This window comes from Spea bombifrons, chromosome 1 (genome assembly GCF_027358695.1).
Source record: "Spea bombifrons isolate aSpeBom1 chromosome 1, aSpeBom1.2.pri, whole genome shotgun sequence".
NCBI classification, from domain to species: domain Eukaryota; kingdom Metazoa; phylum Chordata; class Amphibia; order Anura; family Pelobatidae; genus Spea; species Spea bombifrons.
In genome coordinates, this window is record NC_071087.1 from 46,418,960 (window position 1) to 46,491,048 (window position 72,089).

Genomic DNA, 72,089 nt, shown 5'->3' on the forward strand with positions numbered 1-72,089 from the left:
ATCATGAAAACCACTCCCTGTGATTGGATGGTACCTTAACCTGCTGTGATTTGCTGAGAAAGTACTAGCCAATAACATCACCCATAATTCCTACAGTCTTCATGAGCAGGCGTCATGTTTTCTCTAAAATCAATATGTTTTAAGTTCGTAGTTAGGTTAACCCCTTAAGGACAATGGGCGGTCACTAAACCCATTGAAAACAATGCATTTTGAGCCTGTACATGTACAGGCTTTGTCATTAAGGGGTTAAAATCCAATATGCAAACTCAACAGATAGACCAGTTTGTCAGTTTGAGGAAAACCCAAATAAGATCAGCATTCCATCAAAAAAGGAAATATCATATTTTAAACATAGAAATTACTATGCAAAGCTATGGCATTAACAAAAATAGATATTTGTATCACTGTGTTATCTACTGTAGTCTTCATGATTAGTTGCTAATGAATCTATTTACCCCTAATGCAACTTTTAGATGACATGACTATTGCGCTGACCGGTAATCATCAGAACATTGACAAGGGGGCCTGGATTTCAAATCCCAGATTACCCGCAAACCAGTAAAACTGGTCTGAGAGACCTATATGACAGATATTACTGGAACTGCCAAGTCCATCTAGACCTTCTATCAAAATGTTACAAGTTATGCTTATACCATGCGTTATCTTATCCTCTATGCCATTTTACTAGACCCGGAACCACCTGTTACCTTAAGATGAACCAGGTGTTACGATGAAAGGAGCGTCACGGGAAGGTAAGTGAAGCTAATAATCTTTAGTTTCCCCCACCAAGGATACAAGGAAGCATGAGCATATGCCTCCAGCCTCTGTACAGGTCCTCCTAGGCAGTAAAAATTCCTGAACTGAACACTACACACTTATCTCATGGCTGGTCTTGAATAAGAGTTACATTATCTTATTTATTTTTCATGTTACTGTAGTCATTGCTTTTTGTTCTGTTATTTTCTATGCTATAACCTGGAACTGTATACAAAATTTGGAAAAAAAACGCTCAGTAATCTTATTAGGGAAATAATGCTACAATACCGGCTTTTTCAGCAGTAATATAATATTATAAGCAATAAAGTTACCCGAAACAAAATAGCAGCATGCAAAATTATATTAGAAGATGCTGAAATGTACATGAAAATTTTGTTCAGATCAGCTTCTGCAATCATTATGCAGCACGAGGAAGTCAAACTACTGACAGCTGAGTATGTTATATTATGTTGCATAAACTCCCGGTTGATACAGTGTTTATAACATTTTACTCCAGTTGTGACAACTGTATGAATACATAGTTATTAAAATTTAATGTACATTTCAGCGTCTTCTAAAACATTTTTGCACACTGTTATTTTGTGAAATATTCACTTATTCACGGCTCCTGGCTTTTAGTTACTCACTTGTTATAATAACCTGGAGTAGTAGACAGTTTTATTAGAACATTTAGTGTAAACCAGGTGCAGTCTGGTTATCGAACAATAGGTGGTGGCAAATACTAGCATATAACACACATTTTACAGAAACAATATCGCTGAAGTGTTTTTAATATTTAAGTGGTAACTATCTAAGTGTGGAGTAATATTTGGGCTTTTCAGAAATCATTTTGCTTGTAAACAAAGCAGGCTAGTTGTATTGAAAAAAATGCAATTGTTTGGTAGAATTATTGGAATTAGTGAACTAGATACAAGAGTTGAAAGGAGACTTCACAGGAGAGTTGTTGAGAAGTTGTGTGTGGATGACCAAGGTCACTTCTGAGCAGAATCCAGTGTAAGATAATGGAAAATGGTGTGATCTATATACCATAAAGTCTTGAGTAATATATTGTTTTAGAAGTCTTGAAAAAGGGAATGCCTATTTAACCCCAGTACAAATTGTGTTTTATACTTGAGATTTTAAGGTATGATTTTGGGGAAGCTAGTATTGTCTGTTTGTTTTTCTTTTATAAATATAAGATAGATAGATAGATAGACAGATGATAGATAGATAGATAGATAGATAGATAGATAGATAGATAGATTAGATAGATAGATAGATAGATAGATAGATAGATAGATAGATAGATAGATAGATAGATAGATTAGATAGATAGATAGATAGATAGATAGATAGATAGATAGATAGATAGATAGATAGATAGATAGATAGATAGATAGATAGATAGATCGATCGATATTGGACTAGAAATGGAATGGATTGCTATCCAAATTCAATCCTATAGCTCACCTGGCACATCAGTAGTCTGGCAAATAGTATACATGCTGAAGGCTTTAACAGACGAGATCCACGATCTTCCTATTATTATATGAAGATAATGACTGGGAATTATGCCATGCGAGTCATTTAAACTATTATCATTTGAAGACACAGCAGGGTTCAAAAGTAATAGAACAGGCAACATATAAATATAAAGTGAGATTCTAAAGTTCAATAAATATTGGAACATTTCAAAAAAATACATTAAAAATATGTATATGTGTATTGCCAAACCTTTAAGTATACAAAAGCTTAGCAGCTACAAAATCATTTTTTAAAAGATCTGACATCTTGAAAAAGCTTTGTCTACTGATCTTGTTCTTAGAAATATATAGGATCACAAAACAATTAATGGTTATATGACGTTGACTAAGGCTGCTTGAAACATATTATCTCCAGGTGAGGCCCTGGTTACTTGGGTCTTTGGGTCTTCGTTCTTTCTCCAGACAACAGTGTGCTGGTTGACCATACCTAGTCCCCCACACATGACTGAGGTAGAGCCTAGGCCCGCATCCCTTTTACCCACCCAAATAAGAGGCCGCACAATAAATCAAAGTTTAAGCATTTATTAAAGTCAGCTATAGAAAGAAATCGTCCACTGTGCTTTCACTTTGCAGCTCCACACCATGACACTCAATATATCCTTAAAAAATGTTTTAAACAGTTAACTTTATTGTGCAAATTTAAGCAAATTTACTTAAGCATATTAACTTATAACCAACCATTACATGAGCTGGAACGGAGCCAACCCATGTACTTACCAACCATACTACGGATAACCCATTTAACTGTAAAACCACAGGTGGGCATAGGTGTGCCAATTACATCCCTGTCGTGCTTCCAGCTTCCCATGCACGGCAGCCCACATTCAGCAAATGAAACAATGAGGGCACCAGCTCCAGAAGTGTCCTGCACTTAACCGGAACGCTAGCGCACCACAAGTCTAACCACCTCTACGGGTGATTAACCCTTGCACCATCCCAGCATAACTAACTGCCGAACATACAAATCTAATCTAAAGGGGCATGGGAGGGTGGGACATTGTCCCATACAGCACACAATAACAGGGGCTGCCCCCTGAGAGGGTCCCTAATATACCCTTCTGACCCCCTGCATCCCGGCCCTCCAAGGGGCACCCACCAACCATTTCACAGCCCCTTAATGCCCCATTCACATAATCTTTCCAGATATGGGGGGGGGGGGCTGCCTGGCATTACCTCAGTCATGTTGCCCCTGCATCCAATGCTTTCCTTTTGGGGCTATTTTCTTACATTCTCTTATTCCTTCCTGGAGCTGTGTGGAGATAGCCTGCTCCTTTACAAAACCACTTCCCAAAAGTGCTTTGGGTAGCCAATTCTGGGAAGTTCCTAGATATGGCCATGGCAGATTTCCAGCCGTTTTAAACTTACTAATCTCATTACTCTTAGTAATGAATCACGGAAGGTGCAATTAAACATCTACTACAGATCTGCGTTTGTCTAGGAGATTAGAGAAGGGAAGTTGTATGCGTCGAGTGAAAAAAAAAAAGGAAAAATTGAAAAAGGACCCTGTGAATACTGGTTGCTAAGACGGACACATACAAACATGGAACGACATCAACAGTTAAAGGAAATGCATGTAGGGTTAAGAACAGTAGGCTTAAACATGCAAAAAAATAGCGTCCTATGTGTTTTATTTAGTGTACTGGGTGATAAGAGTATTTTTTTTAATCCAGGACAGGGCCCATCTGGCCATTTGCCACTTTATTATTTGTTAACAATACTGCACATTTAAAAAAAAATGGTAAATCCAGTATATAAAATACAACCATTGTTTTCTACATCCTTATCATAATGAATCGAGCATTCATTTGGACACAGTAACACCCATTCCTGTTGTAGATTACAGCAGTAAGGGCAAAATACCTAGACATTATCAAGTAAATACAATGTAAGTTGTCAAGAATTTTGTCTCCAACATTTACCAATGCTGTGAGTGTGTGCACTGCCATGAGGGGGTTCAGCCAGTACATCTGTATGGGACTTCCCAAAGTCCAACACTGGTGTATCCCCACCCAACATTCCCACCTTTTAAAAACGGAAGGCACCTTGGGTTATTAAAATGGTGAAACAGAATGGAAGGCTGTGCCTCTCTAATGTAGAGAATCGCTTTCCACTTCACTTTATGATGGTTTTAGCTGTACCCAGCCATGAAGTATGATGACAAATCATCCACAAATACTGTTTTGTATATTTTATATGGTTTGTATGGAAGGTGTACACAATTTTGCAAGCGGGCAAAATAATTGCTTAGTTGAAATGAAATGAATAACTGGTAAGTATGGCAAAGTATAAGAAATTGCATTTCCTTCTGTATGTTGAAACATTGTTCTACTTCAATAACATTTATAGAGCTCCTATTCTTTTAAGGTTTCATGCGGTTTTAGCCCATGCTGTGCTCAAAGCTAACAATAAAATAGCAGGTATCTGCAAAGGGGGCCTATGTAATACTGGGCAAGGAATCAGTGGCAAACCGTTTGCTCTTAATTACATTACAAACGTGATTATAGCCATATTTTCACACTCAGAGGAGTTTCAAAGCCTCTACATTTGAAAGATTATGGATTATTGGCATTTTGGCAAGGAGCTTTAAAATATATGTAGGATTTGGGAAAACAGCTGACCTCCCCTTTAAGAGTCAGAAATAGCATGGAATTCCAACATGCTAATGAGAATTTAATAACATAAACAATTTAGGGTATTTACCCTTTTGCATCACAAACGTCAATGGTTCTTCAGTTCTCTGGACTAAACATCAATACAGAATTCTAACATAATGAAGCCTCCAGGAGTCATTTTAGTCCCCATGAAGTTTTATCTGGACTTGGCCCTCTTAGGAACCTTCAGATACCTCGTCCTCTAGCAAAGATTTTCAGGGGCTTCTGATACTGCACGGCAATGTCAGTTTTTTTAAGAACAGCATGTGTATTTCTGCGCCTGCAGAACTAGTTCCCCACTAATGTCTTCAATGTCTTACTGAACCATTTCTTCAAGATAAACTCATGCAAGTAGGTAAAACCAAGATAATCTTTAGTTTTACTAGGTAGGCCTTTACCAAGGCAAAATATTGTTGCAGAATGCTTAATGTATTGGGATTTGAAGGGACAGTCCATGAGGCCATTTCATTTTACATCATAATGATCCTATTTGGCCTTCCTAGATTGGATTATTTTGAGCTGTTTCACAAACACAAGAATTATGTTACTATACTTGAGAGAGGACAAAAAAAAATGTAAACTACTCCTGGACCAAAATGCACAAATTACAACATACGTACATGCACTATTATCTTTATTTATACACACACCAGTGCCTTTACTACTGTGGGATAACATGCAATATGTGACCCTGCAGTATTGGAGACACTGTAGTCAAGCAGGGGGTCTGGTCTAGCTAGCTGGTCAACAATAAAGAACTGCCAGGTTTTTTTAAAAAAAACAGAACCCCCATTGCAATAAAAAGTTGCCTCCTGGTCTTCTGCTAAACCCTGGGCAGCTGACCCCTAGGTACCACTCTTTGTATTACTAACATAGCATGACTAACATAGCTTATTTCTAGTTTATGCACCAAACACATAGGGACAAAACCGAAATGAGACAAAGAACAATTCGGGTTCATCCCTCAATGCCTTAACATGAGAGGAAGCGGTGAACGCTGTCAGCTAAAGAGAAATGCTGGATGCCTAAATAAGAAGATAAGTGATTTAGACCTTGTGTCTCAACTAGAAAGAAACCGACAGTGAGAAGTCAGACCCTTAATCAAATCCCAGCATATGACTACATGGCAATCCATTTGTAAAAGTCCTTCTCATATAGTTATTCACCCCAATGCCATTCTCAATAGATATAGTTTTCAAAAGAAAACCCAGACAAATACTGTTATCACTAATGAGCATTAACATCTGGAAGTGAGTTGATACTGTGATTGCGGTGTAACAATGACATCTCAGAATGCTTTTGTTCTGCAAAGCATTAACATTTTGTTACTGGTCCAAGTTGGCTTAGCCCTTTCAGTGCCAGAGGATCTAATAATGTTTTCCAGGTCTGTTTGGTAGTGAAAAGGTTAACATTTTCTGGCACAAGCCTTTATGCAACTGTAGTTTCAAATATTGTTTTCATTACAATGAAGCAAAAACACCTCTTTGAAAGAAACAGGGAGCACTTTATGACAAAAATGCAATAATTTACAAATATACCTTCAAATTGTCCTTTTTTTGGTGGGGGGGAGCAAGGGGAAGCTTTGAAAGAAATCATCTGGAAAAGGATGGGCCAATGTGACTAAATAACTGTAGTATGTATGGATCAGAAGCCATATATAGTCAACTCAATCACATATGCCAAGCCAGTATATGTGACTAACGGGGTAACCCTAAAGGATATACATCAAGAAACACACACATGCACACTATAGGCCCCGCAAAAAAGGTCTAAGATTAAAATCGCACAATTAACCTCATATTAACCACTGTGTTCACAACTGATTTAGTTTTACTTTCCTTTTTAGTTAACATTTTGTGAATATATATGGTTATTCACAGGTATTTTGTTATTCCTTACTATATATATTATATATTATTAGTATAGAAGAGACATTACTAGTGGTTTTACAGGACAGTAGAGTTAAAAAAATATTAACCCCTTCTAGTTATAGCTGATGCACATGATTCAGGCTAAACAGTTGTAAGGGGAACAACTATTTGATAAATACTTCCTACATTTATATAAGCCTACATATAATCTATAAAGCGTTCACTCGATTAAACGTGAATTTGGCCGTTTAACCTGCTTTTTATTACCCATCCAATTTTCACTGATTTTCAAAAAACCCAGGAATGTACGTATAACATCCAGTTTACCACAATGAAAAAACATATCGCATCACCATATAATAGTATTGTAAATGAGTAGATTTTTTTATCGAGATGGTATTGCTGTGGAAAACAAACAATTTGATGCTGTTCTTTTATTGTGGGAGAATGCATTTGAACTCAATTCAAAGCGGTTTATACATCGCAAATGTTATAACAAAGTTTGACAGGAAATGCTGTAAAACAACCCAAAAGTATTGCTTGTTTTCTCCAGTTGAGGTTTTCTTAATGAAATGTATATAAAAATAAGAAAACACTATATGATCCATACCAGAGTGGCATGCTAGGAAAATTGTTTCGCCACAGCTGTATTTGTTAGACCATTTAGAAGGATCTACTCTACTAGGTTAGTTGCAGCACTAAGCTTCCATCACACTCGGCCTGAGAAACAACCCTCTAGATGTTGTGGGACTAAATATCACACAATGCTCAGTCAACCTTTGTGTTAATGAGCACCAGGAGAGTTGTAGTTCAACAATGGCGCTGTATGTTGTCCCCTAGGTGTCCAAAAGCCACCTAGTGGCATAAAGTTGAATTTCTACCATACACAGGGTTGCTGGTTTAAACTACCGTGGCTCTTGATATTAAGGCTGGTTGGCCAGACATTTTTTTTCTGTGTTACTTTTTGTATACTATTCCGTTTATTCATATTGCCATGTTTTGTTTCTTGTACCATTCTGAAAAAAATATTCTGATTGTGTATATGTATATGTTTATGTGTTAGTATGTATGTGTGTTAGTTAGGGAAGACGCCAAAGAGATACTTCACCCAGGCAGCACTAATACTAGGCTCGCATTCTGGCGGACAATGCACAGAGGGGTTTGGACCCCCGTGCACATGAGTGGGAAGCACATTTATTTCCCACTGATTGGCTGCTTCTTGGAGAAGGAGAGCAGCTTCATTTTTGAAGAATACATAATAAAGCGCTGGCAGGGTCTGTCTCCCTGGTTGGTGGATTGCTGCCGTAGGTTAAATCAACCTTGTCCAGAATGCGTCGCTGCATCAATCACCTTTTTAAAGGAAACTATAATAACGCATGTTCAAAATCATTACTTGCAATATTTGGTCATCGCACATTGTAGATCTAATAACACGCTAACTGTTCAACTCTTATTTTATTCAATTCAGTCTAAAAGAATATGTGATTTTCAACAGATTACTTAGTTACAGAAGAGTTTATGTAGTCATTTTGGTCATCTGAAAAATCTGGCAGATAAAAGATAAAAAATATGTTCCGCACAGCACAGCAAAAATGGAAATAAAGCCCACTGTTGATCAGCCCAGCATGAACACATTCTAAATCCTCTTACAATTTTAGCACCTCTGTGATCCTAGATCAAAAGCAGTAATAATGTTTGCTCTTACTTAGGGTACCACCCAAAAACACGTGTGTGTGTGTGTCTCGACCCAGCGACCGGTGCCTGCATCCTGCTCCGCTGACTGAAAGTCACACATAATAAATCTCAGTCAGTCCCATCACAATATTCCTGCAGCTCCACGCCCTGTTAGCGCCACTGTTAGTGTCCGCCGTGGAAGAGAGGAGAGGATTCACAGCCTCTGCCCCGTATAAGTAAATGTTTCTGTTTTTGCTAATAGGAAATACTCCCACTGGTCTCTGGAAAGCCCGAAGATTAACCAGGGACTATAGATACTAATAGAACAATCTAACGCATTGGAGCATAAATCAGAACTAGCAGGTTTTTGGCAAATTCTCAGTGTTATATTTTCAACCGACGTCAATGTAACATTCCAACGTTAAGGTAGTCCAAGTTCTGGGAATCTGCCACAGTCATTTCTTATTGTTAATGTCATAGCCCACATAATAATTGCACGAAAAACCCAAAGAAAAATATATATGCATTTAGAACACAGGTTAGAAACATTAAGAAAAATAAAGACAGCAGGACTATGCCATTTAAATTTATGTTAACTGGTGTTTCCAGTGAAGAGCTATCCTTATGCCACAAGCACCTTACAGGCGAAGATTACAAAGCACCAGTGATCCTTTAGCATGTGTTAATTCTATATTAATAAACTAATCCTATGAGTTTCAGCCTTTATTTAATGGAAATGTCAGAGTAAAACGAAGGGGAGGTAATCAACCAAAGGAGAAGCAGCTCTGAGAATCATTGGAAGCAAGCAAGTCATGTTTGAGAGTCCTGCTCCAGTGAAGTTGACCGTAAAGCGGTGAGAAGGGACAAACAGTATATTATTAACCCCTTAATGACAAAGCCCGTACATGTACGGGCTCAAAATGCATTGTTTTCAGTGGGTTTTGGGACCGCCCATTGTCCTTAAGGGGTTAATAAACAAATTGTTTATGAGCAAAATGCTTAAACAAGATAGGGTTGTGGTCTTGGAGTTGTGGAGGAGTTTCTTGAAGATAGATGGTATAGGTGTTTGCTTAAAGCAAGATGGAATAGTCACAGCTGAAATAGAGAGGTTAAAGATATGAGGAAGTGCTGGGCATGTTTAAATCCCCTCACTATATTAACACCTACCACTTTAGTTGGAAGGCTGTTCCACCTATCTACCACCCTATCAGTAAAGTAAAACTTCCTTACATTACACATAAGCCTCTGATTCTCTAGTTGTACCAGTAATGAGCATAGAGTGGTACCTGGATGCAATATTAAACACACACACATATAAACATACAAATTCACTGTAACAACATAAACACACTCTACCTCCCTCTTGCACCACTAACCCCAAGTCTCTTGTTTAAAGTAACGGAATATATGTTGAACCAGAGCAGAATTTGCATTCTAACGTACCTTTGTAGGCAAAGATCCTGCAATTAAGGCACAGACATTTCCAAATAAGCTGAGACTGTGTCAACTGAAACATATTGCAGCAATAATCACAAAGGAACTAAAATTCTAGTGATGAAAAGAGTATCATTATTTTCTGTCTACTTGAAGGATTTTTACTCAAGCATTCACTCACATACAGCACCTTCTTCTACACGCCACAGGGTAAACAGACGGTATTTTTGTTAACCCTTAATGCCATTATATCCACTTTATTCAACTGCTCTGGCTTCGTGTGAAATAATGGCGGCACCGGAGAAAGCCATTGCCGCACATACTTCCACCCAAGTGATGCAATAACTCAAACCAATTTCCTGCATATGGAATTTTGTTCAATTTTGTTATAAGTGCAATGCCAAATATGTTATATGTAAAATATGTAAAAATCTGATTTTTGAGCATCAATAAGTTGGTAAAATCTGATCCAATACAGATGTCTGTGTCAATTTTTATGTCCATAGAAGCTAGGGTTCTAGATTTCTAGATTTTCTATTTATATTATATTTATATTATAATAAGCAATCTATAAGTACCAATAACTCACCAAATGTAAATACTAAGGAAGGGAAATTCAGGACAAGGATTTGCTCTGATAACGTTGGCTCTGTAACAGACTGCCACCTCAGCTTCTATATTGTAGCCCATGGAACAGCGCAGCTAAGTGAAGGGGCCTTTACTGGGTGAGGAGATGGGCTTAGGCTTAAAGGACATAGGTTAAGGGACTTTGGGAGGTCCTTTATAAATCGGTCCCTCTATTTTGTAACTGTCACTTCTAATCAGTTTTTCTTACCTTAATCTCCCTACCCACCGTTCCTCGCTGTTATTAGTAGGGTGACCGAGGTTCTTCTCCTCAGAGTGGCGAGGCTGGTCAGTGTTAGATGGGGGTGGAATAACGGTTGGTTAGTAGGAAATAGTGTGTTTCTGATTTGGTTGGGGTTGGTGATTTCGAGTTGGTCTGTGGCTCAGAACCTGGTGTGGAAAGGCGCGCCTCGGTGTGCTCTTTCCCGTTTTGTTGTTGGGGTTAATGGTGTTGTTATATGTATTGGAAAGAGGTGTCATTATCAGGGGGATGATTGGAAAACAATGGGGGAATGTATGCAATGAATTACTTTTGGTGGCAACTCTGGCAGTTACTTTATTGTGGTTTTGTTTCTCATACATATTAACCCCTTAAGGACAATGGGTGGTCCCTAAAGCCATTAACAACAATGCATTTTGAGCCCGTACATTTACTGGCTTTGTCATTAAGGGGTTAATATCTGTGGCTAATTTTTATCCAAACAGTGTGTCCGTGTGTTTATTTGGTTGGGGTTTATGGTATTGGAAATCCGGGCCCACTATTTAAATAGTCCTACTTTCAGAGTCATCCGCTGCATAACGTTTGCTGCAAAGAGCGAACAATCTTCAATATTTGTTAATTTTCCCTCCAGTTGAAGAACTATCAACTGGTACCTTCTGGTACCTGCAAGCACTGAGATGTCCTTTGTGTAGAGAAAGGCTTAGGCAAGTGGCAAAATATCCCTTGTATAGGATATTGGTATAAAATGGTTTATATATAAATGTATTATCAGTTTGATACATGGTTGCCAAACACAAGCATTTCATTTTCTTTTGTATTATTTCCATTGAATGATTTAATGTGCACTTCAATATTTCATATTGGTTAAAATTTCCATAACATATTGCTCATAGCTATGAATGATCGTTTAGAGAGCTTAGACCTGGCGGCGGTTGAGGTGGGACTGAGTGAGTTTTAATTTTTAATTCTTACATGTTTTGCTTTCTGGTAAGAAGGTATAGCTGTAAGAAATCCAATGTTGCCCCAAAGCAGCAAGAATTCTTGCACGTTGAACCTTCTAAACACTATAATTTTATATAACATCTCAGAAAGGATACTTAGAAACTCATTAATTCTCACAATATATTCTAAATACATTCCAACAATAAATGTAGACTATCCAGGCACAATACGATTTGCCAAGGCGTTTGTCCAGTAAAGTGACTTAATAATTCTTCTGTGACCATACTGTGTAGCCAACATTTTTTTGATGTGCTTAGATTTTCTCACCATTGCAAATTTTTTTTCTATGCATCTGGCACCCATTTAACATTTTGGACTTGTTCTGCTAAAGCTAATTTGTGAGTATACAGGGGTATTTGTTTCCCTAGTAAAAAAAAAAGTGTTTTTTATAATATATGACATGAGTACATTTTTTAAATTTTTTATGTGTTTTGAAGAGTATTGTCCTAACTGTAAAAATCAAAAAAGGGCTAATAGACGCTAGTTGCTACTAGACTTAAGATCTGATATTCCTCTGCAATTTAAAAGATGGGAAAGTGTAATCGGAGTTATCTGAGACAATTGTAGCAGCTGGAGAGCAAAGGTTGCCCATCCCATCTTACAGCAATACTGGGAATATACATAGTGCTATCGGAGTTTTCAACATATGTGTTTCTGTTCTTTCCCACGAAAAAGGATGGGGGACTCGAGCAACTGTCACACTGTTCCCATATACTTTATTACATTTTTCCACTTACACCTTAATTCGTCCTTCAGACAGACTGCGCGTAGCCCCTGAAATAATGGAAAATACTTGATAAGTAAATATGTTGCTCATTATGATGTCAAAATACTTACATATGTCTTTGAAACAGAGATATTGTTCCATAAAAGTGGAGAACCACCAAATTAATAAACAGACTTTAAGAATGTTCATATATTTCTTACCCTAATACCAACTGTCGATAGGGATCAGTGTACCTGGGAACTTTTCAGGTTTAACCTTGAGTCTTCGGGTAAAGCCCTGGCTAGATCCCTAGGTCAGTTTGTTCTTTCTTTGGAAAGGGAAGTAGTGTTTGACTTTGACTACCTCCCATTCACTAAAGGGTGTCGTGAGCTAGCCTAGCCACTTTGCAAAGCCCAGAAGATGGACAGCTCCGGGTACCTGCGAATTACAATTTAATAAATAAATCGCACACAGCAGCGTTTAGAAGCTCCGGACTGGATCTCATAAGTGCTTTCATTATTCAAGCAGGAATAATAATTTGCAATATCAGCCTTATTACTTTCAGTGGATTCTATCCCCCATTTATAGAGGGACCCCCAATTCTTCCACTCAGCAATGATTTTGAATAAGATTATTCTTTCTATCTATTACCGCTGAGGAAGCCGCGGGTGAAACGCGTCAGGTCAACTACAACCTGAAGTCATAAACATAAGTTAAAGGAATTCTGTATTGAAAATCCATTTTATTACATCTGGACTATATTTATTTTTTCTTCCTCCATTACTGTTAATTATACTTACCCCTGGTGTAAGTCTACACATTTTCTTAAGCATTACAAGGTTATTATACTATCACAAGGGTAAGCAGCAACCTACTGCCCCCCCCACCTTTCACAAATGCAGGCTGTTTGAATTAATATTAATTACAGACATACGTTTATTTTTTATAACATATAAAAGTGAGAATAGTAGAATGTATTTTTTCTATTGCCCCTTTTGGTATTAAGGGGATAATAGCTTTCTAGCTGTAGTTTTCAAACGCCATGTAATGGAATGATTATTTTTTTAGAGTGAAGCTGTGATCCCAGTATGTTTCAGATTTCCTCTGTTAACACATTAACATAGCATAGCGCCATTTAATTTATTTAGGAAAGAAACACTTGGTTCTGTAAATGTTGATGACATAAAACTCTCTTAAATATTGAAGAAACTAAACCGATAGTACTTGAAATAAATATGTAATTACTTTTTTTTTTTAATAATGGTTCTTATAAGCTTATTTTTAAATAAATGTTAAATGTTAGTGATCAATTATTATTATTATCTATGAACACCAATAAAGTTAAATGGGAATAGTCACTATAATAGCTTTAGTATAATAAAATTCAATAATTATTACCTATAGATTGTGCTTTTCATTTCTCAACTGCTTTGTGGTTAATCTTTTGCAAGCTGAGATCCATGTCAGCCTGTGGCAGGACCAGCGCTATATAATTAATTATCTCCTCTCCCAACCAGGACCAATTAACAGCAACTTAGCAATAGATGAGAGATAACATAATGGTGAAGAATAATCATGCAGATCCTATTTTCCACAAGGAATAAACATTTAAAGGGTCTTTAGTTTACAGATATTAGTTATTTTAATCTGTAAATACTTTTAAAACTTGTAAAATATAGAAAAAAAAATAAAAAGTTCCAGATGCCAGGGACTCATTGATACCGGTAAAAACTGATTGTGTCTGAAAAATAGCAAACTGCAAAAATCAATGTAATTGTATAAATAAAAAACAAAAACCCTCTTTTGGAGGCTGAAATGCATAAATAAATGCTGACCTTTTTTTTTTTTAATAAACTGGGGTCCTTAAATACACCAAATGTATACATTTAATAAACTTTAAGAAAAAAAGACAGAATTTTTAGCTTAGGTTGTTAGAAACAGAAGCTGGAGAAGTTTCAATGATGTTCCAATTTAATCATGATTTAGTGCATATACAGTGTGTGTATATATATATATAATGTAAAAGGGTGAAGCCGTATTAGTCCAGTAGACACGATGTCAAAAAATAGAGTATTACAGAGTATGCGGTGATACCTTTTTTATTGGACTAACATAATATTAAAAAGACAAGCTTTCGAGAGTTATCCTCCCTTCATCAGGTATGAAGCAATACTAATCAACATGATAGATATATACATATATATATATATATATATATATATATGTATATATGTATATATATATATATATATATACCTATAGATATACATTATGTATACACCTAACATCTAGCAATCCTTGCTTTGTCGCACAAGCCCCAGAAGCACTTCTTAATGTCCAAATGCAGCCCAGTAAGCTGCCGTGCTTTCAAATGTATCACTTGTTCATGTAAAACATACGTTCATTACTCCCAAAGAATTCAGAAATCAGAGAGCAAATAAATGCATGCATACCTGCAGTCAATTACGATTCTATGGGGAGCTGGGATCCTGTCCATATGTTTATTCGGATCTGCACTGATTTGATAAACATATGGTACATTATATTCCCCATAACGCTCTAAGAAATAATGTTGAAGGGGAACAGGCTGGACCACCTTCAGGCTGTCAGCTGTAGCAGTCACCTTAAGCCTACAAAAAATGATTGGCCGGGATGATGGGAGTTGTAGTCCATATAGTATATATTCAATACTGCAGTGTGTCCCATATGGTACAGCATATTGTTGTTGAGTTTAGGAAAATGCTTATACAGGATATTGGGCCACTATTCCCAATTCCCTCCAGGGGAAATCCATCCCATACATAGGTGCATAGGGGGCTGATGTATAGAGTGTAAAGAATGATACCCAGCTGGGAAGATCTCCTGGAGAAGCAAAAGGAATTAACCCTGTGAGTGCTGATCAATGTGGCACAAAGCCTTTTTTATCTGTTTAATAGAAGCCTGGTTGTGTAGCAGTCTCCTTTGAATGTAGTTTTTTATATCAGGCAGTAATGAATACTATTTATTTACCCCCCCCCCCCATGGATACGATACTGAAGAAGACAAGATTTCCCTTTTCTAACGTACAGCAACTGCAGGACGTGTTCGGGATCAGTTTCATCCTTTGTCACTCCTGAATGTGGGCGGGAGGAATAAAACCCATTGTGGAAACCTATAAAAAGAATGGAGCTGAGATCATAAAAGAGTAAAGGGAACGGGGGAAGCCAGGGAGAGGCAGAATCACATGGGGTGTATGCATGTGGGTTGCAGAGAAGTCTCACATAGCTACGTGTAGGCTGCTGTAACAAGAGCTGGCTCAGCGCTCAATCACTTGAACCTCTCTGCAGGGCAAGGCAGCTGCTTCTCCCTCTCTCTCTGCATGGACCCTGATGCTGATCAGCAGCAGGGGCATCTTAATCCCTAGTATACTCACCTGGATCCTCCGTTCAGCACAGCTTGGATGCTGAAGACTCGAAGGGCATGCCGTGCTGGGATTGAACTTTTCATACAACTCATCTTCATTTTTTAGCATCTCAAGGGGGAAGACATTGCAAGTTTAAGCTTGATCTTCAAGTTATTCAAGATGATTGTTCTCTGACATCTCGCTGGACATTTATTGTTTGCAAACAACCATATGAAATCGAGCACTCCGACTGATAAGCATGTACATGCTGCCCAATAACTTTTTAAGGTTATTGGATGTGAACTAGAGAAGAACTGCATTTTTTCTACCGTGTGGACTGTTGGGGAGGTTGAAGATACCTGCGCTTTACTCTCTCTTGTAGCCTGATCAGTGGAAGATGAACATGCTTTTGCTGTTGTGGAACTGGGAATGCAGCTGTCTGCTACCCCTTCTAGCTACTGTGCTTTTGGTGGAGAGCTCCCAGTTAGACATCTCAAGATCCAAGGCCAACTCCATCAAGTCTATTCTGGTGGGTCATACCCCAGCCCTGGCAACCAACAGGTCTGCAATCTTCCAGCATGGCATGCCTCACAAGAAAGGCAAACAACTTGGACAGGTAGGTTGATATATAAATATATGCAATCTTGGCAGATTTATAATATGTATCAATTTATGGGTGAGGTGCTCAACATGCTGCTTAACATAAAACACAAAATCATCCAGGAGATAGTGATTGATGCACATAGTGTGCTTTGCTCATATCTCATTTAGGTGGAAATCAAACGTATACTTTGCTGGTAGAGTCTACTGGTGTAAAGTAAGTAAGGTTTGTGGTCAGCACACAAGCCACAATGATTATTTTTACTTAGGTAGTGTGGATGATGATGATGGTCTTCAGCATTTTTTGTACCTAGTACCTTTTTATTGTAGAGCAACATGCTGTGTGTTGTGTTTTATGGACTGGCTTCCAGTGCAAAAATGATATGTTAATGTAAGACACTGTCTCTAATTCAGGCAGGGTAAGACACTGTCTCTAATTCAGGCAGGGTAAGACACTGTCTCTAATTCAGGCAGGGTAAGACACTGTCTCTATATCAGGCAGGGTAAGATACTGTCTCTAATTCAGACAGGGTAAGACACTGTCTCCAATTCACGCAGCACGAGCATTGCATATGAATAACTAATTCAATGGTGCAGGGCTCTGCAGCTAATATTTCACTAGATGGATCATATATATGTGTGTGATGAGTCTTCATCTTTGACTGTCTTACTTTCTAGGATAGCATTGAAAGTGGAGTATTATCTCAAACTAAAAAGCAGTGTGTCTTATCACACCTTGGTACTGAACTTCACTTGATTCTAGGGAGATCAGTTATATGATCTAGATTTATACCTACTAGAGTCTAAATTGAGGAAAGCATTATGTCAACTGGGAAAGCTGTGCAATGTTCACCTAGTCATGAATTGCATATCCCAGAGGTCCATATCCAGGCAACCAGTTGAATATATAATACTTGTATTTACTAATACCAGCATACATAATCCTCACACACGTGGAGAACCAGTGAATGTTATGGGATTCTTACATTTCACTTTCACTGAGTCTCTGAGAAATCTCTCAGCATGGATATCATTACTTTGGTTAACAGGACATTCCTCGCCTGTAACTTCTCTTATGATATCATGTTTAAAGGACATTATGCTGAAAGGATTTTCATAGCTTCCCTTAGTGGGAGGGAGAAATATAGCACTAAGTAACAAATTGTAGATTATTTAACAATAAATGTCATTGTTTGCAAATTGCATTTGTGAAAAGGTAGCATTGGGAATAAATGAGTGGAGAAGTCCTTTAGGGCAAAGGCTATTTTCTTAAATCCACAAAGATCCCCACCTGCAGAATGATTTAGACAGTTCCAGTGTTAGATGACTGTATTGTGAACACTGCTGGTCACAGTGTTGGTGTGGTTTTGGAAGACATTTCAAACACCCATGTGGTCTTCTGCATGCACTTCCAAATCCAAAGGGGAATGTTGGCCATTTATTCATATTAAGGGATTTTAAAGGCTGTAGTACAGATATGCAATGAAGAAGAAGCTAAGAATATGGAAGACAAGGACAGTAATGTATAGGAATGATGTTGCAGTAATGAAGAACAGCTAAAACAGTAAAAGGCAGAAAGGAGGCATTTGTGATTGCCTTCTAAATTCCATGTTGTGTTGCTTTTTTATTCATACAATGTAGAATGCACCATGTATTTAGAGAAATTAATATAGTATACTGAATAAAATGATCAATCATGGGCTTATGTACTATTCATATTAGTTACATCTGTCATTATTCACTTTTTTTTCTCATTTTGCATCCTATAAGAAGTCTAAATGTATGATAAAATACATAACATGAAGAGCTACATCCATAGAAGCTTGCAGCCTATGTACTAGAATTAACATAGCAAGATGTGTGCATGGCAGTGTACATAGTTTGTACAAGGAAAGGATGAATACATAAAAAAAAACCCACATGAAACAAATAAATCAAACAATACATATACACTGGCAACTGTGAATTGTACTATGCAACCTTTACATTTGGCGGGGTTGTCTTGAATTTATAGACCTCACATTAAAGCTAGCAAAAGCTTTCAACCCGTCCCATCTGGCAACCAGGTATTGAATGGCCTAACAAGGCATAGACCACTTTGGTACTTAACCCATTGAGTGGTAAAAAGGTTAGTGGTGGAAGGGATGCAATATAGCCATGAAACCTGCAAAATTAATTGGACAGGATATAAAATAACTTTTAATGCGTCATCTTAGCCAGGCCTATTTACCACAATTGAATAATGTATATATTAGACTTGTAACACATGTCCTAGCCCAAATTCTACCCTTTAAAAATATGTGCAGGAGAATATATGCCATCAGAACTCCAGACAGATATTTCCAGCACCCCGTCTTATCACAAAAAACATCTGGTTCCTATTAACCGGGTCCATGTACTTTTTTTCCAGAGTGAGCTAACTTGTCATGGACATCAGAAGATAAGTGACTAATACAATATCTCATAAAAAAAGAACATTACAATTTTAACCGAAACAGCTCTATTCAACAGGATACCTGATATGGCAATTTAAGGTTAACATTTCTTATTTTTCTGAATAAATGAACACTAATTACAAGCATGTGTCTTAAGGAACAGAAGCAACGTTTTAAAATAAATCAAAAGATAGCAAAAAAGAATTAGACTGGTTTTTAATGTCATCAAGACAAATGGATATAAATAATTAGTTCCATGTATCATTGAATATTAATTTGAAATTTAATACCACTTACCAACTTCCAGCCATTTATATATATATATATATATATATATATATACATGCGTATAATGGGTGTTGTTTTAAGGACGCTTTTTGTTGCTTAAAAAACTTTTGGTAGCCAAAACTGTAATTTGTCGCTATATAATGTCCGCTATATAATGTCCGCTATATAATGCACTCTTTTGATGACATGGTCAAACTTGTTAATAACATTTATTGCCATTTTTGGTGGGAAGAGGTTCAATAATTCATTTTTTTTTAGAAAACATTTATAAATGTAATATGTCAGTCAGTTATTTGAAAATCATGTGCTAGTACTGAATACTACTAATTAACCATAAACCAATGCTAAAAGTCCCATACCCAGGGGCTCTATGCAATCGCTATAAGGCTGTTTGTGATTTATACAACACAAGAAAACTGATTGTTTTTTTGGAGAACAATTTATTTTAAATTGTACTTTTATATGTTTGTGTATTATTCCTAAACTTGTTTTTTATTTAAAGTACAGCCGTGGTCTTAATTGTATAAAACAGATTTAAGAATACTAAAACACAATCTAATCCAAAAATCTCTGACAGATGGGTATGGTTATATTAAAAAAAACATCCTGTGTTAATCAGGATTTTGGAGAACGTTAAATGCCGTCCTCGGATATATTTATCTTAAATGTACACCTCCTGTTTGTTCAAATTTAAAATACATATTTTCTGTTATTTACAGCAGGATGTTTTTTTTTTTGTTTAGTTCTTTCATTTCTGTGAAATACTGCATCTGGGAAAAAAAATACTTGTTTTTTTTTTTTATAGACCTCCATTTACATCCTTTGTCATCAAATGGATTATATGAACCTAAATAATGTTTTCAGTCTATAATTTCCATTGTTTTTTGGCATATCCATTCGTTTTTGCATATTAAAATCAATCAATTGTTGTACATATTTTGTCCTTTCACTAAGTCACTTGCATATCAAATTCTGAAGATCATTCTATATTCTCAGTGTTGAGTCTTCAAAGAAACTTCCATTAAGAAAACATCATTTTTTAATTTCTATCCATTATACCTGTTTATATTATATCTGGAAAAATAGTTTTTCAAATGTCACTATAGTTGAGGTATAATCCCACAAGAAGGCAGAGTCTAGCTAAAAGCACACGTTCATTCCCCACAAGCAAACAGTGAAGTGACATTTAAAACTATCAGGATCAGGTATTTTTTCTTCAGGGCTAACAGGAAAAAAGAAGCCGTTGGAAAAAAAGGAAATCTCAGAGGTGTTCAGGTCTAAAACATGATTTTGTCAGTTGATGAAAGGGCAAAGGGATGGATTTCTCACAGGTAGACATTATTAGCACCTTGAATACTTTCTTATCCTCAGGTCGTTAGACACTCAAGCGCGTTACACATTCTTCAATGGAAGACCTTGATTCGGCATCCAGAGGCTACTGAGAGGCAAACTACATTTAGCGAACAGATAAAGCATAGCATTTTGTCACAAGGAAAGGTAGAAATACAACGCCGCAAGGGATTTAATATTTCCTTGTGCCTCATTAAAAATGAAGACGGGAATACGCTAAGAAAAAAAACATACATATTATATTTCAACACCTTAAGTGAGATAACAATACATATGCAAGAGTTTAGTGTTCAATCATTCAAGCTCTAGAGCTTGGAAAAAAGGATAGCCTTAATGCCTCTTGAGAAAAAAAAAATAAAAATAAAAAAAAAATATATATATATATATATATATAATTTTTTTAATATATTAAGCGAGCAACATTATACAACAAACCTGCAAGGTGGCCATATCAGCAACACTTTGTGTTCATATGCTACTTGGCCTAGATCAGAGGTGGCGTTACCCCATAAAGACTGTTGGTCTAAGGGGCCTCTTCAGCGGTTTTAGGATAATACTGATTCCTGTATGTTTGTTTAGATTTATAGTACTTTTTTGTACTTAAAATTGGCATGCTATAATATATTTTAAAATACATTTTAAGATATCCACATATCACTTGTAAATGCACAGTTAATCGTGAATATGGTTAGAAAGCCTAGAGATAAAAACGATTCTGATTCTTATTTTTTTTTTTAAATAATATATTTTATTCTACATTGACATTGTAGATCACAGCACTGTAATAAGAAGCAGAAAGCAAAACCACATGTTATACACTGCTCAGTTAAATCGAAAATTGTTCTTATATTTCCACTGATTCGGTCAGAAGCGCAAGCCATTGCACACATAATTCACAATTTTTTTTCTGGAAAATTTTTTGTTCCCTGAATTTAGTGACCCTCAAGATGTCAGTGTACTGCATTTATCTTTATTTTACATATCGGTAAATATATTGCATAAATGTGAAATGTGCTGGTTGTAGTGGTTGACATCCATGGAATGTGGACTTAGTAAATTTACACGGCTGTTTCTAATGGTCTATTAATATGGCTGATAGAGACCTTTATTAAGATGTGTTCCTTTTATTATTTTTTCGAAACCAACTGTACTGCAATTGTCGACACACAGATTTTAAGGAAACTACGAACACCTGTTTGACGTGTGCAGCTGAACTTATCTGTGATTTATTATCCCCTCAATTGCTCATAAGATCATAAAAACGAAATTGTGTAACAATCTCACATCTGTTAGGAAGCCAAGGGGACATAACATGGGGGATGTTAGACATGCACCATTGATTCATTACCAGGGAAAATGGCTAATGTGTTGCGGCTAAAGATAGTCAGGAAAATCTGTACACAATGGTTTTATGAATGTTACTTTCTTGACAACCAGTTACCCTGTTAATATCAAATTAGTAAATTACTTGGAATGTGTATGACCACTCACAAAATGTGGATATTAATGAAAAAAGAAAAAAAGAAAGGACACTCACTCTAACACTCACTCTTTCTCGTATTCTCACATGTTTTCCCATGACCGTCTCTGTGTCCCGGTCTCTGGGTTAGCAGAGAAATAGAAGCATTTGTGCACCTCTCTTTCTCCGTGAGCCTGTCTACAATATTCTGGCCTCTTGGAGTACTTCTGCAGAAGGGCGGAGCCATGGTACGCACCACAGGGGCAGCCTCTCCCTCATTCCTCCAATCGTGAGAGTGTATGCATGGAGGCTCCGCTCTTTTGCAGAAGTACCTGGATAGTGGAGCTGATACAGGGGAGAAGCATGTATGAATAAAGACAGAAGAACAAGAAGAGGCAAGAGAAGAAGCTGAGCTGCAGAAAAGGAGAGAGAGACGCATTGAGAGAGTGTGTGAGAGAGTAAATGAGAGTGTGAGAGAGGGGATTAAAGCGTGAGAGAGTGTGAAAGCGCATGAGGGAGTGTTAGAGAGCATGAGAGAGTGAGTGTGAGAGATTGTGATTGAGAGTGAGTGACAAGCCTCTAGGCTTAGTCCATTGTGTGGTGGTGCCATGGATCTGAGGTCTGAATAAAAGGTGAACTCAATTATATAAGACAAGGTGATTTTAATATACCATCAACACATCTAAAACTAAACAACATAGGCTACTCCTTAGATTGATAATATCCCAGACCTGTTTTCAGTTCTTTATATTTACTAAAATATTTGCCAAAAAAAAAAAACGTTTTCTGTTAATAATATACTATGCAATGAAACAACCTGTAGAATTTAGTAGATAACAGTATAGGATCTGGACACCAGATTCTGTGACAACATAGAAACCTAGAATCTGATAGCAGTTATATATCATTAGCCCACCTAGTCTGATTATTTCTTCCTGATGTTAAAACCTGAAATCGTATTTGGTCCATATTCTTGTAATCAGGATAGCCGTATGCCTGTACCATGCATATTTATCCCTCATTCTACAAAGCAAGATTTGTTAAGTTGTTAGCGCCAGTGAGATACAGCCTGCATAGTGTTATGCAGGAATAGGTGTGGGATCATGAAACACCTTATCGTTCATTCTTGTGATTTACAGGGCTGGGAGGGCAGTAATGTTCAGCCTTGTAATGTGTATTCTTATCCATTTGCAGAAAACGTTGTTTCCTATGTCTTCCACAAAGGCAAATGAATGTCAAACAGTGATATTTGGGTCTATGCATTAAAATATGATTCATAAGTGGGTTGACGTGAGATGGCATACATGGGTCTGCAAGTGAATCACTACTTTCCAAGGGTTCCAGAGAGTGTCCTGGATTTCTGGGTAGGAGAGCAGTGTTTGGTCATACCCAGGTTTTAACTACCGTATTCCCCGTCCATTATCTTCACTCCAATGTCTAGCTGGGACTGTGCCTTTGTGTGTCTTGCCCTGGCCCTTAATCACAATACTTGTTTGATTACAATTCCCTTGTATGATTATTATGCGGTGATTTATATGGTGTCATCGTATGCAGAGATGTACAAATATTAAGCATGAATTAAAGTTCCCTGCAAACTTCTCCCGCAACAAAGGTTTTCATCATATGTAGTTAGTATTTTTATATAAATATATAAGATTTTTTTCCCAAAAAACATTATTCACGCTCAAAAACTGTGATTCTAAATGTAACCCAAGATATTTTTGTATTTTACACAAATAAATTACATGCGTTATTTGGATAATAAGATGAAAACAGGGTTTTAGGTATAGATAATTAATACCTCATTCCATTCTTTATATGTATGGTTTTCCCAGAAGGAAACACAATTATATCATGGACAAAATAGTTTGTCATAAAGTCTTTTGTTGTCTTTTTCTTTGGAGTTCTTGTTTAACATGTAATTGGGCAAGTCTGCTGCTTGATAGAATACATATGCATAGTATACTGTGATAATAAAATTATAAATGTATCATAATACAAAATACAAAGATCTACATTTAAGTAAAAAGAAGATTATAGTGTTTTGGTAGGCAACCAAAACTAGATTCCATAATTTTTCAATATTGAATGCATGGCAATATATATATATATATATATATATATATATATATATATATATATATATATATATATATCTTTGATTGTGTTTTCATTTAGAAATCATGTCTGATCATTGAAATGTATCTATGTACACCACCATTTAAAAGTAGTAAAACTTTTTTAACATGATTGCAAAAGGGTTTCTAATGGTCAATGAGCCTTTTAAACTTAAACTTTGGTTAGCGAATACAACGTGCCATTGGAACACATGAGTGATGGGAGTGATAAAAGGCCTCTATATGCATATGAAGATATTTTATTAGAAAACCAACTTTCCAGCTACAACAGTCACTTACAATATTAACAATGTCTACACTGTATTTCTGATCTACCTGATGTTATTTTAATGGACAAACTGTGCTGTTCTTTCAAAAACAAGGACATATATATGTATATATATATATATATATATATGGATTTAAGGATTGATTATTTAGGGTTCATTCATTTTTAGTGGGTATCATACAGATACTTGATGTTTTAGCACCTGTCTTGTACTCTGGGACAGTGGGCAAGGTTACTTTGGATAGTATATATATATATATATATATATATATATATATATATATATATATATATCACTGCAAATTATATAACTATTCCTTTAAAGTTATTGGGATTTTTTTCCAGTCAGAGTAACACAGACAGGTATCTTACTGTGTAGTTACACTACAGTACCCCTTTCCAGAAGGACCGATGCATAAAAAAATTGCTAATTAATTTTACTTGTTCAGTCTTATATTGCAACTTTTTTTTTAATCCCATTTGGAACAGTTTGGTTCATCTAAGTATTGTGTGCGTCTCTTTCCCATTTTGGCATTTGCATTGATTTAGTGTCCATCATACATTAAATGGAAAGTATGCAGTGGTTGAAGTTCAATTTAATTCCACAAGGGGGCACAAAATAACTTAAAAATACTGCGTAATGTAAATTCCCATGTAAAAGACAGTTGGATTGTATCTGCTCTTACAACCCAAGGGAGAATTGAAAGTTTTTATACCTGATGGATTCACACTGGCTTCGGAATGGCACATTCTAAATGTCTTTTTCTGCATTTATTAAAAAAAATATTAGGAAAACTTATCTTTTATTTTTTATAACTGAGGTAGCAGCTTTTCAAATTTTAAGCTGGAATGTATAGATAAACCAAAAACAATACTTCTCTTAAAACTGGCACTGTGACAAATTCAGAACATCTGTGTAAAATAATTAACTTAGTTAAGATGTTGTGGTGGTCCGTGTATTAAAATCATACAAAAAACAGACTACTCTAGAATATTTTGTAACACTATAGCTATTATATTTTTGCTACATATCTATTTGCAAGCCACTGACCAATTATGTTTAATCCCTGGTGCACTACAGCAGTCATATTTGTCTTACTGTAAACTTAACAATATGTGTTGATACTCAGTGTCAGCATGTACCCAGAATCCAAATTTCACATAAAGTGACTCTGCCTATGTACTATTATAAATGTTGTGCTTACCCACATGGTATAATGGCTATACAAGACATATGGCCATTTCAAAGACATGTGGATCTCTGATTCTCCTAGATGAGCCTAAATTCTATGAATTACAAGAAGGCATACCTCGCTGCGGCTCAGCCCACTTTTAAATATCACATGTATTATATCATCAGCATATGTGGGGACACTCCAAAGTTCCCAGATGCTTTGTAAATCAGAGCTTATCACTGGGCCTCTAAGTTTTGTCTTGGTGAGCAGCATTTCATCTAGTCCAGTCCATGTCCAAGTTCAACCCACTCACCCCCCTTTGAAAGCCCCCCTTTGGGGCTAGAAATTCTTAACACGAAATACATATAAGAGTTGTTGGGTAGCACCATAACCCCAACTTGTTCGTAGCTTCATCAGGGGAACTGAAAGGAGTCCCAACAAATTCCAGCTTCTTTAAAGAGCTTGATTGGTTATTGCCCATTCTCCCTCAGGAAGCTGCTGAAACAAGTAGTGAATCATGCATCAAGTTTCTCTTTAGTTCTAAACAGTTATAATCAAGAGATTTCAAACCATTCAATATTAAGTATTATTTTTTGAAATTAGGAGGGGTATGGTTAAGAGCTAGTTAAAAAATAACATGCTTATACTCCAAATTAAACCTTTATAACTTTAGAAAAATCCCAAAGCAAAATGAAAGCAAAATATAAAGAAATATAAATATTAACCAATTAAAAATATGTATTTTCCTGCTGATGATATACAGGGTGGGTTTTAGTGCTGGAGTTGAACAGGATCGAATTCTGTTAATGGTTAAGGATGAATTAATAGTGTAAAATGTAATAGTGTAATAATTTGAGTCATGCCTTTGTCTGGTTGCCAGCAAAAATGAAAATTTTGATGACTCCAGCACCTGCTCATTCTTAGATTCCAAGAATCCTCCCTAAAAGTATCTGCTTTTTCCACATTACTGGAAGTTTACCAAAATCAGCAGGAGACTAAATGTGTTCTTAGGATACCATCCTACAGACCCCACCTGCTCAAAGCTATGATTGTATACACAGCAAAGCAATCATTCAATACACAGACAATGTTTATATCCTAATAAAAGTTAGGATTCCATGCATCCAGACATTGCTTACAAGCCCTTGTTATGCAAGGACCTCAAAACACCTGTTTTTTTATTAATTAAATAAACTTCATAAACTGGCATCATCCCCCACATAGAAGCCAAATCAATAAGGTCATGTTTTGAGGGATTTGCAAAAATGAAAGGCATTGTGGGTGGCAGGGGAAGGAGACCATGAATAGTGAATTACCCCAGAGTCGCCAGTTTGTGACTGCAGTGAACGCATGTGCAATATTGTGTGCCTTACAACTGCTGGTTGGCAACCAGTGATGTTGTCTCTTTAAAACAATTTACACGTATCTGTTATATAAAATAAGATTTTAGATAAGACATGAAAAATGTTATGTAATTTGTGGCACAGATTAGTAATCAGAGCTCTTGGCTCCTGGAGCAGGATTAGAGGCCCTGTCCCTTGCTGATATCACATCTGCTTCTGGATATTGCCAACAGACCTTTCAAGTGTGCCCCTCACCTTGTGGCCCCCCAGGGGCAACTGCCTCTCTTGCCCTGCTTTGGCAGCACAAATGCCCTGCTTTGGGCAATACAGAACACATGATTGGAAGGCAAACAGGAAGGCAAACAGGCAGCAGGAAGGCAAACAGGCAGCAGCCAGCCCAATAAAATTAAATTTTTATACGAATTCCGGCAATATTGTTTTGATTTTTGTTAATCTCTGTCTGACTGTTTATTATGGGGAGAAAATGGTCTGCTTTTCTAAGACTTGGCGAAATATCTGGAGAATAGGAGAATGTTGCTTAATGCTTCTACTATATCATTGGTGAGATTTCTTTACAGGAAATAACATCGTGTCAGCTGTTGTGTTAAAATATTCCCTGGACAAGATTATGTTCAAAGTTTATGCTCAGACAATAGAGGGAAATTTGTTTTGCATATTTTCTGCTCCCTTCGGTCCTCACCACAGCATTACTCCTCAAAGGGTAACATTCCCTTGCAGTTTCCGTCGTGTTTCCATTCAGGACAGGTCGGTGTGTGAAGTAGTTTGGGAAATGTGCTTTATTCTCTCCACCACAGCTGTTTACATTCCGTTTTAGAGCTGGAAAACCTGCTTCTTTTCATCTCCTCTGCATGAGAGGGATTACAAATCCAATCTGCTTCCTTCCTTTCTCTGCTATGCATGTACTAGGAAGTGTGAGCTGCCACTGTTGACATTTTCATCTTTTTTTGGCCTCAGTTGCTCTTGACCAACTCATAACTAGTCAGCTGTATGATAAATTATCCTACCATTTCTAAAATAGTTAATGTTCCTCTTAGATATTTGGGAGTGTATCTACTACAACAGACCTGGGCAAAGCACGGCCCGCGGGCCACATCCGGCCCGCTGAATAGCTCGGACCGGCCCGCAAAGAGTGTCCTGGTGACTCACCAATGAGTCCGGTGTCCCCCCCCGCCCCGGTCACTTACCTTAAACTCCTGTGTTGGAAGCGTTTGTCTCGGGTGCCGGCGCTTTACGCTGGGCGCCGGCATATGACGTCAGACGCCGGCGATCAGCAGTGAAGCGCCGGCACCCGAGACAAACGCCTCACGCTTCCAACACAGGAGTTTAAGGTAAGTGACCGGGGCGGGGGGGGAGATCCTGAGAAGGGGGGGTTAGGGAGTTAGAGGGGAGATACTGAGAAGGGGGGGTTAGGGAGTTAGAGGGGAGATACTGAGAAGGGGGGTTAGGGAGGGAGGTCTTACTGTGTGTGTGTGTCTTACTGTGTTTGTGTGTGTGTGTGTCTTACTGTGTGTGTGTGTATCTTACTGTGTCTGTGTGTGTCTCACTGTGTCTGTGTGTGTCTTACTGTGTCTGTGTGTGTCTTACTGTGTCTGTGTGTGTCTCACTGTGTCTGTGTGTGTCTTACTGTGTCTGTGTGTGTCTTACTGTGTCTGTGTGTGTCTCACTGTGTCTGTGTGTGTCTTACTGTGTCTGTGTGTGTCTTACTGTGTCTGTGTGTGTCTCACTGTGTCTGTGTGTATCTTACTGTGTCTGTGTGTGTCTCACTGTGTCTGTGTGTGTCTTACTGTGTCTGTGTGTGTCTTACTGTGTCTGTGTGTGTCTCACTGTGTCTGTGTGTGTCTCACTGTGTCTGTGTGTGTCTTACTGTGTCTGTGTGTGTCTTACTGTGTCTGTGTGTGTCTTACTGCGTGTGTCTTACTGTGTTCATAGCTTATTCAGTTATTGTAATAAATATTTTAGCCCATTTTTTAGCTCAAAATATTTTTTCCTTTTTTTTCTCCTCTAAAATCTAGGTGCGTCTTATCAGCAGGTGCGTCTTATAGAGCGAAAAATACGGTATGCACTCCGAAGCCTTGTTCATTTTGTTCACTTCTGTGCTGTGCTAATAGTTATTCAGGCCTTACTTATTCAAGCACCTCTACCAATGACGTAGGCTTGAATAACTTTATTAAACAGCACATAAGTTAACAAAATGGACAAGGCTTCGGAGTTTGTAGTTTGTAGAGGTCTGGCCCTCTAAAACCATTCCAATTTCTCATGTGGCCCCATGGGAAAATTAATTGCCCACCCCTGTACTACAATGTATGTGTTTCTTTTCACACTTTTGCATGACACTATATATCATTGAGGTAGAGTTTACTTGGTATGGAAATGTCAAGTGTTATGCTGGACAGGCTGAATTTTAAGTTTATAGATTGTTTATTGCAGAATTTTACCTCATATGAGTTTAGGTTTGGACAACAAATGATAACAACTTTGGAATTAGAGACCATTGAAAACAGCTGACCTACATTTCAGGCTGGCATGATCATTGCGTGGCTTGGAGCATATAGATTTCAGATGAGCTTCATGTGCAAGTGAGTTGTCTTAAGTCATTAATATGTTGCCCAATAGCCCTCCAAACCTAATAGCCAAAACTTCATGAAGGGTGAATGAGGCAATGTGTAGCGTGAAGCCAATTTTACCTGGGTGAAATTATAAGTTAGACTGATCATAAAAGAACCTCTGAAGGCCAAACTTGATTAAACAGAAGTTAAGAGGCTGCACATCACTTAATGTTACAAAAATGTTTTTCATTTTAAAACTGAAATGCTAATAAATTGGAATTATGATCCATGGTTTGGTAATCTGTTCTGCATGTGTTATTCTCTTCTTCAGTGAGGTTTCAAAACATGCATGGCATCCAAGTGTCCCCGAATACCTCACATCTCTATTTTAATGTCATTGTGACATTGAGTTGCTCAGCTGTGGCTAACAAAGCAAAAGGATCCCTGCTGATTAATAAGTCAAAAGAAAATACAAAGACTAAACTAAGAATGTCATTAAACCAGCGGGTCCAAATATTGGCTTTATAAGGGAAAAGGAGCTGATGATTTTTGCAAAGATAATTGAAACGCTAATTCACTGTACAAATTAACTTTTCTTATTTTTACTCTGGAACAGGAAGTATTCTCCCGTAGCAGCAATGAATGTATTCATAGACCTCATTTAAATATTAAAAGACATTTATATAATTGAAAGGCACGATTCGACCTGGATAAAAAATATTAATAGAATGTTCTTTAATGTGAAGCCAAGGAAAGGGTTCCAGCTCATACGTTTTAGATAAATAAAACCACAAAGTTAATAAAATATTTTCTTTTGCTGTAGTAAGTATTTTAGTCACTGTTGTCTTCTTGCATAACATGACTACAAGGTAATTAATGAGACTCTGACAAGGGAGAAGAAAAAAAGAAGGAAGAGACGAGAAAGGAAATAGAGAAAGGGATAGAGAAAATAACACCATAGAGAAGGGAGGGAAAAGAGAGAGAGAGGGAAGAAAAGAGAAAGGACATGCGATAAAAAGGAAAGCAGAGAAGAAAAGGGTAGGAGAGAATATTAAGAAAAAAGAGTCAAGAAAAAGAAAAAAAAAACAAGGAGGTAAAGAGAGGTGAATGAAGGAAAAAAAGAGGGTGAGAAGGACATAGCAGATACAGGAGAGGGATAGGTGAAGACCAAAACAGGGAAAAAAGTAGGGGAGAGAAAGGATAGAGGAGAAAAGACAGCGAAGAGAGGGGGGGAAGGACAAAGGGCAGGAGATTAAAGGGAGGAAGGAAAGAAGAGAATGAAAGGAGAGTAGAAAGAAGAAAGGAGAAAAGACAAGAGGACAGAAAACAGAGGACAGGGTAAGAAGGGAAGAAAAAAGTAAATTGAGAAAATATACGGGCAAGAGACAGAATGTACAGAGATATAAAAAAAGCCATTTAACTGAGAGTGAAGACATTTCAACCCTCAACAGCTGCATCAAAGAAGTGGAACATATTGCAAATTTTAAAAAAGTAATATATGTGGACATAATTGTGGTCAGTATTGTGGCCCTGCTTTTCTGAGGACATAAAAAATTAAACCTGGGACTTACCTTTTATTTCAGGACTGTCTAGGCGAAACCCCGGACAGTTTGCAGCCCTTAGTCATAGATACAAAACCAAAGCTGAAGACTTCTAGGTGTGTCAGGTGACCTATGGCCTATCAATTATCAGTGTACTTGTATGTGGTTAGAAAAATGCAGCCATTCACAATGAATTAAAAATCACACAAATTATCCCAGCTTTCTTGGGAGAATGCTGATAGGAGTAGGCTTGTATTATGGCATTCTTCGTTAAACACATACCATGATGTAAGCTCGTTTGAGCAGGGACCTCCTCACCTGTTGTCTCTAAGTCAGATTGTTATGTTACATGCTACTTGTTATGTCCTGTACACCCATTGCGAAGCGCTATGGAATTTGATGGCGCTATATAAAACAATAAATAATAATAATAATGATAGCTGATTAATGATTCCTAGTATAGTGGTGGCATGATGGTAAACTGTGGGCTTGTCTTTTGCTATCTCAGTATCTTTAGGAGCACAGAAAGATCAAATGGCAGTAGGGTGGGCTAGTGTCTATGAACATGTAGTGAAACGTTTAAAAAGTGATACATTTGTTTAATTAATGAAAGATCGTCTGTCAATAAATGCGACTATGCAGTTGTCTTTTATGAACTGTTGGCAATAACTTCATCTATAATACTTCACCAATACATAACCCACGGTAGAGTTAATGTTTCCTTCTGTGGTTCACATCACAGAGATGGGCGTTCACATCTGTAAACATGTGTAATGCAGGTGCTCGGAAAAGACTATAATGGATGAAACATTAACCCGGTCAAATGAAAAATGGTGAGGTGAAAAGTATATTGCTATCTTAAGCTAAGGCTCTCATCTTTCAACTTCCTGTCAAGCTAATCTACATTAGTAGTCCGTTTCCATGAAAGAATCGCCAGTCATTATTTCATTTTACTCTGTGTTATGTTAAATATTCTTACGTAAAACAAGGAATGTATGTGGAGGAAGAAAAACAGAGTTTATATTAAATAGAAACATCTGTTTTCCTTATTTTCTTGATGTTTCTAGCGGATTGGAACCGACAAAAATACATAGAGCCTTACAAGGGAAGCCTGGCATTGGTCACCATTACTTAAAAAAATGGCAAATTCTTACTTTTTATTGTTTAGGATAATATTTATTATCATTTTTTTTAATGTTACTTTCTTCATAACGACTAACACATTTCTTCTACAGTTTATGTCCCATGTTTATCCCTCCAACAGTTTTCTTAATATTTAGAATGAATTATAAATAAATGAAAAAAAAATATTTTTTTATTCACATTTTTGATATTCTTAAAAAAATAAGAATTGTGTTTTCAAATCAGTATTGAAATCTTTATAGTTGTGACATTGTCTTATGTTTTCATATTTTAAGTATCTTTTAGGATGATCAACACTATTGTTATTTTAAGGTCAACTAAACCCTGGAGACAGAGAAGAAAGTGACATTAAAAAGAAAAAAGGGAAATACAATATTACATGTTCTCTGTACTGCCTTTGTACATTGACATGTTCTGCTTAGTTTTATGGATCTAACATAATTTTTTTAAAACAAAAGGAAAGGGTCGCTGATATTATTTTATCTATGATAAAAAATAAATACGTATTTACACGTATTGTGAAAAATGTACTTGTGATAGTAGCAATAGATATTCTCCCAATTACTCTTTCGGTATATGCGATCCCTTAAAATGTTTTTTTTGTGTCTGTGTGTGTATGAGGTTGACTGACCAGGGCAAGTGTAATTTCCTTGCATTCACATATCGACCTTCAGATGTGACTGGGAGGAGGATATTATGTGCCACATTGAAGTCACGTTGATTCACTTTTCTTTACCCACCAGCACACATCTCAGGAAAGGGTGTGGACAGCAAAACATAAATGAAACCATACGTATAAAAAAAAAATAAAAAAGGACCTGTATTAACCCTTTATAATAAGAATCTAAAAGATTATGAACAACAGAAACAGAGAAATGATCGATAACTAAGCATGATAGCATAGAGTCAGTCTGCCAACACTAATGGATTCTTTACTTCCTTATATTGCTGTATTTAACTTTTATTATTTTCCATATGTCCTAGCATTGCCTAAAAGTTTTATTTTATTATATTATTATTATTCAACCGTGTCTTTTTACAAATTAACAGTTGTATGTGGGTGGCATAATGTGTCAACTAGTCAAGCAATCTTGGTGATTTGATTCGGCTTAGTTTGTAAGGTGTGCACATTTTGGTTGTGCACTTGTTAATTTGTTAACTATACTGGTTTCTTTAACAATACAATGTTTTTTCTACATGTTTTCCACTTAACTTATACAATATCGCATTCAGTTTTGCATTTGCATTCCAGTGACATAATTACACAGTGAAACCTATAAAACGTAGGGGTTTCTTGGCCTGTTTTTATACAACGGGAGCTTCAGAGAAAAGAATAAAATTATTATTATTATTATTATTATTATTATCTTTTATTTATATAGCGCCAACAGTTTACGCAGCGCTTAATACAATACATAAATTCAAGGGATATGACAAGACAAGAATTGATAGACTAAGACAAACCGATACATTTGGTGGAGAGATCCCTGCTCGCAAGCTTACAATCTAGAGGATTATAAAAATGATCAGTACTTGTAGGGTTTTACATTTTTGGAGCTTGGTTATATAATGCTTGTGTAAACTTGATATAACATTATTTTTAAAACAAAAGAAATGGATGATATTTTCACAAATTGCACAAAAAATCGTTGGTGAGCAAAATATGACATATTTTCTAAATTAATCTGTCAGTACCTAAAATGGGTGTAGGTAGCCATCCTTACCCTTTACACCCCAGTTTGCCCCATGTCATATATGAATTTAGCGGTCCTTAAGGTAATTTTTTTCTGTTCCCTAATTAAGGGCACATGTGGACCGCCCAAGTGTTTAGCAGCATAGTCCTGCAGTATGACCCAATTACAGCAGTGGTTTAATACTCCAGGATTTTAATATAAATAGACATATACTGATTTAGTATGACAAAGTATACTTAAATTGCTTTAAACATGAAAAATAGACCTTCAAACATAAAGTCACATAATTGCAAGGTGAGCCCTTTAAATACTTATAATAATATTGAAAATGATGCAATTTTGGTAAAATGCAGAGATGTCTTGTTTTGACTTCGTAATTTCAGGCATATTTTGTTTCTATACTAAAGCTAACACGTCTTCTTTTCTTTGAAGCGATATGGAAAGCTTATTAAGCAGTGAATAAAAAAAAAAATCTACACGCAACTATGTACAAAAGGCATTCCATTTCCGAAATACGCAAAGCTTCAGTTGAGGCATCGCATTATGTTACCTCTTTTTGTGTTTTAATTAATTATAGTTTTTGCAGGATTTTCAGAGTGAATTGTTCTCTAAAAATAAGTGCAGCCATTTCTGATGGTATGTTACTTTGATAAATTATTCCCTTCCTTTGGTATACGTTTCCCATGAAGAATAAAAATCTTACGCACCTGGTTAAAGCCTCCCTTAACATTTTATTTAAAAGGACACTGTAAAATTCATTTTAAAAGTTGCCTTTATTATTAACATTTTTTGAAAAAAATGAAATTTTATTTCGCTGCAATTAAGAAAATGTCTCCCCCCCCAAAAAAGTACCTATGGGGTAATATGTTCTTAATTAAACGCCCCCCCCCCAAAAAAAAGTGCCTCTGGGTTATTATGTTCAGGCTTAGATAGTGGTAACTATATCTAATGGTAACATTCTAAATCTGTTTTACAAGGTCATGGAGATCCATCAAATTGTAATTTTCGCGGATTATACTGTATAATTATGGGCTGCATTTTCACATTAAAATTCACAATCTCCATACTATCCCCTCTAATTCTTTCTGTAATTCCTTTCTTTCTCGTCTTGTTTTCTGTATTCTGTATTCAACTTTCTTTTCCTACCTCCGCTTTCAATAACTCTCTCGTCACATTCAACATCTCTCCTTTCACCTGCCTCTTTCCATTTTTGATTCCCCTCTCCATATTTGAGTCCCTCTCTCTTTTCCTATTCCGCAAATGCTTCTCAATGTTTTCTCATTATTTCTGAAAGTCTTTGTTTTTAGGGGAAAAAAAAAAACTGTCTGCGCTTCTTACCCTAATAAAGTTGGCAACAAATATATAAACATAATATAAATGAGAGGTTTTGGTTATATGAATTGGCCAAAGCATAATTAAGCTCACCCGCCACGTCAAGGCACACTCTCAATAGGGTGAGAACCTACTCTCACCTCCTACATAGTGGGCACACAAAGCAGTTTATACTGCTACCAAAACCTTATTAATGTGTTTGAGCCTGTGACTAGCTTAGCGCACCGACATTTTTTCTTTTCCCTGTTTTTAGGGAAAAGGCTGCATGTTTAAATATAAACCTTCTTCCTAATGCCAATATCATTTCTCCATTGTTCTGCTTTCAGCTTTGTTGGATCTTGAGCGCCTGTTTTGACTTTCATACTGCAGCCAATCGTAGCTGAAATCACACTGAAAACAGGCCTCATAATGTTTACAAATAGAGACCATATTGTACTTCTAAAGATTTTGTATCTTGGAAAGAAATGTGGGCTACTTTTATTTCACTGCAATTATGAAAAAAAACAAAAGAATGTTAAAACCGATCAACATTGTAAATGTAGAAGTGAGCTGCAAGGAAAATACGTTTTGTTTGTTCATGTAGGTACTTTGTAGCATAGAGTAGAGCAATTGGGTGGTAGGCAAGCGCTGGCTTCGTGGAAGACACCTCAGTATGCCAATAGGCACCAATAAATTCTCTCCGTTCCAGCTACTAGTTTGTCTTTCAGTTTGGAAATTTGTTAATTTCTTATTGGCTGGGGGTTATCCGGTACGGATGCAGATATTAAATTCCTGTTTCTAATTGGCTGCTAACAAAGCATCCTCAATGTGGTTGGCACTGAAGGAACACAGTCATTACAGATGTTAAACATTGTATTAAAACAAAAGGACCTTACGAGATCAGATGGAGCTAGCATGCAATTCTTAGCCTATTTTGTATTTTGTAAATGTCCCTGCATGCATGGATATGAATGCAAATATATTCCCACACAGATTATACTACAGAGACCTTTGAGCATCAGACAAAGATACTCAAGCTAGGTATCACCCTAAAAAAAGATAACTCAGATTTCATTCTTCATAAATGGGAAAACACAGACATTCTCTGCAAAGGTGTTACACAATTAAGTTCTTTTCAACTTTTAACTTTGGAAAAGGACTCGAAAAAAGGTTCATCTCACCACTTGGTAAATCTAGGCCTGTTTATGAGCCAAAAAGCTATCTCTTTATAGTCTGTGTGCTTAGAATGCCGTAAATTTCGAGACAAACGAATATAGAAATAAAATCTGCTTCTGTTCGAAGTGATAAGAACCAATAATTCAACAAAGTCACGCTGTTTGTGTTGGAAGGACAAGCGTGTATTAGATTTCGGAAAGGAATTCACCAATCTCTCTTTGAAGTGGTTTGATAGCTGCGGTTTTTTGTGATGCTAGGTTAAAGAGCATGCAGATCTGAAGTAGAAGGCCATTTCCTGCTAGAACGCATTACGGTTTAAAGTCCGCTTCATCAAAAAGGCTTTACTTTGAAATTAAGTTTATTGGGAAATATCGTACTCATATGCAAATAACATTTTTAAGTGTTTCTGCATTGAATGGATTGTGAATGTTTTCCTCCTATGTAATTTCCCAAGGCTATATTGCTTACCAAGAAGCTGAATCGGTGATACTAGCCCAACATAGACTTTGAGGGGAGCAGAGTGGGCAGGGAAGTGGTAACGGGCAGAACCTGAGAGGTGTATGCGTGTGACCCAACAATGCTAGAAATCTAGACAGTAAAGATACTAACTTTATGCCCCAGGGAGCAGTGCTTCCAGTATATCCAGTGAAATATGCTCTGTACATAATTCATAGTAACGTAGATGGGTTGAACCACCAACTTCTCATGAAAATTCCAAATTTAACTTTAACATACATTTGTTTGATTGCCATGGGACTTGGGGTCAGTAACCATGTCTGTTGCTTTTTTAGAAACATTAGTTTTTTCTAATTGATTGCCAGATAATCTTGGGATTTTTTCCCCCCATTGCTACTTGTATCCCCTATTATTTCTCATTTGCAAAGCACAGGCAGTTTTTTGTTTTGTTTTGCTAAAGCACAGTCTCTGTGTTTAGTCTATATGTAAAATACGTCTGTTTTAAACTGCTGAGCGAGTAAGTTAAACCTTGATTACAGCTGTTTTAAGGTCAGAAAGTTAAGATTTATGAGTAGAAATTTTGGTGCCATCAGCATGAAAATGTGATATGGCTTCACATGAAAGGAGTGTATAATTTTCTCTAAGACAAAAGAATAATGACTGCATGAGAGAAAACAGAAGCACCAGCAAAACGTCATCTAAATCAGATCTAGCTGGTTTCTAAACGATCACATTTTCCACTGGATTTTTTTTTGCTATTATCCTTAATAGTATATATTTTGTACTCATTAATGTTTAACTCAAGGACCCTGCTAATTTAATCTAAACTGGTATTAGGCTTCTTTATTTGATTACATGTACATTTGGTTAGTATATATTCGTTTGTGCAATACCACATACAATTGAACATTGACCCTTGCTAGAACCCTTGATTAACCCATATTGAATTATGCGTGCATTGCTATATAATGAATGGGGTATATTTATAAAAATTGAAATAGCTTTCATTGGCTGACGGTAATTGAATTTATACTCCTGTTAGAATATGTTGCTGTTTACCCTGAAAATAATCACAGTGGTGGGATTATTTGGGTTGGGTTGGAGGCAGGGCCAGAACAGGACCATCCACCTACCTTACGGCCTTGTTGAAGCAGAATGCCAAAATATGATATTATATCATCCTACTCTGTTATATTATGTTGTAAGGTGGCCACATATGAGCTGTGATTGAGGTTTATTCTGCAAAAGCACAGACCTCGATTGATTTTTCCGCTCAAGGGAGCTGTACAGGGGAGACCTTCCGATCTTCTTAACTGGTCCATGCCTGAAAATGTGGGCAGTGGAATATGTTGGAGGAGTAGCAAGACTGTCTTGCATAAAACAGGAGACATGGGAAGTATGACTTTTCTCTGGAAGAAAATCTGAAGGCGTGATATTTTGATGATACACCGATGCTAAAGAATTTGCATCTAGGCTTTGTAGTTTCCTAGGAAAACCCCTACACTCACTTGCTTTCAAATATACCGTATTTGCTCGATTATAAGATGAGGTTTTTTTCAGAGCAAATGCTCTGAAAAATACCCCTCGTCTTATAATCGGGGTCGTCTTCTAATCAGACCTCAAATAGAGGTCTGATTAGGAGACTAAGATCCAGATCCCCCGCACCGCTGCAGGGGACCTGGATCCTCCTGTCGTCGCCCCCCCCCCCACACACACACACTTACCGGTGCTTCCGGAGGTGAAGTTGGCAGCGGGGGTTTGTATGCGTCCGTCGCAAATACCTTCCCCGACTGTCAGAGATTAGAGTTCCAGAGTTCCTGATCTCTGACAGCCGGGGAAGGTATTTGCGACGGACGCATACAAACCCCCGCTGCCAACTCCACCTCCTTCCGGCTGCCGCGGAATGAGACGTCAACCCGCTGCCCCGGCAATGCAGCAGGAAATTGGAAGCACCGGTAAGTGTGTGTGTGTGTGTGTGTGTGTGTGTGTAATGCCTTACACCCCTATATGCCACTCTGGCACTTAGGGGGTTAAAAGGCATATTATGGGGCAGAGTGGCATATAGGGAGGTATAAGGCATTTCAGGAGGCAGAGTGGCGTTAAGGGGGCATTTAATAGAGCACTCTGCCTCCTGAAATGCCTTATACCTCCCTATATGCCACTCTGCCCCATAATATGCCTTTTAACCCCCTAAATGCCAGAGTGGCATATAGGGGTATAAGGCATTTCTGGAGGCAGAGTGCTCTATATAATGCCTTTTAACTCCCTTAATGCCACTCTGCCTCCTGGAATGCCTTATACCTCCCTATATGCCACTCTGCCCCATAATATGCATTTTAACCCCCTAAATGCCAGAATGGGATATAGGGGTATAAGGCATTTCTGGAGGCAGAGTGGCACATAGGGGGTCAAAAGGCATACCATGGGGCACAGTGGCATATAGAGGGTTAAAAGGCATATCATGGGCCACAGTGCCATATTGGTGCGGCAAGCCTGGGGGCAGATGTGCTTAACTGGGGGACAGGTTGGAAAATACAAGAAATAAAAACAAAAAAAAAATATTTTTCTCAATCATAGCTTTTATTAAAAAAAATAGTTTACATGAATTAACATTTACTGGTAAAACTTTTTTCCTTTAGGGTCGTCTTATATTCAGGCTTTTTCTTTTTTTCCTAAGTTAATATTCAGATTTTGGGGGGTCGTCTTATAATCAGGGTCGTCTTATAATCGAGCAAATACGGTATGTGAGGTATTGACAGAACCACCACTCAACTCTAAGGGATCTACCTAGGTAATCTACATGGTGGGGCTGACATGGACTACATGGGAAAGTATTATAAATATAGGATACCAAGGGACAAAGCCTGCGCTGATTTCATTCCCATACACTAATGGCAGACATAATAATGAGAAAATATGAGTGGTTTGTAAAGGCATATTTGGTTAACAGTATAAATATAATCATTACAGAATTCAGTGAGTAGAAAAGTGTATCACCAAAGTGGTGATTATAATATATTAGATATATCATTATCCTTTTGTGGATCTTGTGTGGTCAAGATGGTTTGGTTGAAGTGGTAACCCAAACTCCCTTGACCACACAACACCAACACACACACACTTCCAATCTCCCATTGTATGTAAACGTCCAGTTAATCTCTGAAAATATAATTTATGTTAGCCCCTTGTGGATACAAAATTCAAGGAAAGGTTTAGTTCATGCAGTTGTACTATGCCATCTCAGAATATACACCTCAAATTTGAATTTTACATAGACGCTTCCACGAGGAAGATTGTGTATACATTGCTTAAATAAAGGGTAATGCATTACATAATATATGACTGCTAACAATATTTATTGGATCTGATTTGATCTGACCTAACAGTTTTTGGTAATGCAATATATTCCCCGCCAGCCATTGACATTTGACATTTGTTTAACATGTTTTTTTTTAATAGCATCCGCGTCTTACATAATAACGGGCAGAGAATACATTTTTGATTGTTAAGACTAGAGAAATGCTGGACCTTTTCTGACCTGTCCCCATGTTTGCTTTCATGCTTATGGAGACACCTCATTGATGAGGATCAGATAATTCAGTAATATATATTTTACTTCTACAATAAATGATAAAACATGACTTTACTCTTTTACTCATTACTAGAAAGAGTAATTTAGGGAATGACAGCTGGGCCACCCACTAACATGCATGGTGACCATTATGTGGAAACCCATAGCATTCATGTGTAAAATATTTACTCGAAAGGCTACAAGGAAAGTGTACCCAGACTGATGTTGTGCCAAGCATTCAGGATTAAGCCTAAGTTACTGAACACATCGAAAATATTGCTTTCAGCTGAGGAGGATCGAGCCCTTGATCAAAAGAATGCTTAATAAGTAGTTAAAACGGTCCAGGATTACAAAATTATATGCATTTAATCATTAGTAAAATATTTTTAACATAATTACTGGAATCAAAGGTTTGGCAGACAAATGGAATTGTGTAACCTGCTTTGATTGACAAGTTATAGTACAGTACATTGTATGAATGTGCACTTTGGAGAAAATCTAATTGTCTTTTTCAGAAAATGTAATAAAATTAACCAGTAAATTCTAAAATAAACAGGGGCTAATCATGAGAATTTCCTGAATTGTTTTTGTTCCATTTGTTAGCTTTCATGTGTTCATGGCTAGTCCAGCCTTACAGAACTAAACAGCTGTTTTTCTTTTTTAAGAAAATAGATTTTAGTTGTCTAGAAAATTGATGTCTAGGATAAACTACACGTGGGGTGTCTCATTTGGGTTCTCCCCTGGTTGCCTTTAATACAATCAGATGCCATAATCACAGTGGTCACACGCACTAACGTGGGCTTACAATGACGAGTTTCTGGATATCTCAGACAAAAGATAATTTTTCTCGGTCAAGATCTCCAGCCAATAGTGCCGACCAACAAAGGATCCAAGGACATGGTGCCAAAGGACTAAAAGCATCAACAGGCTGAGGTTGGGGCAAGTGGATAACAAACAAAGTCAGAAGTCAAGCAGGGAATCAAACACAATTAAGTTACACGCAAGTTCAGAAAAATCTGGTTGATGGAACAGTCATTGCCGAATGGTAGCTGGGATTTTATTGTGAAGTAGGGCGTGATGCAATTAACTCAATTGTAAAACAGGAAGGTGTGAATGGACACACAACCCATTGTCGCAAATGAAGTGCCACCTGGGTATCCTGCATACCCGAGGAGGTAGGCAAATATGTGCAATCAGGTTCATTAGAACGTAAACTTCTGGCACATGATCCAATCACGTGACTGCTGCTACTCCCAGTGACTAGGAGTTCTGCTAGGCCATGTGCAAGAAACATACTGTGGCATGCTCCCTGTTTTCAGTAGTGGCATCAGCAGGAGAAGTTAAATACAACAAAATAACTACAATGACTAAATAAAATGTGTGTACCCATCTGAACGCCGTAAAATGCTCTGGCTGGATTGCTCCTTTAATAAAGATAATTCTTATAAATTTATAAGTGAGGATGGATTCTTTACTCAGAGGTGATACCTGTTACACCAAAATGGAAAAAAAGTTTACAGTCACATATGCCTTTAGAATTTCGGAGGTTTTCCATTTAGATGATAGTTTTTAAAAGCTTTTCTTTTATGGGCCATTGTGACATTTTTATTTTTTTCTAAAGTGTATTTGATATTTAATGGAGTGATATTTATATAGCAGGTAACAATTTGTGAACAATTCCCTAGCAGCACCGTTACAGCATAAATTATAGGTAATTTCGAACCAAATTTATTTATGCAACAAGCTGTGAAAGCAAAGAGTCCCTTGTCAGTTTGTTAAGTGTCTGCAGAAGGTATTTCCAGGGGTCCTTTGGGAATCTTTCCTTTAATAAATATGAATCAATAATTCTTCCCAAACAGCCGCTGTTACGCCTTGTAAATATCACCTTTATTCTTTTTTTTAAGAATAAGGCTTCAGCCTCTACTCAATGGACAAGAAAAATGTACAAATCTAAAGCGCAACCAAAATAATTGGAATAATATATTTATTTTAAATTTATGGATTTTAGAACCCTTCCTAGTTTTAATATAATGCTACACTGTAATACACAGCAACGAAGTCTGTTTACAGGACTTTTGTACACTCAAGCGTCTTCTTACCAAAATGATCTATTCCTGGCAAAACACAACTGACAAAAGAAAACTGCGTTGTGGCCGGACTTGTTATAGGTCGTTATTGTGGTTTTAAGCAAAGTAAAGGATTCACCACACAGTTCAACCCGCAGGGAGATGCTGTCAGTACGAGCTTTAAAATACCGATTGTAGAATGGAGATAGCTTCATCTCACATGACTTATTTATAATGTATGTGAATAAGCCCTTTATCAACATAAGTTATAATTGTTTTTTTATTTAAAAAAGGTAATGTGATTAGTTTTAACACTTCTGCTTCCATGCCATCACATTTTTAGAAGCATCTCCAATCCTATTTCCTAGAAAGCACTTAGTTGGCTAGCAAAGACACATTGTTCAGACCGCTATGCCATCTCCAAGATTGTGGTGACCTATAAGAACTGATTTCTAGGAATACTTACATAAATAAGTCGGCCAGCAATAACAAGTATAACCATGTCATTATGCTTTCAAGATTCAGTATGTTTCTAATTACATTATTATCATTACATTTTACATTTTATTTTTATACATATGTGTATATATATATATATATATATATATATATATATATATATGTGTGTGTGTGTGTGTACCGTGTATAAAGATTCCTCAAATAACTTCTCTTCTCTGACTTGCATTTAGCTTATTTAGATGCCCGGCTGGAACATGCAGAGTCAGCTATTAAAACGCATCATGCTATACAGTCTTATGCTTGGCCAGAATAATATCTTCAGTCGGAAGATTTTAGAAAGACGTTGTAGACACGCAAATTGTAAAAAAAAAAAAAAAAAACAACAGAAAACCGCAATTGCGTCTATGTATAAACTGTTTTGGAACAACAATTCCAGAATGCACACCAAAAGGTGAATGAAAAGTATAATTGGTAGGGGGAGGCAAGAAATTGTTTTAACTTAAATGTTCCTGGGAATGTCTGTTAGTTGATATCTTCTCTGCACGTGAATGCAGACCAAAGGATAAATATGTTGGTTTTCTTGGAAGTACCTTTTTTTTTTAAAAAAATGTAATTATTATAATTCAAAATATGCACTTTTTAAATAAGCCTGTCCTTTGAACAGATAAAATGTCACGTGTGAGTCAGACAAACTCTTGAATTCATGCATATTCAGAAAGTTTTGTATATCATCTGATGCTATGAAGCCAGGAACATTTAAAAAAAAGTCCATCAATATACAACACATTTCTATACATTTTATTCTATACGTTTTTTTTTCTTTTTCAGCGTATGATGTCCACGTTGATGGCTGCTGTGCTGTCTTATGTGTGATAACTTTTTGATTATTGCTTTGCTAGCTACATATATATGAAACATATTTGCTTTGGTAGCTTTCTCTAGTGATGTCAGTCTTATGGAAGTTAAATCTTATTATCCTTCTCTTCTCTTCCTAATTTCCTTTCTCTTTGAATTTCACAGCATGTTTAATATCGGTTTGCTTTAATTTCCTTTGGGGTTAAAACCTGCGCCTTGTCTTTACTTTGAAGATTGCCCTTTACCTTTAGTAGCGCCATTTCCACTGCCCCTGTGCGTTTTGGTTGGTCTGCAGCTGCCAACCGTAAATAATTTTGCTGAGGCGTTGGTGGCGGAGGAAGATAAAGTAGTTGTATCTAAAAGTTGCAGTTTTAGAGATTTATTAAAAATACTATGCGATCCACCTGGTAGATTAATTGATAGAGCAAATGTTTTTAACAAAATTAGCTTTATATTTACAATATAAAGATGGAGACTTTGGCTATTAAATACCTTAATATTTTACAGAATGAAAAAATAAGACATTATTTGTATTTTCTTCAAAGTTGACATACTAAACATAAAATACTTATCATCATTAAATAAAGTACAGCATTAAATTGATGCATTTCATAATACTAAAAACAATTCTAGTGATCATCATCAGCTAAATACCATCATTTATGATTACCATAACATACATAATATAGTGTATAAAAATATATAGCATGATAACAAAAATCACTGTCATTTTCTAAAAATTAAAGCTATACGTGGTTGAAATCTTCCAGTTGTATCTGGTCTCACAACCCAGGGAACAATATTTGTAATGTAATGATGAAAAATAGAAAATGTCTAATTGTGTGAGCCTCCTGTTTAGTCTACATACTCTGGCATATAATGTAGAGTCAGTCCATGTGCCAGTTAGACGGAATTCAGTTCCTACACTGTAAAAAAATATAAAACAACAAAATTCTTGCTTCCCACAAATCTTTTTCCAGATCAGCAGATTTTTACTTGAAATTTGTAAGCATCAAGGGACTTTTGGAAGGTACACATGCAAGTTCAGACATCCCCAGATGTCTACTGTACGTTTCTAATGTTAGTTCAACTGCAGGAAAAAAAACATGCTTCTGCACTGGAGTTAATGCTAATTATGAGTAGTCAGCATTTAGAATAGGTGTGAATTTTTGTGGCTAATAAAATTAATAAAATCTGACCATTGTGCCTGCGATGCATTTGGAACGCGTATTTATGACCCGTTATAACGAATGAGATTTTGTAAAAATGACCGTACAGCCCACAATTTTAAAGGGCCAATGAGGGAAACTTTTGTTTTGATGGGTGTGGCTTTACCAAAAATTGTCATGTGATTTTGTAACTGAGGAAGGTATGCACAAGCCACAAGGTATTTTTAACACAATTCAATATTTTAATCTTTTCTTCAAAAAATACACAAAAATACTCTACTTATCATGGATATCAAACAATTGCAAACACAACACGGGTTTATATAATGTTAAATATATGTTTGGCACAATTATTGATATGCCTATGAATTCATATGAGAAAAATATATTTGACGTATATTCCCATTGATATTCTATATTTTGCGCACTGAGAAAAGAATGTTTTGAGTGACGAAAATATCTCCAAAGATCACAGCTGTAGAACTGCAGAAGTTAGAACAAAATTGAGTATCAACAGATATTAAATGAACACCTTACTGCCTTTGCCAGAAAGCTTAACATTTTTAAAAAATAATGTCCTACCATGGGCATTCCAGTTCCCTGACTTGAACCTCATAGGAAGCCTGTGGGGTGAAATGAAGAGGAGAGTCCACCAGCGTTGACCTCAAAATTTGAAGGATCTGGAGAGATTCTGTATGAAGGCATGGTCTCAAATCCCTTGTCATGTATTCTCCAACCTTATCAGGCATTATAGGAGAAGCTGTGATCTTGGCTAAGGGAGGTAGCACAAAACATTGACTAAAAGGGTGCCAATAATTGTGCCATTTTTTGTTGTTGTATATTCCTGTGTCGTGTGTGCAATTCCTTGTAAACCATTCAGGGAAGTTTGCAAGCATGAGCATTCCACTGTGGTATTTGTGTCTATAAACACATCTATACAATTTTTTGTACAATTACAATGTCACCTATTATAAGTTATTTAAAGCATCTAACTATTCTATTCAAAATCTTGTGTTCCAGCCGATGATTCTTGAAATACTGAGTTTATGTGTTTATTTTTATTCGACTGCCCTCTGACAGAGGCTAACTATCCAAATGGGATCCATCCCAAGAGTATGGTTTTTTGAACGTATGAGTGGGTCGTGGCATAAGAAAGAAGGGTGCTCTAGAGGTCAGACAGTTTTCGTTTTTGAAGGCTTACAAAAATATTTTTGTTTCTATTCGCAAGTTAGTGCTTTTGGCATTTTGGAATGCACAGTCACACCCAGGATTATATTATGAAATTACAAATTGAATTCTAAGGTTCAGGGTTTTTTTTCCAAATTAACAAAAGAATGCACTAGTAGTTTCCAGACAACATATATTATATTATATAAATATATATATATACTGTATGTTTTACCTTTCAATACACACTGAGAAGGAGAAATAACATATATTTAATATTTTTTTTTATTTATACTGATGGTGTTTTTATTCTGTTAACTTCTGATATTGACAAATCGAATTAACATACAACCTTACCTTTTATGTTACCTTATGGCAAGCGTTTGAAGTGTGGAATAAAAAATAAACAAAAATAATGTGCCAGCAGGGCAGATTCAAATGAATACTTATTAGCTCCACTTCCTTGCCCCATGACACCCCAGATGATATCTGGAATATAGAGCCCATCTAATAAAATACTACTTTCTGCTAAATCAAGCCATAGGTTACTACTTTGATGGGCTCAATAAAGACTAAGAATAATTATTTTTTCGTAGCAGACAGCTGTAACACTTTGCACTAGGTATGTTGTTTTGGAGCAGGAGCTCTCTGGGTTTGACCTTGAGCTTTAAGATTGTTTTCAGGCTGTTTCAGATGCCAGTGTGGCCTTAGGCAAAGCTCTGCTGAAGGACCTAGTTTATAAATTATTCCAAGTTCTTTATGTCATAATAAAGGAATTCAAGATCTGCTTTTGATCTTTATGTTCTTGCTGAAGGCTAAGAACTTGTATGGTGTCACCATTCTCTATTCTTTTTAAACCTCTTCGTTTCCCAATAAAAGGATGCTAGTAAAAGGGGTCTCTGCAATGTGTCTGGGCACTGAGTACCTGCCAGTTTTGGCTTGTGGACAAGACAGCCCAGTCGGAAGTCTAGTCCCAGAGCTAAAGTGTACTGTTCTTAGGGTAACCTGGTATATAGCTGACTTTTTCCTACTGATTGCATGATATTATATGCTTCAATGCACATCATTCGCAATTAATATCAGAGAATATTGAAAGCACATTAGGTTATCACAACTGCCAAGTTAAATGTTTACAGCTAATAATAATAATAATATAACTCCCTGGTATATACACAATTTTAGAAGTATATTCAACTGATCCTTTCAGTGGAGGCGCAACTGTCCCTGTTATATTTACTTTGCACTAAAAGTATTCTTTTAAAATGTGCAACTTATTGCACTACTTATTGCTGTACTAGTAAAATGGAAAAATCACCTCTCACCACACTGACTATGCATTATGAAGGCGCAAACTAAATGAGGTTTGCCTACAACAAAGGCCAAGACTGCTGTTTGTAATACAATTCAATTAATCTCAGTCAAACCGGCCCGCTATTCTTTTGTGTTTTCTTGTGCATTCTCTTGGATCCCAAGAGTACATGGAATGCAATGGTTTGGAGGTTATGGACTCAGACCAAGTATTTCTCTACACATAGTATTTATTGTAGGTTAAGAAGGCATAAATGTGACTTCTTTTGGTAATGTAGCCATCAAATACTTAATGAAAATCTGCTTATCATTATAAGTGTCTATATATGTATATATATATATATATATATATATATATATATATATATAGACACACATTAGCGGATAGTAATAGTATGTTCTTATTTTTCTATATACTTGCCGAGTTGGAAGTGTCTTTCTTCCTTGTCCTGTACATGGTGATTGTGGTTTCAGAATATCTCACCCACTCGTTTAATAAATCATTTTAACAACAGCAGTGCCACTCAAGGCACCTGCAAAAACAGACAGAATTCGTAGATTTCCCAAGTACAATGTGTTAATGAACAGAATCCAGACCTCACACATAGCAAGACTTCTGAACGCAAGATGTTTTTGTCAGATACACCAGCCTTTCTCCTCTAGTCTAGACAAATTCAGTTGAAAATTTAGAACTACAGTTGTGTTGGTTCATCCATTTGCCTCTGTTTCATGTATATGCTCTTTATAATGCTGACACAAAGACAGATTATATTTGGAATCTAGTACTTAAGGAGTTAGGCATTGCAAGTAAACAATTTTTTTTTAGGATGCTATTAAAGTTATAAGGGCTGTGTATTAATTCAAAGCACAATTTGGTGTTTTACACATAATTTGTGTTTAATTGATAAGCTAATTCAACATCTAAAATGTACACTTGTGTCAAGAGGAGTGAAATATTCTCAGATCCCCTACCCCTCGTCATATGCTTTTCACTTAGGCCTGTATTATAACCCCCAGTCCATAGGCATATTTCCCACCAGTCTGTGTATTGTCCCCCTAGCCCCTACTCATGTTGTCCCCCAACCCCTGTATTTTCTCCCAGTCCCTGTATTGCAATGTTTTCTTCAATCCTTTGCATTCTTTTATAGACTAACATATACATATACACATGGATTCAAATATACAGACACAAACATACTCACAAAATTCACATTTACAAATACACACGTATACACAAGAATGCTTACATTCTTTAATTATTTTCATATTTTTTTTTACACTTGCCTATACTATGTTGCCCACTAGCATACTTATACACACACATACACTAACATAGTTCCACACATAGACTCTTATTTACACACACTAACATAATTCTGCACACACTAACACACATTAACACACTTCTGCATACACATACTAGCATACATACTAACATACTTTCACACACAAACATACTTTCACACACATGAACATATTTACACACACTAACATACTCACACACACACTGCTACTTTTGTTGACTCAGGATGGGAAGTCCACCAGCATTCCGACTCAGTGAGACAGTGGACGCTGGCCTAGTGGTATGGCTGACCTTGGAGGGGGTTTGTGGTGCTGGGGGCCACAACTTGACAAGAGTCTCCATCACGCAAGTGGGGCCTGTGAAAGGGGCCCCTTGGGAGCCGTGCAGGCCCTGGTGCCTTGCCTTTTTTCCTTATTTATTTTGTTCACAGTATTGTTCAACTATATACAGATTTGTTCTATCCTTATTATAGAAGCAGAGAAAATGGATAAAAAAGGAAAACATAGTAGTACAGTAACCTTATGTGAGTTTGTGTTCATAGTTAAATATAACATGGTATTAGAGCTTCCACAAAGGTGTCTTTTCTATACCAGCAGTTGTGCTTCTCCCCAATAAAGCATATCATTTTGAATTATTCCTCTCAGTGACATTTTTGGTTGTACGTTGCAATATGCAATGTATTTATGGAACATAAAGCAATTCTGTTTTCCATATTAGAGTATCTTTTTTTTAAAGGCTTAGATTATTCATAGCTTAATACTATTGCTTCCAGGCCTCTGGATATATATATACTTGTGCCAAAAACCCAAGACAGGGTATTTCCAATTAGATCAGAACATTTTTGCAATTAAGATAGTAATAGGAAAGAGAAACAGGGAGGAGAAATCCCAGTCCTTTTTTCCTCCGTTTGCTTTAGATTAGAAATGGGATACAAAATCAACATGCAACATCCCAGATTGTGTTATTTTTTTTTTCTTTTTTTCTATTCACAGAAGATAGAATTTCATGGTATTTGGTTTTAGGGCAAAGCTCATCTTCAAGAAGATTCTGCTGTTTTTAATTTGGTATTGTTTATGTAAAATTATTACAGTAAAAAGGCATGCGATTTACAAAGCAATTCCTTGGGTTTAAGACTTATAATGCTGTACCATACGGTGTTGTTGTTGTTTCTGAATCAAGCTGCCTAGTAGGATTTGTCTACTCGATGCTTGGTTAAAGATCAAGGATTTGTATTATCGCATTATCATAGAAGAAAGTAATGGAAAAAACATGATTACTAAACGCGGATGTTTCATGGCAGAACCCGCTTGTCACACTAGCCGTACCCATCTTCTGAGACCTAACATTGCCAGCCAAGTTAATGTAAGAACATGATATAGTACTTAAAATACATAAACATAAATACAAGCTAAATATGAACACTGAGTTTAATAACATTAAAATAATGCCTTGCTACTTCTAAAACTGTTTATTTCATTTGTTTGTATTTGCCACCATCTGGTGTCTGGTTATGAAATTACAGTAAATACTGTGTGCAAATCGCTAATGACATTCATTTTAAGCTTTAATATTTAGCAATATATATATTTTTTTGCAAATACCCTCAAAAACAGATTCCAGGTCTAGTAAATGTAATATAACTTCCAGTGCCATTAGATGCATCTCTACATAGCACAGGCCAATAGTGCAGTTGATAAGTAAATATTTAATACGTTCTTATGCATCATGTGTTTACGCTATATGACACTTGACGTATGAAACTTAACCTGGTTTCAAGCAGGTGTCGTTTGTGTGTCTTTGTACGTAAAATAAAACAACAGAGCAAGGGAAGCATTCTATAGCCCCTTCGGAATGTAGAAAACTGAATTAATACATTTGCAACTTGCTGAGTACTTTGTAAGGATTAATTACCCAATGATGTAAGTGAATCTCTAATTTTTGGATGTGATGATGATATTCAGCTTCAGGCCTCAGAAAATCAATATCTTCAAGCAATTGCAAATGCTAGGATTGCAGTGTTGCTAAATGACTTCATCCTGTACACAAATTATTACAGATTAATTTATATGATGAGGCTATATAAATAATATACTAATAATACCGGTAAACTGGGATGTTACGATTTTTATTTATTTTTTAACCAGAATTAGCATGTACAGGAATGAGAGTACATAAAAACTTGATCATTCTTCTACAGACGCAGTTTGCAGTGTAATATGCTGACTAAGTCATGTTTTCTGATTTCTTTACAATTATTATTTTTTTTAATTTCCTTTAGGCATATCCTTGTGTTAGTGACAAAGAATGTGAAGTTGGAAGGTACTGCTACAGTCCTCACCAGGCTCCTTCTTCCTGTGTGCTTTGTAGAAGAAAGAAGAAACGTTGTCACAGAGATGGAATGTGTTGTCCTGGGAATCGCTGCAACAATGGTGAGCCTTTGGTATTTATTTTGAAATATTAGTGAAAATAACAGTCACGGTATACAGGTTTATCATAAATTACAAAGCAATGTTACAGTTCTGAATATGAAATATGTTACTTATTGGCTTACCTAACACTTCTGAAAAATAATCATTAACCCCCCCCTTTCCTGATCGCACCCTTTTGCTAGTTCACAATTATGTACATAGTTACGTGATTTCTAGGCCCTTTGCATACTTGTACCTTAACTCCCCAAGAGTCTAGACAGCTAGATCCAGTAACGTAATCCAAAGAAGAAGCAAAAGGCTAGGTAGTGATGGTTGAAGGAAAAGCAGGGGTGGGGAGGACTCAGGGATTGGGGGTAATTCTTTAAACAGGGCCGGTCTAAATTGGGAGCAAAGTCGGGAGCATAATGGGTTACGTCACACCACAAAAATAGTGTGGCAGCCCATACCACGTGCAAGCAGGGATACAGACAGTCTGCTTGCAGAGTGATTTTAAAAAACTGAGTGTGTGTTACTTCCTAGTTGGTTGGGTGTGGGCCTCATGGGCCACTTGGCCTTACTTGCCCTAAAGCCAAATAGTGCTGGACCCCCCCAAAAAATAATAATACCAGTGTTCTAAAGTGTATTGTCCATCTCAAAAAACAAACACACATACGCTAAGTAGTTCATTAACCAAAAAGGACCAACTAGACTACCCCACACATCACAAAAAGCTTTGGGTCTTTTAGGGGAGGTATTACCAAAAAGAAAGCTTTGATAGATTGAAGAACAAGACAGTATTGGTTAGAGGAACATGCAAGCCTTTCCAGTTGCTGTATTCCATCTCTTTCTTTTTAGCCTAGATTGCCCTAAAATGCATAGCCCAGCCACCTTAGGTCATCATCAGGAGTGATGCTTGAAGGTGGCTGAATGGGCAAAATTCCCAAGTCAATTTTGATTTACCCAGTGTGGGAAAACATTATTATGGGAGAATAAAATATGTGGGAAAGCCCACAGTTGACCTATAGGAACGGCCATGGGCTCATGGAGTGAATTCATCTACTGTTTGCTTGTAGATCAACACACAATTTAACATACATGTAGATATATTTATTGAATTATAAATTAATAACTAATATGTATACAGATGTTATTGTCAAAGCTGACATAATATAAAAATTGAGGGAGCTTGGGTATAACTGGAGGACAAGGGGTTCAAGGAGAGAATGCTAAATTATAATGATCTAAGGTTCCTTCTATAGACGTAAGCAACTATGTGTTTATAGCTGTAGTTGACTTCAGTGACACTTTATGAATCTAAATAGACAAAGTAAAATATGATGCAGTCTAAAAAAATGAAATTCATGCATTCTAAAGCATCTCCACATGTTTTTCCGATGGAACAATTTCAAAACGCTATTCAATGTTTTTCAACAGGACAAATGTGTTCAGTCTTATCCATTTCCCTGGTGGTGATTACTGTCCTCCTATATGAGATGCAAAACTTTGCCTTCTCTCACATCAGAGGCAAATAAGTAGGATCGGTTAATTTGATTTAAATGGAGAACAAATGGAATATTATCAGTGCAGGGAAAATATACATACACAATATATATATATCCAAGTTTGTACATGAAAATAGGGATAGATTCTAATGTATTCCTTTGTATCTTCAACTGGAATCCCAAAGTTTATTATAAAGGAAATTGTCAATAAGAAAATCTCTTTATCTCTATGAGTAAGAAAAGGAGATGCCTCCCCCATGTATCATCATAGAGAAAAAAATATGCTCTCTGGTATTGTAATTTAGGTTCTTTGTGTCTGTCTTTGTCAGAATTCTTCTTCTAAAGGTCTTCTTTATGTTCATCTCTGGCTCTCTCAGAATCTCATATAATGAGAGGACGTATAACCTCTATAAAAAGCGAAGAGACAAAAATGCGCCTGGAATTGTATAAAAACACAATGATCGGTATCTAGTTCTGGTGCAGCCATCGGCACTTCCTCATTTATTGTAATTCAAATGCTGTGTTACGCAGTTGACATTCCAAGTCATGTTTTGCCCAGCTTTTACACAACTCAACAAAAAACCCAGTCGTGGCTTTTCCTACACAGAAACTGGCTTGCCCACCACTGATTCAAAGCATCTTTTCCCAATCAACCATTGATTCAACCTTTTTTATTTTTGCACTTTTACATGACATGATCACATATAAATTATATATATAAAAGTTAAAATGTTATTTTACTAAATGCGATTGAAAAATAAAAAATGCCTAATGTATGGTTTAGTTACCCAGAAGTTTTTGTCAAGCTTACTTAATTTTTATGATAAAGGACACAACATGAATGCTCATTACTTCTGTTTATTTCTTTGCCAAAGTGCTTTCATATGAACTACAATCATGTATGTAAAACATTCGCATTGTTCTGATAAGACTATTCTGCCCTGTTCAACACAGAATCTGACTGCAAATAGCATTACGGGAGCACATAATTGATCCAGTAATGATGTAAAGGCAGTCCAAAGTATTTGTTACTTGTAAAACAAACAAGTAAAAGGTTGTGAAAGTGGCACAAAATTGTCAAATTATAGTGGCTCATGGGGGTTGTGGAATATCCCCATGCCCTCTTTGCCAGGCTTTCCTACCCAACATTGTCCCTCCTGGATAGAAAGGAATCATGTCTGTTAAGACACTTTAAACCTGAAATAAAGAAAAAGTCAATGATCAATTTCACAATGATTCCGACATTCCAGTATTTGTTATGACAATTGCAATCACAAATATAAAACTAGATTCTTCGTATATTAACACTGATTGTATATTGTCTTACTTCATTGAATTGTTTTGCTGTTTGACATGTGCTCCTAATAATGGAATGCACGTGTGTGTGTTTAATAAGAATGGTTGTGCAAAGCTTCTAAAATCAGCCTAGAAGCAATTGTAGAACTTTTCCAAACAAAAGACACAGTGATATAAAAAAAATAACTTTTATTTAGTTAAGATTCCAACTTTTTCCTTTATGGGGTTGATTGTCTAAATTATAAGTCCATTTAATATAAAATATTACATATATCATATTTAAGTTAGCTAAAGATAATAAAGTTATCTCACAAAATAAATGTAATAAATAAAAGAAATATTTTTAATAAAGTAATGATCAATACATTAAATATTTAGCAAATAAAATATTTATTATTCATAATCCATTTAATAAAGAACTGATACATTAGTGAAACCTTAATCTATTTAATACGCTGATAAATGAATACATAAAATTATTAGTAAATTAAGTTAGTAATGAATTGATAAATATTACATTGATGAATTATTATCATTTATATTGTTTTAATGTTTTTGTTTTATATTGTATTGTTTTATATAGCGCCATCATATTCCATATTCCACGATCTTACAATCTAGAATAGATTGTAACTAACATATATGCTTACACACTCTAAAGCCATACAGTAACAGACAAACATGCTAATATCATATGCTCAAAAACAACTTACATTAACACACACTAATATATACATTTACTATATGCTGTATACACTCACATTATAGATACAAGATACTAGATTTTAGATATGCAATTTTTAGAAGGTATATTTTTACACTTTTTAACAATGGACAAAAAAGCATTATTGTTTGCATTGCTTATTTTTTTCTAGGGATTTGTATTCCCGTTGCTGAGACAATCTTGACTGCTCATATACCAGAACTAGAAGGACGTCCTAAAAATCCTAAAAAGAATGGTCCCGTCACTAACAAGGATATGGGATGGCAGAATCTCGGAAAGCATCATTCTAAACTCCCCCATATAAAAGGTAAATCATTTGTTTCATATTATTTTTTACTATTTTTACTATAAAAAATACTATTTATATGTATACATGAAATATGAATACTTAAAAACAGCATTATCTGATAAATTAAACATACAGGACCAAATGTCCTATGAGGTACACTATTCACTTGTCTACGTTTTACTTTTTCTTAGATTTAACAAATAAAACAAACTAGGCATATTGCTTTTTTATTACTACTAATTTAGTCTGTTTTTTAATCTATTAATTTGACTTATCATAAAGTGTAATTCTACCTAATCTATTTAATGCTTTGTATGCATCAAATATGTACACAGCATTATTTTTAATCAGGTTATTTGAATTATGAAATTATGTTGGTTATGTTACTCAACAGAACTTCATGATGAAAGTAGGGAACCTGCAATTGTATAAAGAGAACTGCTTACTTGTTTTAGAGTAAAAACACTGATATAAATTTGAAATACACACTACAAGTCTAAGATATAGATATAGTGGACTTATAAGGGATTTTTCATGAGATGTGTTTTGTTTAGGAGAGACTACAAAAATAGACAAGAATAAATTTACCTTTACATAAGATTATTGGGAAATTTCATGTGTACACATTATTAGGAGCTATTATTATAACTATATGCTAAAAAATAAGAAAAAGAAATCAAAAATAAATCAAATTGCTTGTTATAACTACTTTAGGTATTATGATTTCTAATTTAATATACCTCAAGTATTAAGCCAGTATCACAACCTCATGCTGACGAGTCCCAGTAAGGATGAAACAGCTGTCCATGGGTGGTGATCTTTCAAGGGCTCCATGTATAAAGTGGATATAGAGGCGAAAGGTGATCATTGTTGACCTTATTTGCATCTACCTACCCAGAATCCCTTGTGGTTGTGGCAGCACCATGAGATTTCTGAGGGAAAAAACAAGCCTTCTGGCATGTCTGGTGTCTGTAGATGAGTGTTTAATAATGCTTCTACTACCCCCTTAATTTAATATAATACAGAAATATGTGTGTGTCTGTATATTGCTTCTTGGTGGCTTATACTTTTTAGGTAAACTAAAAATCATAAGGCAAAACCCATTTGTCATCAGTCTTCATTGCCAGCACTGATTATACAAGTTTATAAAATCTACTTCCATTTCATTAAACCATAATGTGAAAGAATACTGTTAATCTTGACTTGGCAGTAGAGTGATATAAAACTCCCAACTAGACTGATTGATGTGACACTTTAATACCTTTCTTGTAGGACATGAAGGAGACCCCTGCCTCCGATCGACCGACTGTATCGAAGGCTTCTGCTGCGCACGTCATTTTTGGACCAAAATTTGTAAACCTGTATTACACCAAGGAGAAGTTTGTACCAAATTAAGAAAGAAAGGCTCCCATGGTTTGGAGATATTTCAGCGATGTGACTGCGCTAAAGGGTTGTCTTGCAAAGTATGGAAAGATGCCACATATTCTTCAAAATCTAGACTGCACATCTGCCAGAAAATCTGAGCATTTGTTAAAGAAACTGTTGTTACAACAGACTGTGAGGTTACAGAAAGGTACAGAAAGGACAAATGCAGTATGGACTTTGGTACCGAGAACAAACACTGAAATGAAAGGAAGAACTTTGAACTGGACCTAATGGAGCTTTTTACTAATGTAAATAATTTGCGACTCCAACAGTTCGTACAAATGACATTTAATATTTTAACAGTGCATGCCCACTGAATTAAAAAAAAAAATGTATGAGTATTAATAATTTTGAAGTAATCTATGTTTGTGTATACTGTTTCATTATGTGGACCCTTTGAAATTCCAGAGTCTAGATGTATGTCTCCTTGAAGCATGAGTGTTGTAGGTACTCTATATACTTCGCAAATATGTGATAATAATACGAATCAAAGCAACCAGGCATGGATAGAGTGGACAAAGCAGTGGAGAGGGGAAGAATTCATCTGGGGAAGCCTATGTTCTCCCCCAGCCAGTGTTGTTTAAGGTACCTACAGAGAAAACTATTCACCAGGTTGAAGCATTTATTGCTAACTGATTCTTTGCTTACTCTTCACTCAAATGGTTAATGAAAACCCTCATACATTGCAAAATGTAATTTCATTGGCATGGAATTCTTGACATAAAAAATAACAGATCCAGTCAAGGGAATATGGTTATAACATTTTGTAATGATGATCAATCAAACGTAGATCGCTATTACATTATATCCTGTTCTTCGTCAAGGAAATCCTTCCTTTTCTAACACAAGACATTGGCTTGGCCAGTTGTCTGGCATCTACCATATGCAGTTGACAGGTTAATTTATGAATAACAGACCTATGTAAGTTATAGTTTTCTTGTTCGATTCATGCACAAAACATCATTATTAAATTACACCAAATTTGGAGAATAACGTACCTACAAAAACACCAAAAAGATCTGATAGCATTTGAAATAGTAACTGCAAATTTGTTTATTGCATAATCTAAAAATAATGAAGCAGTTCTCTGTGGTTTGGAAAACTTACATTTTTAAATTTGAAAATTGTATCATAAAGTTTGCAAGGCAATGTAATATAATACGCGCAGAAGGACAATATCTTTCTAGTGTGAAGTTCACATAAAACAGAAAAAAAGTCGATAGCGGATCAGTTAACACTGGCAAATCCACATCTTTAATGCTCTGTTTTGGCTTTCTCTATCGCACTGTGTTTTGTCTTAAATTAGTGCATTTTTTATATTATACAGGGATACATACTGTCTAAACATAGAAACATACTTGCTGCATCTAATAGTTCTTTGTATGTTGATATTTTTGGCTCTTGCCTTTGCTATGCAAATAAAACAATCATATTTTAAAAGGATATCATGCATTTCCTTACGTCGCACCTTAATCCGGTTAAATATTTAAAGGTTGAATAAAATACATCATAAATTATAATATACCGTAAATACCTTTTGTAACCCTGCATGCATTGACGTTGACTAAATTTGACCCATATTTTATGGGGTGTGTTTTTTATGGAATCAGGTATCCGAGCATATTATCTTAATTTCAATTTTATGTATACCTGATATAAACATAGCATTATATGCTGATATTATTAATATATATATATATATATATATATATATATATATATATATATATATATATATAATTTTTCTGTTTACGAATAACAATTTACAGAAGTGGTATAGAGCAAAAGAAATGTATATACTGTCATTGAGATTTAAAAAATCTTGTCTTGATGTAAATAAAGGGATCAAGTCTGCTTTAGGTCCCTCAATGATTTGGGGTAAAGCAACAAGTCTTTCCAAAAGTGAACTTGACTACCAACTCATTCTAGGAAAAGCACAGCAAATCATCTATTCACTGGAATTAGCTAGAGATAGCTTTTATACTACCAGTCTAGCTTGTTCTGTTAGTACACAGTGGTTATCTACAGCTTATTTTTTAATTGTTTTATTAATCAAGCTGGCAGATACATTATTGTGCTGCAATTCAAAGACATTAAAGGTAGATATTTGACTCTAAAATATGACCCGAGTTACCTTGTCAAATGGAATGATTTATGTAAGATACATAATAATTTGCATTTTTAAAAAATAATTAGCATTTGGCTATAAAAAGTAATTCACGTGGTAATTTAAATATTGATGTGAGCCACAAACACACACTTTTTTTATTGTGTGGCTTCTTCTGTTAAAATAATTTCCCCCTCAGTTTAAGGCATCAAATGTTTTAGTTTATGTGAGACTTTCATTCCAGCTTCCTCCAAAATGATATTGTTTTAAACTTAAGTAGCTTGTCAGAACCGAGGTTATCCCTTATAGCAGAAAAAAAGTAAGACTAGAGCTGTTCTCATCTGCTGGTAAGATTATTATTCTTGTGGTTTTTTTTTACCCGTATGACATGTGAAACGAAATCCTCCTTTAAAGTAGACGTACAGAGGAAACATTTTTCTCTGAATGTGGATGTTATAAAATGGTTGTTGAGAACATTAAAATAATAATAATGATAATAGAATTTCTGTTATATAGTCTTTATTAATGGACTAATTTATAAAAGATATTCAGAACTTTATATTTTGTTTATTAAAAGGGACATTTAGTGTGAATAACACTGATTCTCAACAAATTCCCTTCTACTTTACAGCAATAATATCCTAGCTGATGAGAAAGATTATTATACTATGGATCGTAGTTTTTTTTAACCGGTGGGCAACGTAAACTGTACAAATGATTGCATGGATTAATATATCTTTCCGTTTACAAAGAAAGACTACCATTTGCTCATTGAAGATAATTGATATCCTTTTTTTGCATTTAGGCCCCTTTCAACAATATATAGGCTGCCAGTTGGACCCAATCTGAGTTATTTTATGCTGGGAACTTTATTTCTCTGGGAATCATGCCAAGACCACCATTTACATCATCAAGAAGTTTTTTAAAAGCACCTCATCAGTGTAATATCCATCCAAGTACTTACAATGAATCTGACATCACACTGGTTTTCATTTGTTTGATTATAACTTATTTTGTGTAACCATATCTTTAAAGCATTGTCAATTAAGTATATAATGTATATATTATAATATATTATATATACATATATAATATATGATATTATTAATATATAATATATATATGTATAAATATCTTTTATATATAAGAATAAGATGGTAAGTGTCCCCATAAAATCTTATTTTTTGAAAGAAAAAATATTAACAGTGACAGTGTCTTAGAGAGCTAAACAATTGTTACACTGTACTGTGCAAATGTTTTAGGCACGTGTTTAAAATGCTGTGGAGTAAGAATGCTTTAAAAAATAGACATGTTAGTTTATTTTTATTATTTAACAAAATGCAAAGTGAGTGAAAGGAAGAAAAATCTAAATCAAATCTATATTTGATCACCCTTTGCCTTCAAAACAGCATCAATTCTTGCACACAGTGTTTTACTCAGCAGGTAGGTTGTTCCAAAGATCCTGGAGAACTAACCTCAGTTCTTCTGTGGATAAAGGCAGCCTCAGTTGCTTCTCTTCATGTAATCCAGACAGACTCAATGATGTTGAGATCTGGGATCTGTGGCGACCATGCCATAATTTCCAGGACTTCTTGTTCTTCTTTACATCGAAGATAGCTCCTAATGCCTTTTGCTTTATTTTTGGGGCAGAGGCCTCCCTGAATGTATTGCATGATGGATAAGTATCTACCTGCAGTTCTCAGCATTGAGGAGAATGTTAATTCTGAGTGAATCCCCGACCCCATTAGCTACAGCCAAATATTTAAAAATTTGACCCATCGGTCCAGAGCACCTGCTGCCAGAAGACAACTTCTGACCAGACTTCTTTATATAGTATATGAGTGAACCAGGATCCCATTGTTTCCTGCCAATGCATAGCTGATGGTACTGGCGGATATTAGGGCGTTATGTGTTTTTGATCTGCGGAACTGTTTCCTTGGTTGACCACTGTGTCTATGGTCCTCAACATTGCCCATTTCTTTGTGCTTCTTCATAAGGACAGAATATTTGGAGACCCCTGTCTGCCTTGAAAGTTCTGCCTCGGAGAGACCATGCTTATGCTGTTTCTGTTTTAGCTAATGGTTATGTTTCAACATTCTGACTAAATCCCTGGTGCAAGTGTACCTAGAAGAATATATACTATATATATATATATATATATATATATATATATATATATATATATATATACTGCATATCAGGAATACCCCACAAGAGCTGCAGTTTTGGAGAGGCTCTGACCCAGTTGTCTAGCCATCATAATTTGGCTCTTGTCAAAGTCGCCCAGATCCTCACGCTTGCCCGTTTTTCCTGCTTCTAACATATCAACTTTGAGGATGAAATGTTCACTTGCTGCCCCATACAGCCCGCCGACCGACAGATGCCATGATAACAAGATTATTAGTGTTATTCACTTCACCTGCTCGTGGTCATAATGTTATGGCTGATTGGTATACATATATATATATACACAGTATGTACTGAAATACACATTTAACATTTAAGTAAAAATCATTCAATCAGACATTCAGGTTGAACTATAAAACTTTAATAGATATACTTTTAATTAAATATGGAGTTAAATATGTAGTAATTTTAAAAAAATAGTATTCATTCATATATTGAACAGGTGGCTAGATAAAAATCTCATTTCCAGATTGGTAGCTGTAGTGGCCTAAAATTAGCCTGCACCTTTTACCTTGGAATAAAGACAACTCTCCAGTTTAACCATTTCAGCCCTGTCCGAAACGGTTAAACTTAGCAAGGTGAACAAGGTCCTCCATGCCACTGAAGGAACTCCAGTACCGCCCACTCCACTACCAATGGAGTGGGTAAGTCGTCCTTAGATGTACTGGTATTAAAGGGAAACTAAAAAAAACTAAATTCTTGAAATCAGCTATATCTTGTGATTTTTGTTTGGCAATAAGTATATATATATATATTATTATTATTTTTATTTATTTACCCGTTGAAGCTTATTATTAGCATTATTTAAGCAAAATCTTCTTATTGTAGACTTGTTCTCATCCACAATATGGGTGGAGTCCCGGTAGGGGCGGCAACAAATTAGTATTCATAGTCTGGTTGAATCCAACAGAGTCCTGAGAATTAAGGCACCTCCAAGATGACACCAATTACGATTTAAATAAATAAACAGAAAAGTCAGCACTCGCTTGCCTCCATATTTAATCAGATAAATCTGTGCTTACGCAAACCAGTTGACATAGGACCAATAAGGACTTTTGACTTTAGGCCTGTGCTAATGAGTAAGTTCCAGCACGTCCTATGTCAGTTTGTTTCTGTAAGCACAGATTTATCTATTTAAATATTAATACAGGCGAGTTTGCTATTTATTTATTGTTCTCATCCAACAGCAATTTAGCAGATGAAATAAAACATAAAGGAAATAAATAATCATGCAGATCTTCAGAGAACACAGATAGTATTGGCTTCCTCAGAATGTTCTATTAATCCTATCCAGGGGGTGCGTAGGCAAATAGGGTGGCTTTTTCAGGGAATTTCTAGGGAATCAAGTGCTCCCTTTTGCCGCCTCCTGCAGATGCCCATGACTAGATGGACCAATTCTTGCCCTTACTAACTCACTACATGTGGTTTACAATTTTGCAGCATTTTAGGGTCTGGATTTTAAGGATATTTGGGTATTTCAATTGTGGCATTATATAGAAGCACATGAATTGCGCCAGGTGTGTGTATTGTATTACTATATCAGTAGTAGGTTTAGATTTGGGACAACACTACCACAGGTGGAGATATCCCTCTTCAGCACTCTGGTACCGCCAATACCTCTATGAGGCCTATATACAATTTCACATTTCCAAACCATTTCATGCATACCCAAATGCAGGTGTTTGTGTGGATAAGGTCAGCCAAACGTTACCTTGTGACATGTTTTCCTCAGCGAGTTCCACTTACTCTGAAACATGTTCCGAGAAGAAGAACATATGAGGTGTAAATCCTATAAATTCTCCAAAATCAGAAGGCGAAAAATCACTTTACAGTATAGTACACCGACAGGAAAATATATATCCACACTATATGATGGAAATGATCACTAACAAACAGCAGCCAGATGATTTTCGGATACAAAAAAGGTAAATGTGACAATCAGTTACTAGCTGACTAAAAAAAAAAGGACTTTAACTTTGAAATTTCCCACGCAAATTACAGTGGTGACACTGCTGTGTACTAAAGGACCACGAGAGATTTTCTAGATTGCATTACCTTCTGTTATGAATTATTGTGTTCATTGGAAATAACTCTAAGACTAAAACACTTGGGTGTCTGAGACTGAAACACCTGGGTGACTTGGAAGCTATTTTATAAATCACACTTTTTCAGAATAAAGCATTCTTTAGTTATAATGTGCACATTTTGTAATTTACGACAGAGCATTGAAGGATTTTGCAAAAACCAAGTTAATATATGTTTGTAAATGCGTGGATTAACTTTTTAAGAGTAGATTTTCAGTGTGGACATGACCTTAAATATTGTATAGGCTTATAGTAAGTCGTGTAGCTATGCTGAATTATGGAGTTTATTTATTTGCATTAACTATTTAAATCTGATTTATCTCTCTTCATATTTAGATACTATATATGTTTTTTTTAATATACATATGCATTTGTGCTTAGATGCCTATTTATGAAAATAAAACTGACATCATAAATTTAGGCCACAGTTAAATTTGACCAAACATAAGTCAGCTTGATTGCCAGCTGGCATCGAGTTGCTACTCAAAGCTTTTTGCCTAGGATGTTCTAAAAGCTTTCAGTAATATTTATGTTGTTACAGAGGTAATTTGAAAACACATAGTGGTGCTTGACTATGCCAACTAAATTAGTAACTCTTCTAATTCATGAAAAATGAAATTACAATGTTGTCACATTGGATAGGAATTTGGGTATTACAAATATAACACCAGACGAAGAACACATTATGGTTTGGAGTTTCTACAGTAGAAAAAAATTAAGCTGAATAGACCCACTAAATGGTTCACCTGAGTTTATCAAGTTGTGTCAAGTTCAACTTGAGTTGGGTTTAGTTGCTTTTGAGTTTCTATAAAGATAGTCATTTTGCCTTTCAGTCAAGTTGTCTATGTCAGCTGGACATGGGATTTTGTGAAGGCCTTCTAATTTGGTTCAGTTTGACTTTCTTGGGTCTGCCAAATGTGAGTTGGCAGTTAAGTTGCATTTAAATAGCAAACATGCTCAGGATGAACCAATATGCCCAACTCCTAATCTTAAGAATGCCAACTTATTATTACTTATTGTTTTATAAAGTGCCATCATATTCCCCAACGCTGTAAATTCACTGACAACCTGAGAAGTGAAGAGAACACAAGCTGACCCAGACTACAATTTATTCAATAGGTCTCACAGACTCACCTACCAGTTCAATTTTAGACTTGATTGACACAATTTGAGACTTGATTGACACAATGCCTTTATAGTTAAGGCATATCACTGATGCAGGATGGGTGTGAAAGGAGTGGGAGAAGTCTACCGAGCTGGGGAAGGGTGTCCTCACTGTCGACACAGGTAGCCTGATTTAACATTTATTGTATGCAGCCATCTGATGTCAAGCCATAAACTGGACTGCCTTTGAAAATCTTTGTAGAGTAACATGGAGAGAGTAGGCTCTTCTCAGATTTGTCGTCCTTCCTTCCTGTCATAATTGCCAAGTTCATATCTTTGCTTAAATAGATCTATCTATCTTTCTATTTATCTTTCTATAAACATAGAAACATAGAATATGTCACCAGATAAGAACCTCTGCCCAAAATATATATTTATGTTTTAATTGCTTCCTTACGTACGTGTGAAGCAAGACCGTATTTCCAGAGCCAGAGTATAGCAATAAACACAGTACATAGCACATAATTATTTGATTAAGCGAACTATTATATTTATCAGTTGCTTTGTGTAACATTGAGGAGCAGGACACTAGTAGCCAACACACTCTAGTCCTTATTATTATTTATTAATACCTAGGTCAAAGCTTGCAATATATGTCATCTATCTTTCTTTACCTAACCCACAGTGCAATGATATTATTATGAATTGGGATGTAATGGGGAAGATGAATTGTATATACAACACATGTTTTTATTTAAAGTTAAATAATTTATAGTTGTTTCAGAGTAAATTACTGTTTTTTTTCTGTGTGAAGTTCCAAGACATTTCCCTTTAGAAACAAAAATATGTAGTCCTATAAAAACTGTGTTATACATGACATGTATAGATTCTCTTTCCCTTAATAAGGTGCTTTTGAGCATTTCAAATTTTAGGTTAATCATTAGGGGCCCATATATTAAGCATAGAAGTGCTGTGCTAGGATCCTAGAAAACCACAGTATTGATATGGTGTGAGATATACAAGAACTAAGCAAAAATACTAATAGAATTGCAAGGTTAGCTGTCCTTGTCAGAGACTATGTATTGAGGACATGGGGTAAAAGCATGCCACCTAAATTTTTAAAAGTTAAATATTGTAGGGTGAAACTGTTACAGGGACATTTATCTTGGATCACAAGAAACAAGTTGATTAAATCTAGAGAAGATTTTCTTAAAAAATTAGCTACCAGGTCCTCTCGGTTATATCATCCATACAGCCCTTGGTGTCCCATGCCTGTTTGGTTACTCAACTATATCTGTCTCTAAAAGAAGCCTAGTCACTGGAGTTCTCCAACTGAAAAAACAGCCCTGATTAAACCATTTATACCTTTGTCTGCTTTGTGGCCATTTGAAGACATTATTTCATAATGTTAATTGATAAAATTAAATGCTGAGCTGTTATCTGTTCTACCTAGAGCAGACCATGGCAGTGTTTTTTAGGGCACATGGCTGTCTGTGAAATAGACCAGATTCTCACAATAGTTCCGGGGGGAACTAGCCATACTTCCATGCTAATCTTGGGAATCGATCCACTTGCCCTTAGAACTTAGAACAATATCTAGAACTAGATATAAACAATAGTTATTTCTGTAATATTGGGCTTTGAAGCAGGAAAGGGAGTGAAGGAAATCATAGAGTCTCTTGCTTGGTCCTATGTAGCCTCTGATGGAGGTTCTATCTTTATCCTGCTTACTAGTTTACTAGTGAAGTTGGTTACATGTTTATATGTGAATTTTCCATTAAATCACTAAATCAAATATAAATGTTTCATTTATTAGCCAAACACACGACTGATAACACAACTTCTATGGATAGAACATTTGATCATCATAATTTTATCTTGCACAGCTTGAAAATGTGTAATATAAAAGTCCCTGAAAGAATATGCTTTTTGTTGAGTCCTAGGAAACATCTTACAGTTTGCTCTGTGACTCTGTATTAAACCAAATAAAAGTACTGTACTAACCTACTACTATTATGTAGTTTCCAGTGCTAACAGTAGTTACCCTATTATTAATGTTAATGCCATTTTGTTATTTCCCATTTCCCTAAAGCACCTGCAATTTTATTGTTTAAAATTATGTATTTACTGCAATTAGGTCATGCTCTAGTGCAGGTGTGAGAAATGGGAACAGGTTTATGTTTCGGGGAATAGAAGCATTATAACTGCATTGTGAAGGGCATTGTCCTGCTTTGTTTCTTTGTATCCTGTAACAACTAGAGCAACATTGTGTGTAATTCCATGGTAACCTAAACCTGCTAGAATATGATGCAAAAAACATAACAATACGACCCACACAGCATGTTTATATTGCAAGAGAAAGCAGAATGTTTAGGAAGGAATTCTTTAAGATAATGCCTTTTTTTTGCCTTAAACTGTAAAGGCAAAATTGCTGTGATTCTTGGACAAATCGCTAAAATTGGAACAATGGCCACAAAAAATATGTGTGGTGATCTGGCTACTGCACCTCTCACCCGAGTTTTGTCTAAAGGCTGTCTTGTACAGCAGGCAAAAGGCGACCATTGTTGACTTTATTTGCATGTGCCTACCCAGAATCCCTTGTGGAATAAGAAGTTATAGTAACATAGAAATGTTGGTACTCAGTAAACTAAGTAAACTATAAGTACTACATGTATTTATTTTCTTTGGTTGTATTTTTTAGCCTTGGCTTTGTCATAAAGACCAAATTATGTGCACTTCTTTTGCTAGAAGGGCTGAGCTGACCCTACCTAATACATAGTCAAATCAAATAGTCAGTGGCTTTCAAGAAATCACTCTATATTAACAAAGCAATATGGAGGACCATTTCAGCTCTTTTTACAGGAGAAGCTCACTGGGATGGAACTTTCGTAATGCATAGTCAATAAGTTAAAACTGTAGCGCTCCTGCAAAGTCTCAGCAAATATTCCACAAATGCTTACAGTTCTACCAAGCAATGCATCCACAAGTAGAAAAAATACTTTAATTGTTTATTTTTGCCTTTATTTTTGTGTATCATTGTATTTGTGTAAATTACTTACTGATAAAAATAAGGATACCATATTCAATATTTTTTTATCTAAATCGGACATCCTGATTTGTATTACAAAGTTTTATGATATTTTTTTCCTCCCAGCTTTCGGTAAAAAAAATCAACCTGAATTTATCCATGTATGCTTTCCTAACTGTGCATTTCTCCCCTGGGACAGGATATATTGTTAATGTCCCATCCAGTTAGTAGAACTATCACCATTTTGTTTGCAAATGTTGCACATAGGCATGAAAACAATGAATGTCACTAGATCCAGTTTCACTGGAACAGTATCCTGTCATAGTAAATCAGTTTGTTTTGTTTGCTTAACTCTACTTCAACAAGGATTTGTAAATCACCATACTAACTGTTCATATTATGCACATACACGTTCCAGGTGCATTTGGTGTGATAAAACACAGAACATATTTACATAGTCAGTAAAGATTTTAGTATATTCTGAACACACAGCTGATGATTCCATCAATTTGAGCAATGGATGAATCTAAGTACTTAAATTTAAATCTAAAATCCATCTGGTAACTAATATATTAAAGGGACACTCCAGGCATCACATTGATTTTAACGCATATGACAGCTGAGCGGTGTCTTTAAATTTCCATGTGGTCTTTGTAGCAAATGCATGGAGGGATTCTACATGTGCCACTTTCCATGCCCAGGGCCAGTGCTATGATTGCTATAGGTAAGGTAGGGGCCAGCCTGGAGCCCTAATCTACATGGGGCATCTCCTCTGTGGCAGACTGGACTGCCAGCACTGGAGATGCAGAGCCAGCAGTGTGCAATCCAGTCTGCGACAGAGGAGGCCTGTGGGGGTGGGAGCGCGAGGCATGACGTCATATCCTGGCATCCAGCAGTGAAGCTGCGCACACTGTGACAGAGCAGTGAGACAGAGGCCTTGCACTCCCACCACAGGATTTCAGCAAGGTAAGTGATTAAGAAAAGGCAGGGGCGTACCTAGAATTAGTGGCACCTGGAGCGGATCCTGCATCTGGCATCCCCACTTTAAAACTGCATAACTGCTATCATTATATACTGATATAATCCACTAGGGGGCGCTTGTGTAAACCGGTTTCGATAAACAAAAATAAAAATAAAAGAGAAAAAGGACTATGATGGTGTAGTAGTAAAAAAAAAGGTGGTCTTGTTATGGGTATATTTATGCACTCACAATACCTAAGAGTCGGTCAAGGTTCATGTATGTAAACACCTCAGGGTCCGTGTGTAGGGATTATATAGGAGGAAACACAAAAACATACGGAAACGCAATGGTGTAGTAACGTTATGCGCCAGCACACACCAGGAAATATGTACACTTACAGTTAAAGCATATGTGTTATGCCTGTACTGGTTGCTGTCTGGTAGTTTTGGTCCTCTCCTTGTAGAGTAGTGAGTGTAGTGAGTAAATGATATTCCACCAGAATCATATACTGGAGAAATAATTTATTCTGGGCACATGCCCAAATCAATATAAAATAAAGCATAAAATATACGTAGAAGTACTATTTATCTTTAAAAGGTATGTATAAAAAGTCCGTATTCGGTAAAAGAGCTCTAGTAAATCCTCTCAACGCGTTTCGCCAAAAAGCAGCTTCCTCAGGAGTACAGACATTGATGGTGGTACAGCATAACTGCTATCATTATATACTGAGGCAGACATTGATTGGGGTACAGCATAATTGTTATCACTATATAATAAGGCAGACATTGGTGGTGTTACAGGATAACTGTTGTCATTATATACTAAGACAGACATTGACGGTGGTGTAGCATAACTCCTATCACTATATACTGAGACAGACATTGCCAGTTGTATATAGTGATAGGAGCTATGCCATACCACCGTCAACTAGATTGTAAGCTTGCAAGCCCTCTTCTCCTATTGTGTCAGTTTGTTATATGATTTTTAATTTTACTGACTGATTGTAACAGTCCTATGAAACCTGCTGGTGCTAAATACATTTACATACTGTAATGTCTGGTTCAGTATATAGTGATGGGAGTTATGATCTACTCCCATCTCTACATACTGAGCCAGGCACTGATGGTGGTATAGCATAACTACACTATACACTGGACAATGAGAATGGTACAGCATAACTCCCATCACTCTCACACACTTACTAGTGCTTTCCTACTCTCTCTGTCACTGTCACTTTTCCTGCTGCGGCTTCTTCAAAAAATACTCATGGATATCAAACAATTGCAACACAGGTTTATAAATGTATATTTTATTGGCACCCTTTTGACCACTCCTCCATAAAGAGTCTCTCCTGATCCGTAAAATTTTTAGGTCAATGCTGGTGGACTCTCCTCTTCAGTTCACCCCACAGATCAAGTCAGAGGACTGGGAGGACCAAGGTAGGACTTTGATTTTGTGGTCAATAAACCATTTTTGTGTTGATTTTGTTGTGTGTTTTGGATCATTGTCCTGCTGGAAGATCCAACCACAGCCCATTTTAACCTGGCAAAGGCAGTCAGGTGTTCATTCATTTGATATCTGTTTATATTTGATAGAGTCCATGATACCATTTTATCCTAATAAAATGTACAAGACGGAAAAACAGCCCCAAAACATTGAAGAGCCACCACCATATTTAACTGTGTACATGAGGTACTTTTCCATATAGCTATCTCTCTGTGTGCACTGAACCTATTCCCAAAAAGCTCTATTTTGGTTTCATCTGTCCATAATATACAATGCCATTTGAAGTTCCACTAGTGTCTGGCAAACTGAAGAGGGTTCAGGTTTTTTTGGATGACAGTAGAGGCTTTTTTATTGAAACCCTTTCAAAATCTTCTGCAATTCCCCAGCTGTGATCCCTGGAGATTTTTTGTGCCACCTGAACCATTCTGTTCACATTGTGTTGAGACAATATAGACACACGTCCTCTTCCAGGTTCATTCATAACATTTCCAGTTGACTGGAACTTCTCAATTATTGCCCTGATGGCGGAAATTGGCATTTTCAATGCTTTTGCTGTTTTCTTATAGCCACTTCCCCTTTACACACACTCTCACCCAAGGTATACACTCATACTAACCCACATACACACTCATGCTAATGCACATATAATTACACTAACGCACATTTACACATACTCACTCCCGCACTAATACACACTCACACACTCATACCAACACATACACATTCATGATAACACATATTCCCTCTCACACACACATACACACATAGATTCTCACTCTAACATATCTATATACATACTCACTATCTCCCATACCCTGTCACTCACTAACTCCTCCACCCCCTTACCTTACCTGCAGAATTGAACCCTTAAAAGTAGATGCACTCAGGGTGCAAAAGCATTGTCATACTAGTGTGTTTTCTACCTATATCTTGTTCATGATTCACATTATCATGGTTTTTAACCCCTTCTTATATGTGCCTCAACTGCATTATATTGTGTACATTGACTTACACTTTTTTTTAAGCCTTTCTGACCCTTTTCTATCCTTTTTTTCTCTCTCTTGCTGTTATCTTTTCTGTGTTTTTTTTAAGTCCCTCTCCACTTTTTCTTTCTTCTTTTTGTCTTGCTGAACTATTTTTTTCTGCCTGCTTCTTGCAGTCTATTTTACCTTTGATCTCTCTGTCTGTAAACGGGTAAACGGACTAAAAAAACACAGAAAAAAAGAGGAAGAAATATAAAAATAGATATAGCAAATGAAATCATACAAGAATCAAAGAGACAGAAAGGGAGATCAAAGGGAAAAGAGACTGCAAGTCGGCAAAAGAGTTACTAAAAAGAAAAAGAAGAATGGAAGCTTGTATTGCCAGTTTTCAAGCATGAGTGGATCCAGGGAGGGGGCAATGTGCATTTGCCCTAGTTAGAAATATGGCAGCATTATTATTCCCGTAATTCCAAGGAGGAGGTGAAGTGGAGTGGGGTCATGTTGAGAGCTGCATTAAGGACAGCCTATGGCTTCACAATGGGAAGTGAGTTGTGTGCGACTGTGTGTTTAATAGTGTGTGTGGGGGTATGTTGGTGTGTGTGACTGTGTGTTTGTTTCTGAGTATGCTAGTGTGTGGCTGGGTATGTTAGTGAAGGTGTCTCTGTCTGGGTGTATTGGTATGTTAGTGTAAGTGTTTGTTAGTGTTTGTGCCTGTGTGTTAGTGTCTGAGCCTGTGTGTCCGGTTGTGTTAGTGTCAGTGTGTGTTGTCTGTGAGTGAGTATGTGTTAGCGTGAGTGTGTGTCTGAGTATGTTATTGCATGACTGCTTATGTGGGTATTTTAGTGTGTGTGACTGTGTATTGGGGTATAGCGTCTGTATGCATATTAGTGTGAGTCTCTAAGTGTGTGCATTAGTGTGAGAGTCCAGGGCTGTCTGCTAGTGTGTCTGCATATGTTAGTGTGTATGTATATGTGCATGTTTGTGGATTTGTTAGCGTGTGTGCATTTGTGTTAGTGCTGAGTGTCTGGTTATGTTAGTTTCAGTGTGCATGTGAGTTAATGTGTCTGTATGAGGTGGCAAACTGGTGCTTGAGCAGCCTTGATGAAGACACTGAAGGGTTGAATATATTGCCTGTATTTTAATGATATGCTAACAATTGAATGGCTTAGGATAACATGGCTTAGGGTACACAGAAGCTTGCGTTGTTATATACATAGCAATTTGTTTAATGCTTTACTAATTTATTTCTGTTTTTGTGACAAAGGTTTATGTTTCATCACTGATTTTTAATACAGTGCAGTCCCACTAATTCAGCTACATGGTAAGCAATATAGCCATAAAAAATAGATAGGACTTGTGAAACTTGGGGTACATTGATGTAGTGGTGGGCAGAATTCTGGCTTTATTTTCTTTTTAATATATATATATACTTTTTATACAACCGTTATATACAGTATTATCCTGTTTGACTTGCCTACCTTTCAGTGTTTGTTCCCTTCTTGTATGTACTTTTGCATAAACAAACCATTGGGATTTTTTACTCTTCCAGCTACTTTATGGGGGAAATTTTAAATACATCTGTTTATGGTTCACATTTTGTGGCATGCAGACAGCACATCAGTCTTGGTCACATTGTTTGCTTCTGTCATGATTTGTGACCTGAATTTTCCAAGTGTATTTCTTGATATCGTTAGTCTGAAGACATTTCTCTAAACCAAACTGCAATCTTATTATTTATTTCACATGTAGCTGTCCACCCGTCATTAATTAACATTGTGG

General features: G+C 36.2%; 1 protein-coding gene across 1 annotated transcript; it reads left to right on the plus strand.

The window, feature by feature from the left end:
- The first annotated feature begins 16,168 nt into the window (after nt 1-16,168).
- DKK2 (dickkopf WNT signaling pathway inhibitor 2) lies at nt 16,169-57,790 on the plus strand. Its single transcript, XM_053461531.1, has 4 exons — nt 16,169-16,480; nt 50,985-51,135; nt 54,788-54,943; nt 56,198-57,790. The coding sequence occupies exons 1-4, from the start codon at nt 16,262-16,264 to the stop codon at nt 56,446-56,448; spliced, it is 777 nt and encodes a 258-aa protein (XP_053317506.1). The 5' UTR covers nt 16,169-16,261; the 3' UTR covers nt 56,449-57,790.
- Nucleotides 57,791-72,089: the final 14,299 nt, after the last annotated feature.

Excerpts from the sequence above, each read along its gene's own strand:
- DKK2 (XM_053461531.1), top strand. The coding sequence starts at position 16,262 with ATGAACATGCTTTTGCTGTTGTGGAACTGGGAATGCAGCTGTCTGCTA. Across the intron at positions 51,136-54,787 it reads TGGGAATCGCTGCAACAATG|GGATTTGTATTCCCGTTGCT; the intron begins GTGAGCCTTTGG and ends ATTTTTTTCTAG. Across the intron at positions 54,944-56,197 it reads TAAACTCCCCCATATAAAAG|GACATGAAGGAGACCCCTGC; the intron begins GTAAATCATTTG and ends CCTTTCTTGTAG.